At 42.0% G+C, this 72,089-nt stretch overlaps 3 protein-coding genes across 3 annotated transcripts; all 3 read left to right on the top strand.

The window, feature by feature from the left end:
* Positions 1-44,403: 44,403 nt before the first annotated feature.
* Positions 44,404-44,898, top strand: LOC137836826 (uncharacterized). Its single transcript, XM_068645586.1, has one exon. It carries the CDS (start codon positions 44,404-44,406, stop codon positions 44,896-44,898), a length of 495 nt encoding a protein of 164 aa, XP_068501687.1.
* Positions 44,899-46,590: 1,692 nt separating this feature from the next.
* Positions 46,591-47,244, top strand: LOC137836820 (uncharacterized). The gene has a single exon (XM_068645574.1). The coding sequence runs from the start codon at positions 46,591-46,593 to the stop codon at positions 47,242-47,244; it is 654 nt and encodes a 217-aa protein (XP_068501675.1).
* Positions 47,245-57,066: 9,822 nt separating this feature from the next.
* Positions 57,067-57,480, top strand: LOC137836794 (uncharacterized mitochondrial protein AtMg00810-like). Its single transcript, XM_068645540.1, has one exon. It carries the CDS (start codon positions 57,067-57,069, stop codon positions 57,478-57,480), a length of 414 nt encoding a protein of 137 aa, XP_068501641.1.
* Positions 57,481-72,089: the final 14,609 nt, after the last annotated feature.

Genomic DNA, 72,089 nt, shown 5'->3' with positions numbered 1-72,089 from the left:
CGTACACATACCAGAAGCCCACTTACGTGGCCCATCAACTCGACCAGACTACCGAGCTGACTTGCTTGACACAGGGGCCGATGTCCGTTCACCGAGCGTTGAGCCCATCTCTCTAGTCCAATATAGGAGGATACATATATTTACCGTTAGAATTTTGATTAACTTTTCAGTAAAAAAAATAATTTGATATGATTCAATGTGTGTTTGTTTGAATACAATATGATACCTCATCTTTAGTTTCATTATAAGCAATTAGGATGAGTTAAATGGTTTAATTTATACTTGTGTTTTTAACTCAAGGTGGTAAATATATCTTATTTGATCATTTCTTTAATTATTATGGGTAAAAAAAAAAATTTATAAATAAAATGAAATTTATAAAATAGAAAAAGATACGAGAACACAATAATTTAAATTAATTCTGAATTATTGAGCATATAAATATATCAAAAGTTTAAATATATTTTTAATCCCTGGGTAAATTTTGATTTTGATTCTCTAAACTTATTTGTACATTTTTTAGCCTTGGACAAATGTCAAGTAAGATCTGAAGTATATTAATATTATGATATCATAATTTTGAAAACAAACTTTTTCATAAAATAAATTATATATATACATTTTTATCATAAATGAAAGACAAAAAATAGCTATTTGAATTTTATAGGGATAAAGATGAAAAAAAAAATATTTCACACTAACTAGAATTAGAATTCTTGATTTTTTATAAAGATTAAAAGTAATTATTTTAAATTTTCAAAATATGAAAAAAGAGAGGTTATTAGGTCAAAATAAAAACTCTCTAAATTTATAAGAACTAAAAGCATACTTAAACTTACATTAAATATATTTACTACTAATAAAATTAATAAGAAATATATGTAATTCAATTCATTTCATATAGGATTACTATATCATACGCAATTATGTATCACGTCTATGTTTTGAAATATTCAATCAACTTAATGATAATATTTATTTTCAAATTTTCAGTCTAATTTCTTATAATTTTATTAAATGATATCGGTTTATGATTATTAGAAATGAGAAAGTTTAGGACTTTTTTTAAAGTTAAACTTCTATTACGTCTTTTAAATAACTTAATAAAGTTAATTTTTTTAATTAATTTTTATTTTTATTTATAATTTAGAAAAAGAATGAACTGATAAACCAGGTAAAGTAGAGTTAAGGAGTTGAAAACTCACATTGATAATATTTTTTTTTTTACTTTTTTGGATGGATAATGAATAAAGCATGCTCGCACAAGCTAAGTTACACTCAAGAAGAGCATTGAGTAATTGAAGTGGAGAGAAGGAAAAATGTGTAAGCGAGAAGTGAGAACAATTCATTATGTAAAAGTCTAGGTTAAGTCTAAAAGAAAACTAATTTAGGAAGAACTTAGGAACAAGTAGAATGATCAAAATGGGTAGTATTTTATTATTAATTCCAAATTCAATTTACAATACCATAGCCCACTTATTTATAGTATTTATGGTCAACCAAAGCTAGGTTAAAAAAGAGAAAAATTTCAAAATGAAAATAATTTGAAATTGGCACACAAAATAGAGTCACACTTTTCATGTGCACTAATGCTTTCAACATGAATGGAATAATACACAAGTGACTCGAGTGGCACACTTCTCCTTTGTATATCGATTTAGGGTCACACAAGTGACTCGTCTTAGGGTTTTTATTGATTTTTGAAATTCCAATTAAAACCCTAGTTAGGTTTATGAAACTATAATCTAACCCTAATGCTAGCATAGGTCTAAATGCAAGCCCAAAATCTTATTCTACTTGGCCCAATTATTCTACATTAATTGAACTAATACATAGCCCATGAAATCATAATCTACTTTGTACAAATATTCAAACTAAAGCTTGGCTCAAAATGGTGATGACTTGGGTGGCCTTGTTGAAGTCATCTGAGTTCTAGTCCTTTTGTAGTTTGTTGACTAAGGCTTTAATATTCTTTTATGGTATGGAGGTCTTATCTAAGATACTCTATACATTCCTTTATTCTAGAGTTGTCCTCTTTATTGGGAACCCAAAGGACAAAAAAAATCCCAATTAGGCCTATTGTGCTAGTAAGCCCTTAAACAAAGCTCTAGGTCTTCAATCTCCTTATTTTGTTGCGGCTAGATGATTTTCCATCACACACCCTCATTGTTCATGTTATGCTTAAAGGCTTTTTACTTTTCTTTTTATCCTAAATGTCATTTTCATGTCAATTGTCTCTTCCTAAACTTCAACCACTCAAACCACCAACCCAACCTAAATCATTCCGTACAACTTAAACCCCATTCATGTTCACGATTTTGAAATTGATACTTCAAGTTAAAGATCACTCAAGTTAACCATGTATATATGGTGAAGAAAATTAAAAAAGATAAAAAGATGTATTGTGTTTTCATGATCAGAAAAAGTGAAACAAAAAACTGAGAAAGATGTGAAAATGAGAAAAAAAGTGAGGAAGAAGATGAGAAAGAATATGATGAACAATGTATGTAAGATTTGTAAATTTACCCATACAATTACATGCAACACAAAAGAAATATACGAGAAACAAAAAGAATTAAGTGCTCCAAAGCATAAAAGGCCAAGAAGAAACATGCATTAAAAACATAAAACTTAATCTCTCATGCTGAAAAATGAAAAATCATCATTTCAAGTGGAAACAAGGACATTAAATGTGATTTAATTTAAGGTTTTTATGAAGATATTTGTAGGATCTTCGAAAGTTTTGATGGAAAGAAGATGAAATATTTTTTCTTGAAGTTTCTCTTAATCTCGTGATAATTTATATCAATGTGCTTCGTATCGTGAAAAATAGGATTAATGGCAATGTGCCTAGATGCCATAGTAAAAGTTGGTTTCCTGATGAGGATGTCGAAGGAATGTTAGCCATTGTAGCTTACATGGAGTAGAAACAAGAACTCGATACCTATGAAGTTCAAACACTTATCTTAAATGACGTGTCGGTGTCAGATACTCATATCGGACACCGACACTCGTATGACACTTGTAGGATACGTATCTGTGAAGTGTCCAATTGAAAAAGTATTTGTTGGGTTTCTGATAATTCTAGTACGGTTCTAACACAATTTTAAAAAGGAAAAATACATTAATTTTCTAAAAACTCAAACTTATTGTATAAATTCGTATTATGATTATAAAAATAAGAAACAAATCCTTTTGAGTCAGTCATAAAAAACATTTTTCTGCTCCAAAAAATAATCTGGAACATACTTGTGCATATAAATCTTTATTGTCAATTTATATAATTCATAATTATATAATATATAGATTTGTGTCCACGTATCCTACATTTTAGATATTATACGTATCTCCGTGTCTTATCAATGTGTGTGTTAGTGTCTGTGCTACATAGCTCGATACTCAACTTCAAAGGAATAGCAAGATATGATGCTTTTTTTTTTTAGTTTTCCATTATTTCAAGGATGGTCCATGGTATACATAATACTTAGTAGTAGAGCATTATGTGTAGGGACATTGATGGAGAACCATCCAACCACCACATCTTTATGCTAAGAAGAATGCAGAAAATGAAGCCTCATGGAGGAAGACTTAACACTTGATGTTGAACAAGGTAGCTTTGATAATTTCCAAATCCATCTTTGAAGACTTGAAGAATATGTGGTTGTGTGTGTGTAGTTAGGTAGTTAATTTGCATTTAGTTATGATTCAAGTTCATATGATTTGAAATCTCTTTTGAAAGTTTTTTTTTTCAAGTATGTGTTAAATTTAGTTAGTAGTTGTTTCGTGTTTTAAATCAGTTGAAAAAGCTTATGTTCAAAGTCTGGTGACTACAACAAGTTTTTTAATAGGTTAATTTATCGCGACAACCGATTGAATTACACTTAGAGTCTGTAAAAGGATTTAAAAGTGATTTGTTTTCTTTTGTCTTTTTTGTACTGCTAAAAAATTCAATTATTTTGATAAATGAATTGGCTCTTTATGTTAAGTTTTATAACAGAAAAAGAAATCAATCAGTTTGTTTGAAATCAATCAAGTGTTTTTAATGCTTGTAACTGATTTCAACTAATGATCAAACCGTTTTAACCACTTTTAAATTCTATATAAAGACTGCTTTATGATCATTTCAAAAAGAAGAAGAAAGTTTTGATAAAAATGTTTTCAAAGGAAGATCAAAGAGCTTTTAATCATTCTTGGAGTCTTGGATCATTACTTGTGTGTGAAGTAGGAATTTGGGTTCGTTGTTCTATTGTTCTACTACTTTGTAAAGCTCAGGTGTAATCTTATTCTTTCTTTTAATTTATAATTTGTGTAAAACAGTTTCAGGTAGGGTTTCTGAAAACTATGGTGTTATTTAAGAGTGTTGTGTTCTTGAGGGATTTAAGATCAACATTCTTGGAATGGTGTAATCTAGTTTTGATTACTTGGTGAATTCTTAGTGGTGAGCTAAGGACTGGATGTAGCTTTTGGTTAAGAGTGAACTAATATAAATCTCTATGTGTGAATTTATTTTCCTTCAAATAAACTGCTATATAAATTGTTTTGTGTATTCTGCTGCATTAAACAAAACTGGGTTCTCCCTGTAATGAATAGTAATGTAGTATCTCTTATTCCTAGGATTTCGGATGCTGAATCCATTAAAGATTACAGACCAATTTATACAACTCAATTAGCCAAACAGATGACCAAGAGACAATACACATTGTGATCAGTCATCTCAACATTCAAGAAGGCCCCACCAAATATCGGAAAGACCTTAGCAAAAGAAGAACAGGTAGACCAGAGCATCAAATGTTCTTCCTCCTGGTCTTCTTACAAGAAAAAATGTTTGTAAATAAATTGGCTCACTTTGGGGGTCCAAATAGAAGAATAAACTAGAATAGGGTGTGCTTAGTAATTTGAGAAGGATGTGTTTAGTAATTTGAGTAGGGGTGCTTAATAATTGGGGCTTGTGCCAAGCCCACCTTTCATGACAAGTGCTTCTAGGTTTAGGGTTTCTTTGACCTACCTTCTAGAAGGCTTCTCACAAATGACACCTCTACCCCTCTATCTTGTTCTCCAAGACATTTTCTCCTATAAATAGAGTGTCTTGCCTCATGTACTTCACTCTTGAATTTGATTATGGAAAAGAAACTCTAGTTGAGTAATTAGTGAGCTTTGTCTCCTAAAGTTCTTAGGCCTTATTTTGAGTGTAGTGTACCTCAAGTGGCGGCTCCTTACCACTCATCTTTGAACCATCCACCATTCCAAGTGGCGTGACACCTCCATAGTCATCTCTTCCATAAGCTTTCTTTCTCTTAATCCTTTCCTATTTTTCTCTATGCCATTCTACTATTTCCCTTTCACTATTTTCTTATCCTTGTCATTTCCTTTATTTTTATTCCCGCCGGTTGACCGGGATCGTCTTTGCGCGTGGCTTGTCCTCGCGAGCTAGGGCACCTTCGTTATGCTCCGTCCGTGATACCTGAAAAGAAGTGAACAAAGGGGCGCCCTCGCGGCCGTTTGCACTCCGACGATCAAGTCAGCTAGCGAGAAACATCAAAGGTGACACACCCTCTAAAGGTGGTCGAAAGTAACTGTGCTGGAATACTAGAACTTATGGCCCTGAGTCAGGTTACCCCTTACTGGTACTAGAACTTATGGTCCTGAGGCCACCTTTCTCTTTTCTTTGTTACTGTTATGAACTATCGAGGCCCGAAGCCTCCTTGCGATGTCTTAGCTTGGTGCTTTGTCTTGGCGACACCTTTACTTGGCGATGCTTTAACCTGGTGACGCCTTTCTTAGGCGACGCCTTAGCAAGGCGACGCTCCCTATTGGCGACGCATTAACCCGGCGATGCCTCAGGCGGTCAATCCGTTGACTTTCTTTCTTGGGTCCCACGAGGGGCCCTTCCACCCGTTGACTTTGACCTTTGGTCAACGCCTGGGGACGGGACGGTACACAAGCCCCCCAGTCTTGAGTTGACACTTGTTTCAGCGAAAAGACTAAGGCTTCGCCCTTTTGTTTTACGTGGCATTCTCCGTACTGCTGACGTGACATTCTTCGTACCGCTGATGTGACGTACCTTCGAGTGCTCTGACGATGTGACACTCTCTAAGCGAGAAAGGTGACTCCTTGGGTGGCCCTCCAATCGCTTGACACGTGGCTTAATCGCACGGCCAGCGCTCGGTGCCTCTTGCGCTTCAAGTTAGCGCTTAATCTCTTGACACGTGGCTTAATCGGACGGGGCCCATTTAGTGCCTCTTGCGTTTTAGTCGCAACGTTTAAGTCTTCGAAATCCCACGCCTCATCTTACTGTTCTATTCACCCTTTTGCATCCCCTCTTACCGTTCATCTTCTCTGCAACTTCTGCATCCTTTGCGCTCTTTCTCCCTACGAAAGCTCGCGTTTTTCCTACTTTCAGCCACAAAGGTATGGTTTTTCTTACTCGATGACTCCTTCCCTTTACTGTGTTGCCTTTGTAACTGCCTGGGACTGTTTATGTTTTCTGTATTTCTATGTTTTGTTTGTTTTCTTTGCTTTTCTTCCTAATTTTTTCGTTCCTTTCCCTTTTCTGGACCTTTCTCGTGGGTGGGATTTCCTAGGGTTTCGTCTCATTGACTTCTTCAAAACCTCCTTCACTAAGCCTTTTCTTTTTTTCCTTCTTCTTCAGCTTTTTCATCTATCTATGGCACGTACAAAGGTAACGCCCAATCCTCCTCCAAGGGTCGATTATAAGGCCCTCTATTCATGGGCTTCTGATGAACTCCTGAACGAGTGCACTACTTTAACCACCATCAGAGACGTGGAGGACCACCGGGGTGATCCGCTCCTATACAACTTCAATGCCTTCTGCCGTACCCACGATGCCCACATCTCCATCCGTCAAGGCACCCCTGGGGAACCTGTTTGTGTGGACGATAGGTCTAGGGGGGAAGCCCTTCTTTTTTATGTACCAAACAGTCTTCAAGCGCGTTGGTGTGCGCCTTCCCTTTACGCCCTTTGAGAGGGAGTTACTTACTGAGATCAATACAGCCCCTGCCCAGTTACACCCCAATAGCTGGGCATTCGTCCGTGCTTTCCAAATTCTATGTGGGCACCTGGGCATCCCACCCTCCGTAGACGTCTTTCTTTATTTCTTCGAAGTGAAGAAATAAGGGAAAAGCCTCTGGATGAGCTTTTCTGGGGTCGCCGACAGAATCCTCCTTTCCCTCTTTCAGAACTTATATAAAGGCTGGAATGGCAAGTTCTTCAGGGTGTGTTGCGCCAAACATGATCCCACAGCCTTGGATGGCTTTCCTTTGTATTGGGTGGAGAAACCCAAGCTTCTCAAACCCAAAGCTTTGGACGAGCTATCCTCCGCTGATAGGGAGGTGTGTGAGGCCTTGGCTGGCTTGAAGATTGTCTTTGATACACTGAAACTCATAGCTTGTGAGTTCAATGTGCACACCCTCTCCTCATACTTTGGTAGGGAGACTCGCTCCTTGCTCCTCTTTGCTCTTTCCCCTTTTAATTGTGCTTCCGCCGGTCCATGCGTATGATGCTTGTCTTCTCAACATGCTTCCTTTATTGCTGAGTGTCCTGTTTATCTACTTTAATTTTCATTTATCTGCATGTATTGTTGTTCTGCAAATCTGCGCCAGTGGCGGAGTTGACACTCTGTAATTGATCTTGAGCTCAAGTCCTAACTCCAAATTTCTATGTTTAGCTGTGTGTCCGATGCTTCCTGCTTGACTTGGCATTGGCTCTAATCTTTGTTCTCTGATTTATATGGTGTAGCGTCAGTGATGGATTCAGCAACAAGGACGGAGCTGGCCAGGTCCTTGAGAGCACGTCCCGCTGCAACGCCCACAAAGGCTGGTGTCTCCAATACTCCCACCTCCGAACCAAACCTTCCTTCTCCATCGACCTTTCAAACACCGACCTCTTCCGAAACCCCACTAGGTCCATCTTCACCACCACAAAGTCCCCATACGTTGCTAACACCAAACTCGCCTCCGCCCATCTCCACAGTTCCCCTAGCCGTGGCTTCATCCCCTGCTCCAGCCCCCCGAGACAAAGGAAAAAGGGTGCTGGAGATACCGTCTGATGATGAAGACTTCGGTGAAGGGCTAGTCTTCAAGAGGAGGAGGGTTGCTAGGGCCTTCACCCCACCAACCACTTCCCCCCATGGTGGTGGGTCTTTTAGGGATAGTCCACCTTGTGCCACATCTCCACCGCCACCGCCAACAGTCCAAGAAAGGGGCGTCGGAACTGAGTCGTCACCGCCTCCACCACCAACTGAGGCACCTATTGCTTCTGCATCCGCCCCCGCCGGCAGGAAATCATCGCTATTCCCCCTCCAATTATTCAACTGATGAGGGGGTTCAATGGGGGGTTATCGCCGGGAGGCTCCCCCGGCGAAAGGAGAGAAGGCATGCCTTATTATTTGGGGGCCTTCTTGGCCATTGCCCTTGATTAGCGTGCTCAGGCCAGGGCCAAAACTAAAGAGACAAGCGCTCTCCAAGCCCTTCAACAGGAAGTGGCTACCCTGAAGGCTGGGCATGCCAAGAAGAATTCTACAAGGCCCCTCTGAGAAGTGCTGGGGAACTTAACGCAGAAGCCTGGAAACGTCTACACGACGCAAGGCAAGCTGGCGCAGAGCTCCTTGCTCAGGTGGCATCCCTTAAATCCAAAATCGCTGCTCTTGAAGTGGCGATGCAGGCTTCTGAGGCCCAGCAGAAGCAAATGTTGGAGAAGGCCGAAGGGGAGCTAACTGCAAAAATGGAAGCGCTCAATCTTCTCCAATCTGAGCATGGTAAGTTCCAAGCTGAACTGGACAAGCTTCAGGTGGAGAAGGAAGTTCTCGAGAAGCAATTAGCTTCCGGAGACTCCACAATCGAAAAGCTGGAGTGGGCCAACAAGGAGCTTATTGAGGAGAAGAAGACTCGGGACTCCACCATTGAAAAACTGGAGGAAGCCAGAAAGAAACTCATTGATAATATGGATGACACCTTTGCAGAGGGATTTCAAGAGGCCCTAGCTTAAGCCACCTTTGAAAACCTAGGAATTGATACCTCCAACTGCAACCCTTTTAACCATATTGTTGATGGGAAGGTTGTGCCTCTCGACCTTGGGGAGTGAACGGCCGTTTGACAGATCTCCATCTTTCTTCTTGAAAATTTGCATCTATTTACTTGTAATTTTGACGCTTAACTATGTTTATTTACATGCCATTCGAAATTTATCTTTACATACGCTTGTATACTTTTAACTTCTCTTGCTCTTTCATCTGTTCCTGCTTTCTTTACCATACCAAAGGCGTAGTTGGTACTCACTTTCAATGCACGCTTCATCGCCTTGTCTTCTAACCCTGTAGGTAGCGCGTAATCTCTTCTCTTACCTTCGCCTCTGAGTCGCAATGTATACCCTTCTCCTGATCCTTTCACTCAGAATTCTGCTTGGTCCTTCCATCTGCGAGGAATCCTTCTTATGAAGGCGTCGCCTGCCTCATCATTGCCTAAAGGCAAGGAGGGATTCAGTCTCTACTAAGGCCTCAACATCGCTCAAAGCCGAGGGAGGACTATATATGTTCGTCTTTGGTGCCTGAGCGTTGCTTGAGGGCGAGGAGGACTCATCTCACCTGTGCCAGATTTTAGCTTGCATTTATCGTCTAATACCGGGGCCATCTATTCATACCTAAGGAGGGGGCGTCCCGAAGGAATCCCTTAACCCCTGCTCAAGGACTAAGCGCTCGGGTTTCTGACTTATACCGACATCTGGCACCGGGGCTAGTTGTTCATACTTGAGGAGGGGGCGTGATATGAATCCGCTAGCAAAGAAGAGATGATTCTTTGACATTCTATGGACTCAACTTGAGTTGGAGATAGCTTAGGCACTTATAATAGAACTGGATCAAGGTTCTATGTTTCAAGAACTCACCAAGACTTGCACCAAACACCAAACTCATATGGAAGAGCCATCCATTGTCAATTGAACCGAACAAATTGTGTAAAAAGGCAAAGGCACCGATTAAAACCTTTAAGAAAGCAAAAGAACCGAATAGAATTATGAAAAGAAGCTATTGAACTGGATTAAAACATAATCAAATGAAAACAGCCGAACAAAAGTGCAAGGACAGGAAGATGAACCGAACAAAAGAAATTAAGACATGTTTAAGCTTCATATAAAATGGAGATGAAAGAAAGAAGAACTTATGGAGATGGATGCTTTGGTTTGATGATCACGCCACTTAGAGGATGAAGACTCCAAGATGAGTGAGCTAGTGCCGCCACTTGAGAGAACCAAATGCACTCAAGATAAGACAAGGTGAAGGAGAAGCAAGCTCTCATAAATTCTCTCTCAAATTGAGTAGAGTTTCTCTATTACTAATTTCCAATCTGAATTTTACAAGAGCCCACACCTCTATTTATAGTGTGAGGGTGCTAGAAAATAGGCGGGAAAATTCAAATAAAACTCATTTGAAATTCCCACCAAAAACAAGTCACATGGGAGGTGTGACCTTTTTCTACTATGACACCTCCTAAAAACTACACCTACACCTACTCTCCTAAGTCACATGGATAATGTGACTTTATTTTACATTTTCACACTTCTTTATTTAATATCCACACCTCCTACAAGAGTAAATCAAATGATGTTCTTTTATTTAATGCTTGGCCTTGCCCCTCATGGGATGGACTTGGGCTTGTTGGACTTTGGCCTTCTTGGGCTTGGGCTTTGGGCTTGGGCCTCATCTTTATTTGATGTCTTCTTTTAATTTTGAGAAGACTAGAAGGAAAAACTTCAAATGTGAAGGCGAATGTCCTCTTCCTTCATCAATAAAAGCCTCATTTATTTGACTCTCATCATACTCCTCGAGTTGGAGAGAATTCGTCCACGAATTCTGAATCGCTGCATATAACAAAGTCAATTTATTCTTACGATTAAAAGTGGAAGAAAAAGGAAAACATGACTTAGCATTTGGAAACAATGGGATTTCAAAAATGGAGGGTCTATAAAAGACCAAGTTGGAAAAATTTGTTTAGGAATGATGATATCTTTTGGAAAAAGTCCTCTTAAATGGTGACAACCATTAGGAGGTATGAAAAAATCATCCCTAACATTTTTTAACCAAGATGGTGGTAAAGTAAGAACCTTTGGTAATGAAAAAGATAAGGAAGGAAAACACCTTGGATGTGAAAGTATAAGACCTATGTCAACTTGGCCTTCTTTGTGTTTTTCATTTTTACTTGTGGTAGGTGGGTGAGTGAGGTCTTGTTTTACCTTGTTTATCTTTAAGATTTGCTTTTGTGGACAATGAAGAGCTATATGCCCAAAACCTAAACATTTAAAACATTTGATATTTGAAGTTTTGGTAGGTGACTTAGTAGTAGAAGGATTTGTAGTAGAAACTTTTTTTTGGAAACATGGTTTGTTTGGAAAAATTGGAAGGAGAAATTTGAGTAGAAATTTTGTTTGCATCCTTCCTAGAAGAGTTGTAGAAATCATCATCATGAGTATTGTTGAAAGTTTTTTTCAAAAGATATGATTCTACCTTGATGGCTTTGCGAAACACATTCTTTAAAGAAGAATACTCATTTAATTCTACAAAGTCTCTAATTTCTCTTCTCAAACCACGTACAAACCATTTAATCTTTGACTCTTCATTAGCATGCATATTCATTTTAGTCAAAGTTGTTTCAAAATCTTTAAAGTATTCATCTACCATCCTATGTCCTTGAGGAAGCCTTTGGAACTTCAACAAGTGTTCCTTCCTAGAAGGAGGAACAAACCTCGCGCGCATACACTCTTTCAAAGTATTCCAAGAAACCACGGGAGGTTTCTTGCGATATATAATGTCCATTACAATTTTATGCCACCATTCTTTGGCATAATCACTAAATTCTAAGGTGGCTAGCTTATATTTGTGCTCATCTAGGATCTCATGGAGGTCAAAAATCTGTTCACATTTAGCCTCCCAATCTAGATACACATTAGGATCACTATCCCCATTGAAACTAGGAATTTTGACCGAAGGGAGCTTTGCCTTTGCATCACGGTAGTAGCCATCTTCACGTTTATCTTCATGAGCATGAGGTGGTCTATATCCATGAAAGTTGGGTTGAGGCCTCCTTCTTCTATGTTCTTCTTCACGACCATGATCATTGGAAGAGCCTCTTGATGAAGGTCTATGATGATGATGCTCTCCATGAATAGAATGAGAGGACCTAGCTTGCTTCATTTCAAGGCTTTGCAATCTTTCCTCCAACCGTCTAATAGCTTCAGCTTGTTGTGTAATAGCTTCATCTTTTTGTGTAATGGCTCGCTTGGCCTCCTTTAATTCACCAAGGACAAAATATTTGCTAGGAGAATGCTTGTTGTAATACTCATCACTGGAATAAGCAGCCATTTGGAAAAGAAAACAGCAAACAACAAAACAGCAAACAAAGTTTAAGAAAACAAAGTTAGCTAAAATGATTTGGAACCAATTGCCGAAGTGAAGTGGCACTGAAAAATCACTCTCAAAGAAAGAATACTCTCTGAACCAAGCTTATCTTGAGGCCTTAGTAATCCTCAAATGAAAGATGCCAAAGCAAGAGCACACAATCTTCAAAGCACTTCACCACAAAACCAAGGAATAAAGAAAGACAAGCAAGAAAAGGTATAAGCAATAAAAGGCTATAACAAAAGGAATACTAGATGTATGACAAACTCAAAGATTAATGATCAAAAGACAAGCAAGAAAAATAAGGTACTCAATGAAAAAGAAGGCACACAAAAGATACCTAAAGAAAAGTACTAGAGTAGATGAAGAAAACAAAAACAAGCTACTGGAAAATATATTTTTTTATGCAAACTGTGCTTGATGTTCACTGATTTAACTGGAATGATATAAAGCGAACTGGATTATGAAATTTTAACCACAGAAACTTCAAGATCTTAGCTCAACAATGGCACTGGAATTACTCAAAAACAGTAAGCCAATTAATTGAGATAAATTTTTAAAAATCGCTGCCAGATTACCATATTTTTTTCGGCAAAATTGCACACTTTTTGTTTTTGATTTATCATTTTTTTTGTACTTTGAATTTTTGAGTACTTCTTTTTTGTACTCTTTTATAACACTTTAAAGAACACAAATCCAGAATTTCAGAAATTTCCAGTGAGTAAATCAATTGCAATAAAACAAAAATAGTAAGCACGTTTTCAGAAGAACAGAGGAATCCTAACAGGAATGAAAATTAGAATTAAGAACTAGCAAAGACATAATGGAAAATGATGTATAGGAACTTGTATAGATCTAAAATACAAGTATGAACTCAATACTAAAACAGAAAATGCACAAAGGATCAAGTATCAAACTCAGAAAACTGTATTACACTAAAGCAAGAAACAAAAAAAATTCAATAAAAGTACTACAAGAAGTGATGACATACTTGGAAAACATGACTATGACAAAACTTGTATGGATTAAAAAAGGAAAATACACAAACATATGATAGGCACAAATAAGAAAACCACAATAAAACTCAAAATTAGCCTAAAAACATAAAAGTAAACAACAAGAATTATAGAGCTCTTGAAATAAAGTGCAACACAACTCAAAATTAAACAAGAACACACCTAAACTCTAGATACCACATGATATGAATCCACTAGCAAAGAAGAGATGATTCTTTGACATTCTATGGACTCAACTTGAGTTGGAGATAGCTTAGGCACTTATAATAGAATTGGATCAAGGTTCTATGTTTCAAGAACTCACCAAGACTTGCACCAAACACCAAACTCATATGGAGGAGCCATCTATTGTCAATTGAACCGAACAAATTGTGTAAAAAAGGAAAAAACACCGAATAAAATGAACAAGAACAGAAATGCACCGAACAAAAGAAGCTAAGACATGTTTATGCTTTGTATGATAATGGAGATGAAAGGAAGATGGATGCTTTGGTTTGATGATCACGCCACTTAGAGGATGAAGACTCCAAGATGAGTGAGCTAGTGCCGCCATTTGAGAGAACCAAATGCACTCAAGATAAGACAAGGTGTAGGAGAAGACAAACTCTCACAGATTCTCTCTCAAATTGAGTAGAGTTTCTCTATTGCTAATTTCCAATCTGAATTTTACAAGAACCCACACCTCTATTTATAGTGTGAGGGTGCTGGAAAATAGGTGGGAAAATTCAAATAAAACTCATTTGAAATTCCCACAAAAAACAAGTCACATGGGAGGTGTGACCTTTTTCTACTATGACACCTCCTAAAAACTACACCTACACCTACTCTCCTAAGTCACATGGATAATGTGACTTTATTTTACATTTTCACACTTCTTTATTTAATATCCACACCTCCTACAAGAGTAAATCAAATGATGCTCTTTTATTTAATGCTTGGCCTTGCCCCTCATGGGATGGACTTGGGCTTGTTGGGCTTTGGCCTTCTTGGGCTTGGGCCTCATCTTAATTTGATGTCTTCTTTTAATTTTGAGAAGACTAGAAGGGAAAACTTCCAATGTGAAGGCGAATGTCCTCTTCCTTCTTCAATAAAAGCCTCATTTATTTGATTCTCATCATGACGTCCCGAAGGAATCCCTTAACCCCTGATCAAGGACTAGGCTCCCGGATTTTAAGTCATACTGATATCCGGCTCCGGGGCTAGTTGTTCATACTTGAGGAGGGGGCACCCTGAAGGAATCCCTTAACCCCTGATCAAGGACTAGGCTCCGGGATTTCAACTTATACTAATATATGGCACCGGGGCTAGTTGTTCATACTTGAGGAGGGGGCGTCCCGAAGGAATCCCTTAACCCCTGATCAAGGACTAGGCTCCCGGATTTTAACTTATACTGATATCCGGCTCCGGGGCTAGTTGTTCATACTTGAGGAGGGGGCGTCCCGAAGGAATCCCTTAACCCCTGATCAAGGACTACGCTCCCGGATTTTAGCTTATACTGATATCCGGCACCGGGGCTAGTTGTTCATACTTGAGGAGGGGGCGTCCCGAAGGAATCCCTCAACCCCTGATCAAGGACTAGGCTCCCGGATTTTAGCTTATATTGATATCCGGCACCGGGGCTAGTTGTTCATACTTGAGGAGGGGGCGTCCCGAAGGAATCCCTTTACCCCTGATCAAGGACTAGGCTCCCAGATTTTAACTTGTACTAGACATACCTATTATCTTGCTCTGAACTTGACTTTTGCTTGAGTACCTGGCGGTGACGCCTTGTGCTGGTGACGCCCTGTTCTAGTAACACCTTATCCCGACATCGCCATCTTACCGACGCCTCCTCTTTGCGACACCTTATCTTGACGACGCCTTATATTGGCGACGCGTTTTCTTGGCAGCGCCTCATCTTGGCGACACCTCCTCTAGGCGACGACTTATCTTGGCGACGCCTCATCTTGGTGGCGCTTCAAGTTTTCGTCTTTGTTTCTTTAACCTTTGATCTTTCAGTTGAATAAGGGAAAAAGTAAAGCAAAAACATTTTAAAATTCTCTTTTCTTTATTCGGGTGACCTCGTTAAAAAACCCCCAGGAGGGAAAAAGAGTGTCCCCTTTACAAACTTCAATTGGAATAACATCAACTGAAATAAAACTTTAAATTCGCCTCATTCAAGCTACGTGAGATGAGGCCTCCTTCTAGAGTCTCTAACTTATATGAACCGTTCCCTTTGGAGACAACTTGTTTTCCAACTCGTAAGGGTGAGCATTTCTTATGACCGACTCACCAACCTGGAATTGTCGCGACTTCACTTTAGAGCTTGTGCTGGCGCTCCACTCTTCTTTTCGCAGCTTCAATCTTGATTTTCGCTTCTTCTCTAGCTCCATCTGTCAAGTCCAGGTTCACCCTCCTTTCTTCGTTGGACTCCACGAACGCCAAGAAACGGGGCGAGCTCTCGCAGATCTCCACTGGGGCCGTCGCGTCCGATCCATATACTAAGTCGAAGGGCGTCTCCATGGTGGAGGATTGAGGCGTGGTGTGGTAAGCCCATGATATCCTTGGTACTTCATCTGCGGGTGGGGCCTTTCCGTGTACTCCTTCCATTGGTGAGGCCTCGCCGTTCTTTCCTTCCGTATGTGCGTCTTTTATAGGCGTCGCCCCTAAAGCGGCTTCGACTGGCGTAGACTCCGCAGGCATCGCCTCTCCCAACGACTCTGATTCTGTAGGTGAATCTGAGACAGGAGGTCGCTCAATCACCATGACTATGCCTCTCTTTGTTTTTAAACTATTCTCATAGCATTTTCAGGCTTCTTCCTGGTCTGATTTGATGACTATCACCTTGCCGCTAAGGTCTGGTAACTTCATCTTCATGTGGCGTGTGGAGGACACCGCCCTTAGTCTGTTCAAGGCGGGTCTGCCTAACATAATGTTGTAAGCTGAGTTGGCGTTAACCACCAAGTATCGAATGCCCTCAGTGCGTGATGCCACTCCATCAGTGAACGTCGTTCTCAGCTCCAACTAGCCACGCACCTCTACTAGGTTATCTGCAAATCCATACAAGTACCCCGTATAGGGTCTCAACAGATCAGGGGACAATTGTAGCTTGTTAAAGGTCGACCAAAACATTGTTAGAATATATGGCCTTAAACGAGAGGGGGGGTGAATTGTTTAAGGGGGATTTTTGCAAACTTTGAAGGTATAATGAAAATCAATGCTGAATGACAGAGAAAGAAATCAAAGAAACAAAGAACCAAAACTGTTTCAAGATGATATCAGAAAAACAATCGGTTGTTTCTTCGAAACAATCGGTTGTTTTTATCAGCAGTTTATAAAAACAACTTAAAAACAGAATTTAAAGAGTAAAGGGTAAGAGATAAGCACGCAAGTAATTTATACTGGTTCACTCTTACACCAAGAGCTACATCCAGTCCCCAGAAACCACTGGGTATTCCACTATGCAATCAAAACCAGATTACAAACACCACACACCAAAGTAGTGACCTTGAACCCCTCAAGAAACACACTACCTTTGGCAAACCACACCAAGAGTGTTGATCTTGAACCCCTCAGGAACACACAACACTCCTTGGCGACACAACTACAGAAATACAGTAATCAAGGAAGAAGGGAATAGAATACACCTGGGTATTACAAAGCTTAAAGATCAGATTTACAACCCAATCCTATTCCACACACTTAAGAATGATCCAAAGCTCTTTCAAATCTTGGAAAAACTATTTTGATAAAATCTTTCTGTTACTCCAAGATTAGGAGCGTAAAACCACCTTTATATAGACCCACCAAGTGGTCAAAAGCATTTAATAAAGGAGCCAAGTTAGTTAGGATCATTTAAAACAAAATAAAACCGCTTAACAGAATTTAGTTAAGGTTTTAAGGAAAACAATCGGTTGTTTTTTCGAAACTGTACCGCCCTGGTAGTCGGAAGTGATGACGTGGCATCTAGCTACAGTATAGGCGTGTTGACAAGGCGCCAGGTTGGCAGAGGGGAAGGAAGTCGGGGGGCTCGTGAAGTCGCCAGTTATTAAGTCGGCGTGTTCCGACCTCCAGCATACCAGAATCGGCGATCACCGGGTTAAAGATGAAGTCGCCAGATGTAAACACAGGCGACCTGGTGATTGGAGATCGCTAGAGCAAGCACATCGCCAGAAATGAAGGTGGTGCAGATTATGAAGGCGGCCGGCGAGACCACAGGGAAGGTGTACGAAGGCACCCTAACTCGCCAATTCCAGTAGAGATCGCGCTCCCAAGTTAGCCATGCACTGGGCAGTACCATGCATAAGTAACTTAGCAAAATGAGAGTAGAAGCAGCGCCCAAGTCAAGGAGGCTCCAGATGATGGCACGTGTACAGTTGGATGCGAGCCACGTGTCCAAGTCTGTAACTGCCAGGAGAGAGAAAGTAACTAGGTATATAAGAGTTCTCAACGAACTTTCTGAGGTACGCACGTTCAGATTACACTCTTTACACTTGCGAGTTATAGACCTTACTGTGAGAGAGGATTTGCACGGTTCCTGTTCTCTTAGTATTTGGTGATTCGGTCACTGACTTGGGCGTTGGAGTGCGATCGGCCGCAGCGGCACCGCTCTGTTCCTTTGCAGGTTCTTGAGGTGGATCTCGAAGAAGAACGGAGGTTTGGCACGTCGATCCTTTGACGAGGCAGTTTCCAGCGTTCCGGTCAACAGGCAGGATCATCAGGCGCCCACCGTGGGGCCGTGTAAAACTTGCTCCCATCCACAGCGTGAGTTCTTGAAGGTTTTCGAAGTTTCTGCGTGGTTGTGTGCTGGTGCAACCATCGTTCGCTGTTGGCTTGAAATTTGTTCGGTGAATTCGCGTTTTATACCGTTCGTTTGGGTTTTCGATCGGTGAAGTGAGGTTTTCCTGCTGTTTACGAGTAATTTGTTCGGCGGAGTTGAGTTCTTTCGCTCGTTTGGTTGTCCGTGGGAAGAGCAGTGGTTTCTGGTGAAGTTGCAAGTTTCTTTGAAGGTTTGCGGTGTTCTTGAGTTTTCTTGCGGAGTTTCGCACAATTTCTTCCGATTGATCGCTGAATCGATCGTAGCTGAAGTAAGTGTCGTTCACTGCATTCTGTGATTCGCTAAGTTCATGAGAAAAATGAGAAGCAATCGTTCAAGCCCCGTGGCGCCTGCCGCTGCTGAAGGCGACGCCGCCATGACCATGGCGCAGATGGTAGATATTATGCACTCGTTGCAGGCGACTGTGGAAGCCTCGCGCATAGAGCAGGCGCGAATGCATGAGGACCTGGCCGCCTCTCGGGCCAGGAATGATGAGCTTACCAAGGTGACTGAGGAGCTGCGTCAAGCTCTTCAGGAGCAGCAAGGGCGTCCTATTGCTGAAGAGGTCGCGCCGTCGTCGCCACCTCGTGTTTTTCCTATGCCTTTCGCTCAGGCGATTACTGACACGCCTATTCCTACGAGCGTGGTCCCTGTCAAGGCTGTCTTTACCGGCGTGGAGGATCCAGAGGCTCATCTAACCACGTTCCACACACAGATGATGCTGTCGGGAGGGTCAGACGCCGTGTATTGCAAGATGTTCGTGAGCACGCTCCAGGGAACGGCGTTGGAGTGGTTTGTGAGCCTACCTAACGGTCACATAACCAATTTTCAGCAGTTCTCGAAGGTCTTCGTCGAGCAATACATCGTGAACAAGGCACCGCCCAGGGTGTCTTATGATTTGTTTGATATAAGGCAGTACCAGGGAGAGTCCCTCAGAGACTACCTGAATCGCTTTGGAGCGCAGATGGTCAGATCGCCGGCCAAAGATGAAGAAATGCTGGTCTATGCATTCAAGAAGGGCGTGCTGCCAGGACCATTCTGCGACGCCTTGATCAGGGCTCACCCTGCAACGTTTGCTGAGGTCAGGCGACTTGCGGTGGCTCACATCGCCGACGAGAGTGAGGTCGCCGAGAAGAGAGGGAGCGTGGCTCCCGCTAGGCCACGCGCCCAGACTAGGATCTAGCCGCAAAGGGTGCTGGAGACAGCGACGGCGGCCAGGAAGGACCAGAGGACTCGCCATCCTTATGATAGGAGGAACAAGGGGAGGGGCCAGGGACGCCAGCAACCAGCACGCCGGGAATACAATCGCCCGCCTAAGCACAAGTTTGTTATGGGATTGGCGGACCTGATCGCCATTCCCAATATATCTGCTAGGTTGAAAGCGCCTGAGAAGGTGGGCGACAAGATGCTGGGACCAAAGCCAGACGCCTGGTGTGAGTTTCATCAGGGCTTTGGCCACACTTTGGACTCGTGTTTGTCCTTAGGGTATCAGCTCGATGATCTGGTTAAGAGCGGGTTCCTAAATGACTATCTGCTGGACAGGAGGACGGGGGGAGCGTCGAGTTCCCAGCCAGCGGGTGGAGAAGCCCAGCAACACGAAATGCCTATCCACGGGGAAATCCACACCATTGCAGGAGGCTTCTCAGGTGGTGGATGCACCGCATCGCAGAGGAAGAAGTACGCGCGGTCGGTGATGACAGTGGATATGTTTGAAGATCACTCGCCGGAGGTGGACATTACGTTCACCAAGCAGGATCTTCGGGACGTTGTGCCCCATGACAACGATCCCATAGTCATTTCGTTGATTACGGTGGGAAGGAAGGTCCACAGAGTTCTGGTGGACCAGGGAAGCTCGGTAGACGTGATGTTCTGGCCGACTTTCACGCAGCTGGAGTTGCCCCTTGACCAGCTAAGGCCTTATGGAGGGTGCCTGTATGGGTTCGCTGGTGACCAGGTGGAGGTCAGGGGGTACGTTGAGTTGAGAACCACGTTTACAGATGAGGCTGGTTCGAGGACGGAGAAAATCAAGTACCTCATTGTAAACGCTCCTTCAGCATACAACATCCTGTTGGGAAGGCCCACGCTTAACAGGATAGGCGCTATACCGTCGACTCGGCACATGAAGGTGAAGTTGCCGTCTATGGAGGGGGTGGTGATCACGATCAAGTCTGATCAGAAAGAAGCAAAAAAGTGCTATGAGAATAGCCTGAAAAACAAGAGATCAGTGAGTTATGTAACAACCACCCCACCTCCCGGTGTGAAGCCTAGATCGACGGTAACAGAAGAGACCGTCGGAAGGGACGTGGAGATGGTGGACGCTGAGCTGGGGGAGGGGAATGCTGGTCTGGAGGAGGAAGAGGCGCGGAATCGCCCTGAGGAAGCGAGAGAGCAGGGAATCGCCAGGGCGGTGATCGCCAGAGAATCCAGGCCAAAACCTGTCGAGCAGTGGCTCGAGAAATAGATCGGGGGAAAGATCTTCAAGCTGGGAAGACCTCTGGAGGCCGAGCTCCAGGACCAGATCGCCAAGGTGATTGAGCGGCATCTGGACGCATTTGCATGGTCCGCTTCGGACATGCCCGGGATTGATCCCGACTTCTTGTGCCATCATCTGGTGATGGACAACTTGGTGAGACCATGGCGACAAAGAAGAAGAAAGTTCAACGAGGAGAGGAGGCAGGCGATTAGAGATGAAACACAGAAGCTCCTCGCTGCAGGCCACATCAGGGAGGTTCAGTACCCTGATTGGCTGGCAAATGTCGTGCTGGGGAAGAAGAGCAATGGGAAATGGCGCATGTGCGTCGATTTCACTGACCTGAACAAAGCTTGCCCAAAGGATTCGTATCCTTTACCAAGTATAGACGCCCTGGTGGACAGTGCTGCAGGGTGTAAGTTGCTGAGTTTCCTGGATGCCTTCTCGGGGTACAATCAGATCAAGATGCATCCCATGGATGAAGAGAAGACAGCCTTCATGACGGAGAGGTCGTGCTATTGCTATAAGGTGATGCCGTTTGGGCTGAAGAACGCGGGGGCCACGTACCAGAGGCTGATGGATCGAGTACTTGCACCGATGCTGGGAAGGAACGTGCAAGCGTACGTCGATGACATGGTCATGACCTCGCCGGAAAAGAGCAAGCACGTTGCCGACTTGGAGGAATTGTTCACAACGATCGCCAAGTTCAGATTGAAGCTGAATCCAGAGAAATGCATTTTCGGCGTGGAAGCTGGGAAGTTTTTGGGTTTCCTCTTGACTGAAAGAGGCATAGAGGCAAACCCTGATAAGTGTGCCGCCATCTTGGCGATGAGAAGCCCAGCTACGGTGAAGGAGGTTCAACAGCTAACAGGTCGGATGGCAGCCCTGTCTCGCTTCGTGTCAGCTAGCGGAGAGAAGGGACATCCCTATTTTCAGTGCTTGAGGCGCAATAACAAGTTTGCCTGGACGAAGGAGTGCGAGGAAGCCTTCGTCAAGCTGAAGGAGTATCTGGCGAGCCCGCCGGTTCTGTGCAAACCGCTGGTGGGAACCCCTCTTAGGTTGTATTTTGCTGTAACTGAGAGGGCGGTGAGTGCGGTGCTCGCCCAGGATCAAGATCAGGCTCAGAAGCCTATTTATTTTGTTAGTAAGGTGTTGCAGGGCCCCGAAACGAGATATCAGGCCCTGGAGAAGGCTGCGCTTGCTGTGGTGTTTTCGGCGAGGAGGTTGCGCCACTATTTCCATAGCTTCACCATACTGGTGATGACTGACCTGCCCATCCAAAAAGTTTTGAAGAAGCCCGACGTTGCGGGAAGGATGGTGAAATGGGCAGTGGAGCTGTCAGAGTTTGACATCAAGTATGAGCCCCGAGGCCCGATCAAGGGGCAAATCTTTGCAGATTTCGTGGTCGAGCTCTCGTCTGAGGCGACACGAGTTGAGGGGGACGGTTTCCGTTGGGTACTCTCGGGGATGGATCGTCGAACCAGCAGGGTAGCGGTGCTAGAGTCATCTTAGAAGGGCCCAATGGCGTGCTGATCGAGCAATCTTTGAGATTTGCCTTCAAAGCAGTAACAATCAAGCAGAGTATGAGGCGCTGATCGCCGGAATTTTGCTGGCCAAGGAGATGGGAGCTAGGGTGCTGATGGCTAAGAGTGACTCGCTGCTAGTCACAGGGCAAGTAACAGGTGAGTTCCAGGCTAAAGATCCACAAATGGCGGCCTATCTGGAGTATGTGCAGGAGTTGAAGAGTTCCTTTGCCTCCTTTGAAGTAGTGCATGTGCCCAGAGAGCAGAATGCCCGAGCTGACTTGCTGGCTAAGCTCGCCAGTTGAGGCAAGGGGGGTAGGCAGAGGACGGTGATTCAAGAAACTCTGAAGACGCCGAGAGCATTTGTGGCAGATCACCTGGTCCTTCAGATAAGCAAGTCGACGGAGAAAGCAGCGAGAAGCCATAAGTCCCTGACGCAAGAAACTCTGAGATCGCCGAGAATTAGAGCATGTCTGGGAGAGAAGGTGAACGTGATGCAGGTCTGCGCTACCCATGAGCCAGACACTTGGATAACACAGTACAAGCGGTGCCTGGCAGATGGCCTTCTCCCACTGGATCCGACTGAGGCTAGGAAGGTAAAGAAGAATTCTAGCAAGTACACCCTGATTGATGGCGATCTGTACATGTTTGGGTTCACTCACCCGCTCCTGGAATGTATACATGGCGAGAAGTGCACGAGAATCATGGCGGAGCTCCACGAAGGTATATGCGGAAGCCACGTCGGGGGTCGAGCTCTGGCTGCGAGGACTCTCCGTGCAGGTTACTACTGGCCATCGATGAGAGAAGACTGCAAGAAGTATGCCCAATGTTGCAAGCAATGCCAACAGCACGCCGATTGGCACAAGGCGCCTCTTGAGGAGTTGAAGTCGATCTACAGCCCTTGGCCGTTTCATACCTGGGGAATCGACATCCTGGGACCTTTTCCGCTGGCGATCAGGCAGATGAAGTACTTGGTGGTGGCGATTGAATATTTCACCAAGTGGATCGAAGCAGAACCAATGGCCCAGATCACCGCACACAAGATCGAAGGTTTCGTGTGGAAGAACATCGTGTGCCGGTTTGGAGTGCCTAAGCGCCTGGTGTCGGACAATGGGACTCAGTTTGCAAGCCACCTGTTGAAGAAGCTTTGCGAAGGGGTGGGAATTCAACAAGTGTTTGCATCCGTCGAGCACCCTCAGACAAATGGCCAGGTGGAGTCAGCTAATCGGGTGTTGTTGAGAGGTTTGAAGAGAAGGCTAGAGAAAGCCAAGGGAAGCTGGGCTGAGGAGGTGCCCCGTATAGTCTGGGCATACCACACCACCGAGCAATCAGGAACCCATGAGACCCCGTTCAATTTGGTCTATGGGTGTGATGCGATGATTCCAGTAGAGATCCAGGAGAGCTCGCCGAGATTCCAGAACTTTGTAGAGGAAGACTCGAATGAAGAGAGAAGGTTGAACCTGGACCTACTGGATGAGGTCAGGGAAGAGGCGAGACTGAAAGCTGAGGCGGTGAAGAGAAGGATTGAACGAAGTTACAACTCGAAGGTGATGCCAAGGCAATTTAGAGAAGGCGACCTGGTGATGAGAAAAGCCCACCAGTACGAGATGGAGAATAAGCTGTCACCCAAGTGGACTGGACCGTTCAGAATAACCGAGGCGCTCGGGAACGGCGCCTACCGCTTAGAGACGCTGGAAGGAGGGGCGATTCCTCGCACCTGGAACGCCACGCACCTGAAGTTGTACTATAGTTAAGAGCTTTGTAAGTAAAGACAAACACAAGAGTTATATTACAATGTCTCTGATAAAACAGTTTGAAGGGGGCACTCTTTTTTCCCTAAGGAGGGTTTTTAATGAGGCCACCCAATAAAAGAAGAGTTTTCGAAGTATAAGGCGTTTTCAGATTTCATGCTTGCTGTTTTCCAAAAAGTTTTGAAGAAAGACCTTGTCACTTGTACGTGACTCAAGGCGAGTTAAAGATATATTGCATGCTTTCTAAAAAAGTTTTTAAGTCCTCATCGTTTTTCGGCGATTGGAGGCATCAGTTAAAGTTTTTAAGTCCTCATCGTCTTTCGGCGATCGGAGGCACCAGTTAAAAGACCTCAACGCCCTCGCGCGTCCTGAGGCAAGTTAAAGACCTCCTCGTCGCTGAGCGAGTGCAGGCAAGGAAGAGCGAAAAGTCCTTAGTGTTTCTGGGGGCGAGAAGATGTAACCCCTGGGGCAATGTAGAGGCAAGTAAAAGACCTCCTCGCCGTCGAGCGAGTGCAGGCGAGAAAGAGTAAAAGTCCTCAGTGTTTCTGGGGGCGAGAAGATGTAACCCCTGGGGCAATGTAGAGGCACCAGTGAAAGTCCTCAGTGTTTCTGGGGGCGAGAAGATGTAACCCCTGGGGCAATGTAGAGGCACCAGTAAAAGTCCTCAGTGTTTCTGGGGTGGGAGGAGATGTAACCCCTAGGGCAATGTAGAGGCACGATTTAAAGACCTTCTCGCCTATGGGCGAGTTCAGGCGAGCTAAAGACCTTCTCGCCTATGAGCGAGTTCAGGCAAGATAAAATCCTTCTCGTCTTGAACGAGTTCAGGTATGGTGTAGAGGGTGGAAGAAGTTCTGAGGGTGGCTAAGGTAGGTTCGAAGAGAACGCCTAGCCACCCGGTTTCTTGCTCTGAAGCACAAGGAGGTAGAGAAGGATCCGAAAGGCGCCTCTACCCCCAGATGAAAGAGCAACGGCCAAGTTGTGAAGGCAGGAAGAAGCTGGTGTCGCCAAGAGTCTCTGGCGACTAGGAAACGTTCAAGCAATGGCGAGAAGTCAAAGACCCGTTTGATGAAGCAGATCGGGTGTAACGACGTTATAAAGCCAGGGGTTGAGTCAAAGTCCATTGTTTGAAGTATCATTTTACGCTAAGGTTCATTGCCTTAAGTTTACGAGTTGATAAATGTGATTATTATTCGAAGTTGAGATGGTCCGAAACAGCTAAGTACAAGATCGTGCCTACGAGATTACTAAGTTATTTCTTTGAAGTAAATCACGCAAGGAAAGTTAAAGGTAGATGAAGAGGGTACAAGAAGAAATGCAAAGGTAATTTCATTGAGTAAAGTATCAGCTCAAAATTACATGTACAAGAAAATACGAGTTTATTACAGAACTATATACAAGGGAAAGGCACGAAGGTAGCAGATGGAGAGAATCGATTAATCTTCAGCAGGAACCACTTTTCCATCCACTACCTCGTTATCAAGAGACACCATGCTGAGGTCCAGGTCGGGGAACAAGCAGGCAAATTGTTCCCGCGCAGCTTCGAATCCAGCAGCCAGAATTTGAGCAGAGTTCAGCTTGAGTTCTTCAATCTGCTTCTGAAGTTCCTCAATCCGTTTCTTGAGATCTTCAGTTTGCTCTTTCAGCTCCTTATTCTGCTGCTCCAGCTCTTCAACTTGCTTCTTGAGTTGTTCATTGGTTTCTTAAGCCTGGAGAAGGTCTTCAGCAACCTTCTTGGATTCTGCTTGCGCTTGTCCCAATTCGGCAGCAAGTTCCCCTTTTTCCTTGTTGGCTTCAGCGAGCTCAGCCATGGCGTCATCCCTCGCCTTTTCCACCTTTCCAAGGAGGGTCTCTCGGTCGGCTGACCTTTGCTCCAATTTCTTCACCCTGGCGGCGTCAGTTTTTATGAGAGCCTCTAGGTCAGCCACCTTGACGCGATAAGGCACAATCTTGCTCTCCAGTTCAATCTTTTCTTGAGCCAGTTGCTGCACCTTATGGCGGAGATCAGTGGCCTCCTTGCGCACCAATCTGAGCTCGGTGCTCATTGCGTCTTCTACTCGGGAGTGCTCAATCTCCGCGAGTGTCAGATTGGCAGACAACTTCTCCACCTCGACCCTGATGGTGCTATTCTCGGTTTTGAGGATGAAGAGGTCGTCTTGGAGCCTCCTGGTGGAGCTCTCCACAGCTCTGGTTATGATGGCAGGGATGTCCTCTGCTATCGTCTTCAACTTAGCAGATAGAGGCTCCCACATCCTCGTGACCTCAAGAGGGAGGTTTGCTGCTTGTAGAGGCACTGTGGGGGCCTGTTGTGGGTTTTCGTCGCCACCTTCCTTAGCTGGTTCTTCAGTAGGCACTTCTCGGCGTGGTGACGACATCGGGGATTCAGTGATCAGAATCGGGGAGGTATGAGCAACCTCATCCCCGATTGGAGCAACCTCTGCGGCTGAGGCATTTGAAGGAGGACCCCCTCCAGCTGATACATGTGGCGTGGAGGCGCTCAGGGGGTCCTCCATGAAGTTTGGCTCTTGGGCCTCAACCGCAGGTGGCACAGTGGCCAGCGGGATCGCTTGTACTAGTGAAACAGGAGCTTGTGGGGGTGGCGATGATGGAGGAGGGGCAGGCGTGGATGGTGGCGTTGACGTAGGAAGAGGGGGTGGTGCAGGTGGTGAAGAAGGTGCCACCCTCTTCCTCTTCGTGACCAGGCCATCTTCAGTGGCCTCGTCGTCCTCCTCTTCCTCCTCGTGGATGACTTGAGGAGCTTTCCTCTTAGGCCTTTTTAGGACAAGCTTCCTACGTTGGGCGGCGGGCTAGACAGCGGAGGGAGCTGGGCCCTTAGGTGGCGATCGACCCTGGGCGACGGCGATCTCCACCACCGAATTCGGTACTGTTTGAGAGCCCGTCGCCAGCCCGTGGGTTCGGGCGAGCGCCCTCAATTCAGCGAGCATGCCCTTGCCCAACATGTTATCTGCATAGAACGAAAATGCATGGGTTAATTCAGAGAGAAAACAAGTGCATAAGGCAGGATGCAACAAAGCAAATGATCGGTGCAGAAAAATAAAACCAAAGTCTTGCGCATAACGCACAAGACGCCCAGAAACAGTTAAACAGAAGCAGAATTAAAACAACAGTTTAAATGTTCTAACCTATTCGAATTTCGAGTTGGTCCTCGTAGAATTCGAAGCAGATCAGGGTGGTGGTAAGGAAAGTGATGTTGGCATCCGCGACCCTTTTCCAGAAAAGGCAGAGATCTCTGTCCAACGCTCCCATGCTATCTGGACTTCTGGGTCTCCTGAAGCAGCTCTTGGACTCTTTCTTCCCCTTGTCCACCCAGTACAAGGGGAAGCCGTCGAGTAGGGAGGCGTCCTTGTCGTTAGGGCGCACTTGGACGAACTTCCCTTTCTAGTCTTTATAGGATTGCTGGAAGATGGCGAAGATTGACCTCCCAGCAATCCCATTCAAGCTAACCCACAGGCGGTCTCCGGGGTGCTTGGCTTCGAAGAGAAATAGAAATACGTCTACGGATGCGGGCAACCCCAGATGGTCGCACATCACTTGAAACGCTCGCACAAACGCTCAGCTGTTGGGATGGAGCTGGACGGCAGCGATGTTGAGCTCGGTAAGGAGCTCCCTTTCGAAACGGGTGAAAGGGAACTTGAGCTTTACCTTCTTGAATAAGGTTATGTAGACGAAGCAGAAGGGCCCGTCAGCGCTCACCTTATCGTCGGCACAAACGGGCAGATCGGGGGGGCAAGGTAGCACTATCATCTTTTCATCGTGCTCCTTATGAAATGTTTGGTGAGGCTCATCCCCCTTTGTCAGCCGCAAAACTGCCCCAGCAGTGTTCACAGAAGATGTTTCCCTCAGGAGGGTCGAGTTGGCCCAGGGGTACAGGGTTTTGAAGTCGGGTGGGGGAACGAAGGCTCCTCCGGCGATAGGTGGAGTCGCCTGGGCCAGGTTGGGGCGGGAAGATGCAGGCCTCTCAGCCTGGGAAGATGAAGCACCGCGTGCTCGCGGTGGGATGGGTGCTTGAGAAGAGGGGTGTCGCGATGAAGGAGGAGGATTCGGGGTGATCTTTGAGCGGGTCATTCTCGAAGCTGCAAAGGAAGAAGAAAAGGAAAAATGATCAGGGTTCGCAGAGGCTGACTCGATCGCGGGAGAAGGGTGAAAAGCGAACGAACGAAGGTTCGTTGCGACGATTGACGAAGCCCTAAGTTACGTAGAAGGAGAAATGGAAAAAGCAACCCACAGCGTATGCACCAGACAGTTACAGGATGATGCGAATCGGTTAAAATGTAAGAAAAATCAGCAGAAGAAGGAAAGTAGGTACCTTTTGATGATCAGGAAGACGATGAAGGATGATGGTGATTCAGAATGTTGGAGAGCGCTGAGAGTTTTTGCAGGAGGAAGTTAGAGCGTTTGTGAAAACGAAGAAAAGTGATGGAACTGTGTGGAGTGAAAATGGGTTTAAGAGTTTTTTCGAAATGGGTTTGGGAAGCGCAAACGGTAACTGAAGGTAACCGTTGATGAAGCCACGTGTCGAGTGATGAGCGAGGGGTTTGGTAGAGCGTTAGAGAAGCAGAAGGTACAACCGCTTGGAATTCCGCGTCAGTGCCACGTAGACCGGTGTTGACGTGACTCTTCTAGTCTTTTCGCTGGAGAAGCCTTCGCTTAAGACTGGGGGGCTTGTGTACCGCCCTGGTAGTCGAAAGTGATGACGTGGCATCCAGCTACAGTATAGGCGTGTTGACAAGGCGCCAGGTTGGCAGAGGGGAAGGAAGTCGGGGGGCTCGTGAAGTCGCCAGTTATTAAGTCGGCGTGTTCCGACCTCCAGCATACCAGAATCGGCGATCACCGGGTTAAAGATGAAGTCGCCAGATGTAAACACAGGCGACCTGGTGATTGGAGATCGCCAGAGCAAGCACATCGCCAGAAATGAAGGTGGTGTAGATTATGAAGGCGGCCGGCGAGACCACAAGGAAGGTGTACGAAGGCACCCTAACTCGCCAATTCCAGTAGAGATCGCGCTCCCAAGTTAGCTATGCACTGGGCAGTACCATGCATAAGTAACTTAGCAAAATGAGAGTAGAAGCAGCGCCCAAGTCAAGGAGGCTCCAGATGATGGCACGTGTACAGTTGGATGCGAGCCACGTGTCCAAGTCTGTAACTGCCAGGAGAGAGAAAGTAACTAGGTATATAAGAGTTCTCAACGAACTTTCTGAGGTACGCACGTTCAGATTACACTCTTTACGCTTGCGAGTTATAGAGCTTACTGTGAGAGAGGATTTGCACGGTTCCTGTTCTCTTAGTATTTGGTGATTCGGTCACTGACTTGGGCGTTGGAGTGCGATCGGCCGTAGCGGCGCCGCTCTGTTCCTTTGCAGGTTCTTGAGGTGGATCTCGAAGAAGAACGGAGGTTTGAAGCGGTGCGCACGTCGATCCTTTGACGAGGCAGTTTCCAGCGTTCCGGTCAACAGGCAGGATCAGAAACAATCGATTGTTTTGGTTTGACAGCAAAGTCAACCAAGTTTTTCAAAAATAGCTAAGGCAAAACAACCTGTTGTTAGGTAAAACAACCTGTTGAATTTTTTACAGCTTTTTAGAAAACACATCTTTTCAAAAGGCTAAAGATTCAAATGAACTTGGATCAACTTAAGGAGTGAATTAACAAGTTTCAAACAACTAGACAACACACACATACCCAACAACAAGGTCTTCAAGCTTTCCTCTTGGATTTGGAGACATCAAAGCATCTTGTTCAACAATCTCCCCCTATTTGATGAAGACAAATCCCTGGTTTGTTTGTGTTGTTGTTTTTGAACTTGAAAGGTCCTGCAAAACAGAATTTGTGCTTATACAAAGCAAGTATACCAGCAGGATACAAGGGCACACAAAACCAGTTTTCTGCATAAGCCTTTAAGCAGAAAAACCAGTCAAATAACCATAAAAACCAGTGCTTTCAAGTGCAGAGAAGCAACAACATAATGCATCAGTTTTAAAGCTATCTTATACAACCAAATCAAGCATAAACAACTCCCCCTATTTGATCTACAAATAGACAATGACAAGGGTTGTACAAAGCAGAAATCATAATGATAATATAGTAGTCCAGCAATACAAACAATTTTGACATTTCAAGAATATAACATGTCATAGAGCTTTCAATAAAACAAGAGGATATAATCTTTTATTATCATACTCTGAGGCACAGTCAATGCGTATTTGTCCGAAAGCAAGATTTGAAAAAGAGAAATAGGTTTAATCATGCATAAGCAAACTTGACAACATTATACAAAGGTGTCAGAGGAAAAACAATCGGTTGTTTCGAAAAAACAATCGGTTGTTTTACTGTGACAACAAAAAGAACATTTTTCATAACCAAAAATTACCTTTTAAATTGATGAAAATGCAGTATGCAATTTGTTCATACCTTTGCACAGAGAACCCCAATAGATTCACTAAAAAAGAAGACTTTGAGATGTTCATATGGTCACAAGACATACTTACATAAATTGAGAAATGAAAACACACATACTCTCTTTATTCTTGAAGTTTCTCTTTTAAGCACCCACTATGCATGTGCCAAGATGTCTCTTGACTTTCAAAGAACCTTGCAAGACATATACAATTGAAAGTGTAGGTACAAAGATTGACTTTACTCTTGTCACTTTTCCCTTTGACAGTCATTCTTCAAGCCCAAAGATGATTCTTGCCTGCCAAGGATACCTACAAGAGAGGATTAAGAAGCAAGATTTGGTCCCCTTATGAATTTGGGTCCAATGATGTTAGTAGGAACCTTAGAAACCTTAGGAACCCATTTCAAAATACCTTTAGGAACAGAAAACCTTCTTACTCTGCAGAATCTAATAGTGTGGCCCCTTTTCATGCAATAATGACAAATTTCAACCGGTTGTTTCGATAAAACAACAGGTTGTTTTTCAAAGAAACTTGAAAAGGGTTTTGAAAAAAAATTGTTCTTGCTGTTTGGATTAAACCCCAACCCAGCCTTGCCAAAAACACATTTTTGAGAAGCAAGAACAGTTTCAAGATTGGATTGGCCTTTGGAAAACTTGTCCATGGTTTTCAAAAGATATTGAACCTTCTTTTGAAGAGATTCACAATTTTCAAAAAAACTTGAATCAACACACTTACAAGAAGAGTTTTGGTAAATCATTTCCAAATTTTCAAAATCTGTTTTTGAATTGTTCAACTCTTCTTCCAAGATCTTGACTCTATTTTCCAATGAGTTTTTCAAATCTTTCAACCGTTTATTCAAAAGGGCCAACCTATTAGCTTCTTCATGAGTCTCATTGAAGTCCTCAAGAAGTTGGCTATAGTTTTCAACATTAATGGAAGAGCTTGAACTTACACTGCTTGTGTCACTTTCTTGTCTTGTCATTTCACATAAGATTGCTTCTTCTTCATCACTTGAAGAGGAGCTTGATGAGTCATTATTATAAGCTCTTCTTGATTTTCCTTTCTCCTCATGCTTCTTGAAGTTTTTCCTCTTTTTGTTGGGACATTCAGTTTTAATATGACCCTGTTCACCACATCCAAAGCATGTATATTTGTTAGTGTTAAACTCAGTAGGTTTCTTGTTATCATACCTGTTCAATGAGTCACTTTTGTTGTTTCTCTTCTTTAGGGACTTGCTGAATTTCTTAAACAGCAACCTAAATGTTTCCTTTTCACTCTCATCACTTGAGTATTGACTGTTTTTGTTCCCAGCATCTTCACTTGATCCAAATTCTTCTTTTGTCATAAGACAAACCTCCTTTCTGGATTCTGAAGAGAAAGATTCAGCAGAAGATTCTTCTTTGTCCATCAAGGCACTCCTTGGATTCTTGTGATATTGTTCAAGGGTATTCCACATTTCTTTGGCAGAACTACATTCTGAAACCTTGAGCAATTCATTAGAATCAAGTGCAGATACAATGATGTTCATAGCTACACAATCAAGATGTTCTCTTTCAAAAAAACATTTTCAGATATAGGCATGAGATAGTTATTTGTAATAACATTCCAGATTTTTCTATCTATAGATTCAACAAAGAATTTCATTCTTATGCACCACAATTCATATTTCATACCACAGAACAAAGGTGGTTTGCATAAACATGCACCTTCCCCAAAAGAAAACTTTTCAGCCATTTAAAAAAGATTTAGGATCAAAACTTGAATAACTTTTAAGAACCAAGCTCTTGATGCCAATTGTTAGAATATATGGCCTTAAACGAGAGGGGGGTGAATTGTTTAAGGGGGATTTTCGCAAACTTTGAAGGTATAATGAAAATCAATGTTGAATGACAGAGAAAGAAATCAAAGAAACAAAGAACCAAAATTGTTTCAAGATGATATCAGAAAAACAATCGGTTGTTTCTTCGAAACAATCGGTTGTTTTTATTAGCAGTTTATAAAAACAACTTAAAAACAGAATTTAAAGAGTAAAGGGTAAGAGATAAGCACGCAAACAATTTATACTGGTTCACTCTTACACCAAGAGCTACATCCAGTCCCCAGAAACCACTGGGTATTCCACTATGCAATCAAAACCAGATTACAAACACCACACACCAAAGTAATGACCTTGAACCCCTCACGAAACACACTACCTTTGGCAAACCACACCAAGAGTGTTGATCTTGAACCCCTCAAGAACACACAACACTCCTTGGCGACACAACTACAGAAATACAGTAATCAAGGAAGAAGGGAATAGAATACACCTGGGTATTACAAAGCTTAAAGATCAGATTTACAACCCAATCCTATTCCACACACTTAAGAATGATCCAAAGCTCTTTCAAATCTTGGAAAAACTGTTTTGATAAAATCTTTCTGTTACTCCAAGATTAGGAGCGTAAAACCACCTTTATATAGACCCACCAAGTGGTCAAAAGCATTTAATAAAGGAGCCAAGTTAGTTAGGATCATTTAAAACATATTAAAACCGCTTAACATAATTTTGTTAAGGTTTTCAGGAAAACAATCGGTTGTTTTATCGAAACAATCGGTTGTTTTGTCGAAACAATCGATTGTTCGAAACAATCGATTGTTTTGGTTTGACAGCAAAGTCAACCAAGTTTTTCAAAAACAGCTAAGGCAAAACAACCCGTTGTTAGGTAAAACAACCTGTTGAATTTTTGACATCTTTTTAGAAAACACATCTTTTCAAAAGGTTAAAGATTCAAATGAACTTGGATCAACTTAAGGAGTGAATTAACAAGTTTCAAACAACTAGACAACATACACACACCCAGCAACAAGGTCTTCAAGCTTTCCTCTTGGATTTGGAGACATCAAAGCATCTTGTTCAACAAACATGACGTTTGCAGAACTGCCTTGGTCGACGAGGACCCTATGTACCTTTCTTCCCGCGGTGACTACCGAAATGACCACCGGGTCATTGTCATATGGGACGACATCCCACAGGTTAGCTCTTGTGAAAACGAGGTCTGACTCCCACGGGTCGTCCGGAAATTCTTCTGCAACCAAATTTACTGACCTTACGTATTTCTTTCGTTGAGAGGCAGTGGGTCCTCCCCCGGAAAAACCGCCAGAGATGGTGTGCACCTCTTGATGAGTTGGGACTTCGTGCGCTTGACCTTCCTCTGGCGTTGCCGTGTCTGGGGTCATAGTGGATCCAGCGAGATAATCCTTCAAGAAACCTTTTTTCACAAGCTCATCCAACTGATATCCCAGCGCCAAGCAGTTGTTAATATGGTGCCCAAATGCCTCGTGAAATTCGCACCATGATTCCTTCTGAGGTCCTAGTATCTTGTCGAACTTCACTGGTGGCCTCAACCTGTCAGCTATGTTGGGCACAATGATGAGGTCTTTAGGTTCTACCACAAAGTTGTGCCTTAATGGTCTATTCCCCTCTCTCCTTCCTTCTGCCCGACCCCTAGGCTGGGTCCTCCTTGTCTCGTCGGTGCGCTTTCTGTCTGGGTTCCTTCTCTCTGTGGCAGCTTCGTGGACCCTAGCGGGTTGTGTGCGAATTTGCGCTCTTGGTCGTGCAGGTGCAGCAGTCGTGCACTTCTCGTACGCCTCGCCTTCTGAGGCAATGTGTTCTACCGCTCGACGCCTTACTTCAGCAAAGGTCTTGGGGCAACTGCGGTTAAGCGATTTACTAAAAGATCTAGGATACACCCCTTCCTAAATGCGTACACGATCATGGGCTGGTCTATGGTACCCACCTTCACCACCTGTGCCCCAAAGTGGCTTATGTACTCTTTCAGGGTTTCCCCTTGGTATTGCTTTACGTCGAAAAGGTCATACGAAATTGGGGCTAGGGCCCTGTTGGCTAAATACTGCTTCCTAAATAGTCGTGAGAGCTGTGCGAAAGACGTGATGTGACCCTCTGGGAGGCTGATGAACCAATCCATAGCCATCCCAGTCAAAGTGCTCATAAAGAGCTTGCACCTTACGGCATCAGAACCGCCAACCAACATCATCTGCGTGTGGATCGCAGTGAGGTGCGCCTCAGGATCCTCCATCCCTGTGAAGGTTACCTTGGGCCCCGTGAATGTGTTGGGGATCGCTGTCTCCAGCATCGCTTGTGAGAATGGTGTTGTGAATTCTCTAGGTGGGGAGGCAGTCTCAAGTTCATCTACATCGCGCCATCCACGCGTAACTCCTCGTTGGCAAGGTGGAGCTCATCGTTTCTCGCTTGAGAAGTTGCGAGATCAGCCTGCATGCGCTCTTCCTCCGCTTTCGATGCTGCCATTGCTTCCTGCAGCCCTTGCATGATGCCCGCAAGTTGTTGCATGGTCATCTCTTCATTCCTAGAGCGCGCAGGTCTCATCTTCGTGACTTTCTGGAAGCCTTCTTAACTTATCTGGCTTTGAGAACTGGAACTGAAAAACTTGTGTAGTGGGATTGACGTTTTATATCGGCCCCACGGTGGGTGCCAAATGTTCCCGCCGGTTGACCGGGATCGTCTTTGCGCGTGGCTTGTCCTCGTGAGCTAGGGCACCTTCGTTATGCTCCGTCCGTGATACCTGAAAAGAAGTGAACAAAGGGGCGCCCTCGTGGCTGTTTGCACTCCGATGATCAAGTCAGCTAGCGAGAAACATCAAAGGTGACACACCCTCTGAATGTGGTCGAAAGTAACTGTGCTGGAATACTAAAACTGGGTTGCCCTAATTGCCTTGTGTTCACAGTGGGTGCAAATAGGGTTTGTGTTCTGTGTAGGCTCCGAGAATTAGGTCAAAACTCAGTCCCCCTTCCAAACGTCCCAAGGTCCCCTTTTATACATCTTTCGCATTTAAAACGCGTTAAAGCGCATTGAAAGCGTATAAAAATATACCTTGGAACGTTCGAATCTTAACTGAATTAGCGTGTACCTTGGCAAACTTTCACTGAAACATTTAATGAGCACGTGCTAATTGCCACGTGTCCTTCTGACTTGATCGTTACTCTGTGCGGAGGGCCTCACAGCGCCGTAACCCAGCTTAGGATTAATCCATTGTGTGAGTCCTCCTTCCTTGAAGTGCATCTGGCACGTGAGGTGACTTTCTGGGCGCCAACTCATGCGCTCTAAGCTCGAGTCACTTGCCCTGGGGGTGTATCTACCTTTCTCTCGTACCACACACGTGGTTCTCCCCTGGTCGTGGCCCTCTCTTGGGTCGTTTCTGTCCCAGGGTCTCCCAGCAGTGGCGTGGATACTTCACGAGTCAGGTTACCCCTTACTGGTACTAGAACTTATGGCCCTAAGGCCACCTTTCTCTTTTCTTTGTTACTGTTCTGAACTATCAAGGCCCGAAGCCTCCTTGCGATGTCTTAGCTTGGTGTTTTGTCTTGGCGACGCCTTTACTTGGCGATGCTTTAACCTGGTGACGCCTTTCTTAGGCGACGCCTTAGCAAGGCGACGCTCCCTATTGGCGACGCATTAACCCGGCGATGCCTCAGGCGGTCTATCCATTGACTTTCTTCCTTGGGTCCCACGAGGGGCCCTTCCACCCGTTGACTTTGACCTTTGGTCAACGCCCGGGGACGGGACGGTACAATTTTGGTTTTCATCTTGCTTTATTCCATTTGGTGTTCTTCATTTTTGCAAGTCTTCATCATCATCTTCACCATATATTGTGCTTTTCTCCTTACCCTCTAAAACTGAACCTTCACACTTACTTAACCACTTGGTTAAGTTCGTGTCCAGTGGGCATCTTCTTTGTGTTCTCACCATAATTGTAAATCTCAAAACTCATAAACAAAAGTGAAACCCATAAAATGTGCATTCTTAAAATCAAGTCACTAATTATTGTTGCTAATTTCAAATTTAAGATTATTTTCAAGATACTGACAGATAGGCTTGCACTTGTGGCTGCTAAAATCATTTCTCCTAATCAATATGGGTTTGTGTAGGATAGACAGATTCAGGATTGTATTGGTATTGCTTCTTAAGCTATTAACATGCTTTCTAAAAAGGTTAGAGGAGGTAATATGACTTAGAAAGTTGATATTCATAAAGCCTTTAACACTTTGAGTTGGAAGTTCTTATTATTAGTTTTGACACGATTTGGTTTTCACCCCTCGTTTGTCAGTTGGATTAGTATATTTCTCCATTCACCTATACTTTCTTTCAAAATAAATGGTAGTTTGGTGGGTTTGTTTCCTTGCAGTAGAGGTGTCAGACAAGAAGATCATTGTCTCCTTTACTTTTCTGTCTTGTAGAGGAAGTTCTTAGTAAAGGTATCTCTAAGCTTGTGAATGATAAGCAAATTCTACATATGGCTTGTCCGCAAGGTTATCTCACATTTTATATGTTGATGACATATTTGAATTTTGTAGGTCCGATAATAAGTCTCTTAGAAATTTGAATTTTTTTCTTAAATCATATGATGATTTTTCTGGTCAATATGTTAATAATTCTAAGAGTAATTTTTTCACCATGGATAATTCTTCAAGATTTGTCACAAAAATTCAATGTATTCTTTCTTGTATTCATGCTTGTTGCCTTTCACTTATCTAGGAGTGTCTATCTTTGTTGGTGCTCCAAAGTGTCGATTTCTTCAACCTTTGGCTGATAAAGTCAAATTGAAGCTAGAATCTTGGAAAGGTAAATCACTTAGCATGATGGATTAGAATCAGTTGGTCAATACAGTGATTATTGAATTTTTATCGTATAGCTTTAATATGTATAAATGGCATGTTTCACTTCTTAAGCAAGTTGAGCAGTGGTGTCAAAATTTTATTTGGACTAGTGATATTCTAAAAAACGGCATAACTACCGTTAATTGGGCTACGATTTCTTCTCCTCTTGAGAATGAAGGTTTGAAGATTATTAACAATCATCATGAAAATAATGCATATCTTCTTAAGCTTACTTGGAAAATTGCTTATAGCAACAGACCTTCGCCTTTTCTCCAAAAAGCCAGGGTTCTTAAATCAAAATACGAGTTTAGAATGGTTTATAGATTCTCATATCTTTAGCCTGGAATTAAGCAGTTTATTTTACTATACTTGATTATACTTCTTGGACTGTTGGTACAAGTACTTTTATTATTTTTTGGAATGATAAATGGTTTTCTACTACTTCTTTAGCAAATATTGCAGGGTTATCTGATGGTGCTAGCATTCTGAATACAGTCTCTCAATTTTAGACTAGTTGTGATTGGAATATTCCCTTGTCTTTACAAGAGATGCCTGCTATTTTTAATCATATCATGTTTAGGGAGGAACAAAATATTCCTAATTGGATTCTATATGATGGATATCCACTAGGAGAGGATTTTATTAATGAAGGAAGAGGATTTTCACCTACACATTTGAAGTTCTTCCTTTTAGTCTTCTCACAAATTAAAAGAAGTCAAAGAGAAGATCAAGCCTAAAGATAACGAAGTCTACAAACTCTCAAATAATAGGCTTCATATTAAATATCTCTCTTTATAGTTTCTTTTAAATTGAAAATAATATAGAATAATGTTTAGAAAGGTGCTTAGAGGGAAACATGAGACACCTCTTTTGTAAAAGCATCTTTAGGCTTTAGTTTAGCAAATTCTAGAAGCTTGGGGAGTGAGCTTAGTAAGGGGGGTGTGATCTTAGGAGTTTTTTGGGTAGCTTAGGGAATAAGCTATGTAAATGACCAGCCCTTACTCCTATAAAAGGAGGGCTTAGGTCCTTCACAATTCAGATTGGAATTTTATAGTAGAGAGACTATACTCAATTTTGGAGAGAATTTGTGAGTTTTGAGTCTTCCTCTTCTTTGCCTTATCTTGTGAGCTATGGTGAGCTTCAAGTGGTGGTACTCCATCACTTATCTTGGTTCAAGGTTCCAAGTGGCGTGAATGGCTTCTTCCAATTCTCAAAATCCAGCAAGCATCTTATTCTATAAGTGTTCTTCTTCCCTTTTCTTCAATTTTCCATTCGGTAGTTTTGATTCCTAGAGTTTACTTCTTTTTCTACCGTTTATTTTGTGTTTCCAGCATCGTGTTCTTAATTATGTTTTGGTTCAGTAGCTATCATTTAAATTCTGTCCAGTTTTAATTCTTGTTCTTCTTTCCTTTTGTTTTGATTCAATTTGACAATACATGGACTTCAATATGAGTCTTGGTTGGTGCTTAGTTTTGGTGAGTTCTTGAATTTAGAACATTGATCCAATTCTAAAGTAGAGTGCCTTTTAAATCCAGCTCAAGTTGTTCCTAAGAATGTCAAGAATCATGTGTTCTTGTAGTTACATTCACATCAAGATGCGTCTAGTCGTTTCACTTAAATCGGCTAGCAATTTTTTCTTGGAACCAGGAATTCCCTGTTATTGGGGTAAATTCATTTGGTCTTCATATATTCTGTCTTCCAAAACTCTAATACTCTAAAAAGTTTTTCATGGGCGGCTTCCTATAGATCAGAATATTCAGAATAAAGGTTTGGATATATGTTCTATGTGTACGCTTTGAGAAAGGCACGAGGAATCTATTCAACATTTATTTTTTGAATGTTCTAATGCTTTGCATATTTGGAGTTGGGTTCGACAGATTTTTCTTACTTTTCATTTCTCTAATGAGGATGATCTTCTTTCTTTTATTAAGAGTGATGGTAGTTCTTTGGTTTAATTGATTAAGCTTGTTGTGATAACTTTTTCTATTTGGATGATATGACGTATGAGGAATTATGCTAGCTTTCAGGATAAGATTGATGTTTCTAGGGCAATTTCGGTAATTAAAAATTTAACTTGTCTAGTGGGAATTTCGTCTAAAAGAATGATATGTTGGATTTCAACGTGATTAAGGTTTTTGGTATAAATACTAGTACTGGTAAAGTTCTTCGTCCTCTTCCTATTAGATGTGAGTTTCCTCTTCACCAGGCTGGGTTAAAATTAACATTGATGGGGTTGTTAGGGGATATCCTGGTCTTTCTACTTGTGGAGGTATTTTACGTGGAAGTATGGAGGATTTTATTGGTGTTTTCTCTGTGTTTCTTGAAGTTCAGACTACTATGGTTGTTGAGTTTTATGGAGTTATACATGCTATGGAGGAAGCTCAAAAGATGAGGCTTACTAATGTATGGCTTGAATGTGATTCTTCCTTGGTTTGTGTTGCGTTTACTAATAGGACTAATGTTCTATGGATGATTCGTAATTGATGGAATACTTGTCTTAATTACTGTGGGAAAATCAGGTTTAGGGTTACTCATATTTTTCGTGAAGGGAATGTGTGTGCTGATAAGTTCGATAATTTAGGATTTATTCATAGAGAATCATTTTATTGGTATAATAGGCTTCCATCTAGTTTGTTATTATAATTCTTTGGGAATAGGTATAGTCTACCTATGTATCATTTTTATTAACATATGGGTTTTCTCTAGTCCCCCCCGTATTGTTTTTTGTATTTTTTTTAAATATTACTTTTTTCATGTGATGGCAGATGATTGTTGTTACTTAAGGTGTCAGCCTAGCTGAGATGTCAAGTTGCATAGCGATGCCTTACATGAAAGCTTTTATAAAAAAAAATGGTTTATATTTTTCCATAACTTTTAATCTGTTAAATAAACTAGTTGAATAGATAAATCAATCTGATCTTTTTAATCTTCTTCCTATCTTTGCAAAAACAATTTACCCCCTTTTGTTTCAGTCATACATTCTAACACTTGAGAGAAGAACATTAGAAATATCTTCATTCTTCTTAGTCTTGTACATCTTGTAAAAATATGTCAATATGAGTAGAACATTTTGTATAAGATTAGTAAACATTCTTGTGTAAAAAGTAGGAGCATAAAATGGCTACATTTGGACTTAATTAGGATTTAACTTGGAGGTCAAAACCCTAATTTACAAGTTGACATTCAACCCTCTTTATTGGAGAAGTCAAAAACCTAATTTAGGAGGTCAAAAGGGTCAAGGCATGACCATAAAAATCTCACATGGGCATGCAACAATCACTCACCAAAGAACACCTGTAAGGACTTGAAAATAGCAAGATTTTCTTGATGTAGGACTTGTGGAATGAGATATCGAGTTTTATGCCTTGTGCAACTGCATTTGTCATTGTTTTCCCATATCCCTTAAAACATGAAGTGCAAGAGGGATTTCCAATCTATATATGGAGCCCCTTGCCCCTCTTGTAAACTATGTTGAAATCGAATTTGAATATGACTATGCATTTTTTGCTTGTCTTCTTGTTCTTTTAAAGTCTTTAAAATGGGAGTATTTTTCTCAAGGATATTCTCCAAGGAACCTTCCTTGGAAGAGGAACCCTATTTCCAAGTTTTCTTTAAGAAACATGGAAATTAATTTTTGTTTTGAGTCTTTTCCTACTCTAGAGATGCTTCAATCACAAATGAAGCTCAATCAGAGTTGTTGAAAGCCTTTTACTATATAACAGTTGTAGAGGAAGAAAACACCTTTTGTAGGAGTGCCCTTTATGCATCTTAGGATACGATTCACAACTTTATAATCATGAATAGAAGGACATTGCATGGGTTGGCTTAAAAATTGTACAACGAAGTTAATGTCAAGTTTATTGTTAGTTAAATAGAGTAACCTTCCAATCATTTTGCGATATGATTCAACTTCATAATTGAAATTGTCTTGCTTTACTATTTCAAAACAAAATATACAAGAAAGATATCAAATATAGTGAGATTGAGATTGATTTTGAGAAAAGTTTTTCAAAGGTTTGCAAGATTGCTAAATAGTCTTGGAATGCTTTGAAAGAGTGTATGCGCGCGAGGTTTGTTCCTCCTTCTAGGAAGGAACACTTGTTGAAGTTCCAAAGGCTTCCTCAAGGACATAGGATGGTAGAAGAATACATTAAAGATTTTGAAACAACTTTGACTAAAATGAATATGCATGCTAATGAAGAGTCAAAGCTAAAATGGTTTGTACGTGGTTTGAGAAGAGATATTAGAGAAATTGTAGAATTAAATGAGTACTCTTCTTTAAAGAAAGTGTTTCGCCAAGCCATCAAGGTAGAATCCTATCTTTTGAAAACAACTTTCAAAAATACTCATGATTATAATTTCTACAACTCTTCTAGGAAGGATGCCAACAAAATGTCTACTCAAAATTGTCCTTCCAATTTTTCCAAACAAACCATGTTTCCAAAGAAAGTTTCTACTACAAATCCTTCTAATCCTAAGTCACCTACCCAACCGTCAAATATCAAATGTTTTAAATGTTTAGGTTTTGGGCACATAGCTCTTCATTGTCCACAAAAGCAAATCTTAATGATAAAAAAGGTAAAACAAGACCTACCTAACCCACCTACCACAAGTAAAAAAGAAAAAGACAAAGAAGGCCAAGTTGACATGGATCTAATCCTTTCACCTCCAAGGTTTTTTCCTTCCTTATCTTTTTCCTTACCCAAGGTTCCTATTTCACCACCATCTTGGTTAAAAACTGTTAGGGATAATTTGTTCATACCTCCTAATGGTTGTCACCATTTAAGAGGTCTTTTTCCAAAACATCACATCATTCCCAAACAAATTTTTCCAACTTGGTCGATTTATAGAACCTCCTTTTCTGAAATCCCATTATTTACAAATGCTAAGTAATGTTTACATTTTTCTTCCACTTTTAATTGTAAAACTAAACTGACTTTGTTATATGCAGGGATTCAGAATTCGTGGACGAATTCTCTCCAACTCGAGGAGTATGATGAGAATCAAATAAAGGAGGCTTTTATTAATGGAGGAAGAGGACATCCACCCTCACATTTGAAGTTCTTCCTTCTAGTCTTCTCAAAATTAAAAGAAGACATAAAATAAAGATGAGGCCCAAGCCCAAGCCCAAAGCCCAATCCCAAGCCCAAGAAGGCCAAAGCCCAAAGAGCCCAAGTCCATCCCATGAGGGGCAAGGCCAAGCTTTGAAATACTCTTCTATAGTTTTAGGAGGTGTGGTTATTAAATAAAGGAGTGTGAAAATGTAAAATAAAGTCACATTACCCATGTGACTAAGGAGAGTGGTGTAGGTGTAGTTTTTGGGAGGTGTCATAGTAGAAAAAGGTCACACCTCCCATGTGACTTGATTTTGGTGGGAATTTCAAATGAGTTTATTTGAAATTTCCCACCTATTTTTTCAGCACCTTAGGCTATAAATAGAGGTGCTTCCTTTGTAAAATTCAGATTGGAATTAATCTAAGAAAACTCTACTCAAATTTTGAGTGAACTTTGGAGAGCTTTTGGAGCCTTCTTCTCTAGTCTTATCTTGATGGATCAATGGAGTCCTCAAGTGGCGGCATCACTCTCATCTAGGAGCATTCCACACTTCTAGTGGCGAGATCATCCATCATTCTTCCATCTTCATGAGCACTCTCTTCTCCTTCCTTCCTTCTCTTTCAATTGTTCATGTTGTCTTGTGTTCTTGAGTTGTTTGGTTCGGCTTTTCTGTTTTTCCAGCACCTATGTTCTGTTCTTGCCTTTTAATTTCACTTTTGTTCGGTTCAAATGTTTGCTTATTCAATTTTGTTCGGTTCCTTTTAATTTTACCTCTCTTTGTTGATTCAATTTGACAATATGTGGAGCATCCAAATGAGTTTGGGATTTGGTACTAGTTTTTGGTGAGTTCTTGTCTTAGAACAATGATCCAACTCTAAGAAAAGTGCCTCTATAATGTCCAGCTCAAGGTGATTCCTAAGAATGTCAAGAATCATTCTCTATATGGCTAGTGGAATCACATCATATGGTGTATAAGAATGAAATTTTTGTTGACTCATTAGATAGAAAAATCTGGGATGTCATTTCTAACAATGTTTTCATACATTTTCTTGAAAACAATGTTGCCTTATCTAAAAATGAAAGAAATCATCTTTATTGTGTAGCTAAGAACATCATTGATTCTGATGAACTTCTCAAAGTTTCACAGTGTATCTCAGCTAAAGAAATGTGGGATACTCTTGAGAAAATACACAAAGATTCAAGAAGTGCTTTGCTAGACAGTGATGAGTCCTCTGCTGGATCATCCCCTGCATATTCCATGATGTGTGTAATCTGGTTTTGATTGCATAGTGGATTACCAATGGTTTCTGAGGACTGGATGTATTTCTTAGTGTAAGAGTGAATCAGTATAAATTTGTTTGTGTGATTCTCTCTTTCCGTGATCTCATATCTATTTGTTTTAAGTTGCTTTTATGAACTGCTGATAAAAACAATCGATTGTTTCGACAAAACAACCGATTGTTTTTCTGATATCATCTTAAAACAGTTTTGGGTATTTGTTTCCTTGATTCTTTTCTCTGTAATTCAAAATTGATTTTCATTATACCTTCAAAGTTTTCGAAAATCCCTCTTAAACAATTCACCCCCCCCCCCCCCTCTCGTTTAAGGCCATATATTCTATATGGCATCAAGAGCTTGGTTCTTGAAAGTTATTCAAGTTTTGATCCTAAATATTTTTTAAATGGCTGAAAAGTTTTCTTTTGGGGAAGGTTCCTGTTTGAACAAACCACCTTTGTTTTGTGGTATGAACTATGAATTGTGGTGCATAAGAATGAAATTCTTTGTTGAATCTATAGATAGAAAAATATGGAATGTTATTACAAATAGCTATCTCATGCCTATATCTGCAAATGTTTTTTCTGAAAGAGAACATCTTGATTGTGTAGCTATGAACATCATTGCATCTGCACTTGATTCTAATGAATTGCTCAAGGTTTCAGAATGTAGTTCTGCCAAAGAAATGTGGAATACCCTTGAAGAGTATCACAAGAATCCAAGGAGTGCCTTGATGGACAAAGAAGAATCTTCTGCTAAATCTTTCTCTTCAGAATCCAAAAAGAAGGTTTGTCTTATGACAAAAGAAGAATTTGGATCAAGTCAAGCTGCTGGGAACAAAAGTTATCCATACTCAAGTGATGAGAGTGAAGAGGAAACATTTAGGTTGTTGTTTAAGAAATTCAGCAAGTTCCTAAAGAAGAGAAACAACAAAAGTGACTCTTTCAACAAGTATGATAACAAGAAACCTGAGATGAACCCATAGGTCAACGTGAATGTAACTAAGGGTCCCCTTTGTCCATCGAAAAAATGGAGCATCAGGTAAGAGGGCAACACAGAGGCCGATCGGGTCGTCAAGAAGATAAAGGGGTTACATCTTTTTTCTTCTCGAACTTCCCAAGCGGAGTTAGAGAGGTAGACATGTTCAGGGTGTTTCGAAAGTGGGCTCGCGTGAAAGACATTTTCATATCTCGAAGATTAAATAAATGGGGAAGGAGATTCGGTTTCGTGCGGTTCGTCGAAGTAAGAGATGCGGGACCTCTGGAAAGAGAGCTGGATCAGTTATATGTTGGGAATAAGAAGCTCTTTGTGAACATCCCAAAGTACCAGAGGAAGATGAAGGAACAGAGTAGGACAGAGGGGAGGCTTCGAAGGGCCCCGTCAAGGGCACGTCGGAACGAAGATAGTTCTACCCTGAAGAAAGTCACGGTGGTAGGGGGAGAACAGAGAAGGGAGGATATTTGGGTGGAGAAGAAAGGAAATAGGTCTTATGCAGAAGTTGCTACTGGTACAACTACGGATTAGTGGAAGGGGGTAAGTTTCAAAACACATGAATGTGTGTTACCGTGGATGATTGGGAGTGCGGTGGGGAAACTTAGGTGGGGTAAGAACGCTGAACAGCTGGTGGAAGAGTTGGTGTCAGGGGGCATGAACATGTTGCGTGTAAGAGCTTTGGGGGACAACCTTGTTCTGCTAACACCAAGAGAAGGGGAGAAAATGGAGAATTTCATAAAGGTCAATAATGAGTGGGTTGACTGTATCTTTGAAAGCATTAAGCCTTGGTCGGTCTCCAGTGGCCCAAGTCATAAATCAGTTTGGGTGAGGTGTTACGGATTGTCGCTCCCTCATTGGAATGAAGAGTGCTTTACCAAGTTGATAGGAGATCTAGCACCGTCGGCTATGTTGGTAGGCATTGACAGCTTTACAGAGTCATGGGAGAATCTGGAATTTGCGAGAATACAAGTCCGTATCTTGAAGTGTGAGAGTGCTAAGATGGCAGAATGTGTGAGGATCAACAATCAGCTGTGCAATATCCTCATTGAAGAGGAGTTTCCAAGTTGGTGTGGAGACAGTGGTAAGAACGTCATTTTGTCCTCTGTTTCATCGGAGAGTGTATCATCCTCAGAAACCTACATAGAAGAAACAATTTTTAAGGGGATGAGCGGTGAGGATGAAAATAGATTAGGGAGGGGGGAGGAACATCTGTCAAAATGCGAACGGGAAGGAAAAAAGGTGATGGAAGAAGATGATGAACAGTATCCGAATGAGACAAAACTGTTATATGTGGGCTCCCCTTCAAAAACAAGAGGTTGTCAGTGGAAAGGTGAAAAAACTTTAATGGAAGGAGAAAGATATGGGCAGAAAGGATGTGCTGATGTTGACTTGATATCTTTCTCTGATGAGGATTGTGGGGTAGTTGGGTACGGTAAACCAATACAAGCTGAGTTGGAAAAATTGGTGATAGAGTTGGAATATGGAATTAACTCACTAGCTACATATGGGCCAACGGACCTTGAAAAAGAAAGAAGCCCATCTCGTAGGGGGTTGGTCCGCACACTTAGCCCAGACAGAAGCGGAAGATGATGGTGTTGGAAAGAAGGTAGATAAAGAGGAGTGTGGTTTAAAGGAAGATACAGTAACTAGCTTGTTGGACCGCGTAAACCCGTTAGGGGACCCAGGGGCGACTCATAGTGGAGCAAAACGATGGGCCCTCCTACACAAACCAAAAGCAACAAGTCTTGTGCTGGAAAGTGGGTCATCTTCTAAGAAGGAGGCAAGCATGGGGGAACAAGATGGGTCTGGAAGAGCACCGTCAGAGCCCCTTTTTGGAGTGGAGGGAGAAGTAGAGCAATGCAAGTCAAACTCACCGCAACGGTTGAGAAAGAAGAAAGGCCCTGGCGTTGTGGGGGAATCAGGATCACACCTGAGGCGGTCGACAAGGATCAGCGAAAGACGCTCCCAGGCGAGTACCTATCCATGTAATAGAGCTGGATTATTTGTAGCCTCAATTTCGGATAGAGATATTAGGAATTGCAATTCTCGCATGGTAGCTCGTAGTAACATAGTGGAATCACCGAAGCTGTGGGCAATTGGAAAGAAAATTGGGTTGGGGTGCCGAGAAGACGAACAGGAGGTTATCAAAGATTACGATGGTATGGAATTACGAGATTCAGAGATGGCATCCGGGCATAAAAAAGGGAATGAGAATAGTGTCTTATGATTATTGTGACCTTCAATATAAGAGGTTTGGGGGGAGGTAATAAGTCTAGGTACCTGAGACATATTATATCGAATGAGGGTGCTGAGTTCGTGTGTTTGCAAGAAACAAAAGTGAAGTCTATATCTGAATCTAAATGTTACTCTTTGTGGGGGGACAATAAAGTGGGTTGGCTACACTATGAAGGGGAGAATGGAGGGGGAGGAATGCTTTCAATGTGGCATCAAGAAGCCTTCATATATGAAACTCACCTTATGGGAAAGGGGTACATTGCGGTCTATGGCAGTCTTGTTAAAGATAACTTGAGATGTGTTGTGGTTAATGTCTATGTTGCCTGTAACTTGAGAGATAAGAAGACCTTGTGGATGGAGTTATCTAATATCAAGTCTAGCTCACAAGAGGTGTTTTGGTGTTTGTGTGGTGATTTTAATGCTATCAGAAGTCGAGATGAAAGGAAAGGAAGCACGAATAGAGTGGATTACACAAGTGAGATTAGAGGTTTTAATAGCTTTATTGATGATAATCTGTTACTGGACACTCCTATTGTGGGCAAAAAATATACTTGGTTCAACTCTAATGGGTCGGCAAAGAGTATAATAGATAGAGTGTTGGTTACGGAGGAATGGATGGGAAAGTGGCTTATGTGCAAATAGTACGTACAACGAAGGGAAGTCTCCGATCACTGTGCCACAGTGGTGAAGTCAATGGAAAGAGATTGGGGACCTAAACCCTTCCGAACCATCGATGCGTGGTTGTCAGAAAAAGGTTTTGGTGAGATGGTGAAGACGAAGTGGAACTCCTATTCAAGTGGGGGGAGCGGGTTTATAAACATAAAAGAAAAGTTGAAGTGCTTGAAAAGGGATCTAAAACTATGGAACAGGGATGTGTTCGGGAACATTAACACAAGTAAGAAGATGATTTTGCAAGATATTGAGGACATCGATTGTCAAGATTGTAATGGGACTATGACGGAAAATGCTAGGCTTAAAAGGTGTGAGTTGTTAAGCCGTCTCAAGGAAATTGATAATAAGCTTGACTCGCTTACGTGCCAGAAAGCGATAGCAAGCTGGCTCAAGAATGGGGACTCCTGCACGAAGTTCTACCATTCGACCCTTAGATGGAGGAGACTAAGAAATGCAGTTAAGGGTGTGGAGATTGGAGATCAGTGGTGTGAGGAACCTAGTACGGTGCGAAGAGAAGCGAAGATACTTTTTGAGAAGAGATTTACAGCGACGAAGGATTTGGGTGTAAGACTGGATGCAGTTGATTTTAAAACCCTCAATGGTGAGGAGAACCTGGGTCTTATAGTTGGGTTTACTAAGAAGGAAATTAGAGATGTTGTGTGGCAATGTGAAGGCGCAAAGAGTCCAGGCCTAGAAGGTTTCGATTTTAATTTCCTGAAGAAGTGCTGGGAAGTCATAAAAGTGGAGATTGTGGAAGCGGTGGAGCAGTTTCACGAAAATGGGACTATCCCAAAAGGATGTAATGCCTCCTTTGTTGCTTTGGTACCCAAGGTCAGAGACCCTTCCAGGCTCGAACAATACAGACCTATATCGTTAGTAGGTGTTGTATACAAAATTATTGCTAAGCTGTTGGCGAAAAGGTTAAAGAAAGTCCTACCCTCTGTTGTGGATGAAAGCCAATCAGCGTTCCTGAAGGATAGAGGAATCCTTGATAGTGTGCTAATGGCTAATGAGGTGGTTAAAGACATAAGGAGAAGAGGGAGAAATGGGTTATGTCTAAAGGTAGATTTCGAAAAAGCATACAACTCTGTCATATGGGAGTTCCTATATGACATGCTTCAAAGGATGGGGTTCCATCACAGATGGATCTTGTGGATCCAAGTGTGCTTGGGAAGTGCTTCTATATCAGTTCTAGTTAATGGGAGTCCTACGGAGGAATTTAAACCCTCTAGAGGGTTGAGGCAGGGTGACCCCTTAGCACCGTTCCTCTATCTTGTTGTAGCTGAAGGCTTGGCTGGGTTAGTAAGGCAAGTTGTGAAGACAAACATACTTTATGGCCTCAAGATCGGAAAAAAAAAAAGGTTGAAATGAGCCTCCTACAGTATGCAGACGATACCTTGTTCCTCTGTGAAAACTCGTTTACCAATGTGGTGACTTTGAAGGCTATTCTAAGGGGTTTTGAGGTTGCCTCAGGTCTTAAGATTAATTTCCATAAATCAAAGCTGATAGACTTTAATGTCCTTAGCAGTGATATGGACTGCTACACAAGGACTTTGAATTGCTCTCAGATGGGAAACAAGTTCAACTACTTGGGAATAGAGGTAAGGGGAAACCCAAGGAAGGAAAAGTTCTGGGAGCCTGTGTTATGTAGGCTTAAATCACGGCTTAATGTGTGGAAAGGGAGATTTCTGTCAATGGCTGGTAGAATATGTCTTATCAAGTCCGTCATCACGGTCATACCACTGTATTATCTTTCTCTTTTCAAAGTTCCTGAATCGGTATATAGACGTATAATCAACATTCAGAGAAGGTTACTCTGGGGATGGGGAAAGGAGAAAAGACCAGTGGCTTGGGTTAGTTGGAAAAACATATGTAAACCGAAGGAAGAAGGGGGACTAGGTATCAGAGACATTCGTAAGTTTAATGCTGCGTTCTTGGCTAAATGGAGATGGCGTTGTATATCGGAAGAGAAAGGGAGGTGGAAGGAATGTCTGGACTCAAAGTATGACCTGGAATATAATGTCACTCGAACTCCTTTGAAATTACAATCATGGTGGTGGAGAGACGTACGAAAGGTTTGTGGGGAGGAAGGAACAAATGGATGGTTTCAAAAGGAGGTCGGATGGAGCATAGGGAGTGAAGATAAAGCAAGATTCTGGGAGGATGTGTGGGTTGGTAATGCAAATCTCAAGTCCCTATTCCCGAGACTGTACTCAATATCGATGAACCAGGGTCAAAAGGTGGAAGAGGTAGGGGATTGGGAAGATATGGATTAGTGTTGGAATCTAAGGTGGAGGCGAGCAAGATTTGAATGGGAGATTACCTTAGAAAATGAACTTGGTATGCTTATATCTACTGCTTACGTAAAAAGGGGTAGAAATGATGCCCAGGTGTGGAAAAGTGATGAATCTGGAAGTTTCACGGTGAGGTCGGCATATGAAAGCTTAGTTAAAGCTGATAGGAGCCCTCAAATTGATGCTTTCAAGTATCTATGGAAGACAAAAACGTTCCCTAATGTGGTGATCACATCATGGAGGGTGATGTTGGGTAGAGTACCCACTAGAATGTGTTTGAGGAAAAGACGGATGACGTTGGACTCTGTGGTATGCGCTATGTGTCAGTCCGAGGAAGATTTGTGTCAACACCTCTTCCTGGAATGTAATCACGCCCGGAGTGTGTGGGCCTTATCTCATAGATGGATTGGAATTTTGTCTGTCCAACATAATGACTGCTTAATCCACTTTGAGAGTTTCCACTTGATTCAAAGAAGTAACAAACAAAACCTGGTGTGGAAAGGGGTGTGGGCAACTATAGTGCGGTGCATATGGGAACATAGGAACCTCGTTGTGTTCAACCAAGGTGTGGTAGATGCGGAAGAGGTGTTCCAGAATGCACAGCTTAAGTCGTGGCTATGGATGAAGCATAAAGCGCATAATTTTAATTACTGTTTTGCATATTGGGTTTTGAATCCAATGGTATGTATTAGTAGTTTTAAATAAAAAGGGTTAGTGTACTGGTGCTGGATGGTTTTTGTTGTTATGTGGAATGGCTGCACGGGTGTTGGGTGATTCTTTGGGGGGGAGGTACAGGTGATGCAGTAGATGGTGGGGTGGTTAGTGTGATGGAGTGCAAAAGGTCCGTGTACCTAGGGGGAGCAGGACAAGGAGGACTTTTAGGGTTCAGAATAGATGACCCCACGTTGTTGTCTTGGTTCAAGTATTTCGTGGAAAAAAAGGATGGAAACTCAAGCTCAATTCTATCTCTAGATAGTAAATGATTTCTCTACTTTTGTGAGTGCATTGGTGGCAGACCTGGAGGAGCTGGCATGATCTCAGCACAGACATGTAGGTATGGAAGCAGCAGGTGTAGACTGAGAGAGTAGAGATTTTCTTGAGGAGAGGTCCCTGCTATCAACACAATTTTAAAGGTAGCTTTGTAATGTACTTAAATGAGGATGTTTGAATGGTGCTGCTATGGCTGGAAGGAAAGAGAGAGGGTGGATAATGTGGTATGTGGTTTGTCTCAAGGCGAAGTTGTTAAGGAGAAGGGCTTAGCTGCATGGAGAATTACAGTAGCAAAATTTTTATGGTAATAGGTGTTGGTTAAGGTGAAGTGAAGTAGAAGGGGTATACAGTTGGAGGGTCCCAACATTTCAACTGGGATGGCTATATGGAGCGAAGTGGAGTTTGTGTTGGGGTTTACGAATCATAGAGTTCTAGTTGATGGGCCTTACAAGGAGGTGCATAGGACTTGCTAATGTTAGAACGGAAAGTGCAACTTGGACCAGTTTTTGGTGCAGGGTTTTTTTTAGTCTATTGCAGGCGCAGGTTATGCTGCTGGTTTTTTTGGATTTTGAGGGTGGCCAACTGCTTTATTACACCAAGGTGTGGAGCAATCAAAGTGTGACATGCTGCTGGTTGTGGACATGGTGTACTTATTTGATTTTGTAATGGAAAGTGCTCTTTTGCTTTTAATTTTGCTTCTAATAGCTCTTATGGTCTGTTTATTTAGTTGGTTCAGGGTGCTTTGAAAATGTTAGTTGAACTCATGATTCATATTTCATCCTGTTTAGGAGCATTTATCGGATGTATACGGGTTAGGACACCCCTGAAGTGTCCCATTTTATATTTATTCAATCTTTGCTGATAAAAAAATGATAACAAGAAACCTACTAAGCTTAACATTAACAAATATACATGCTTTGGATGTGGTGAATAGGGTAATATTAAAACTGAATTTCCCAACAAAAAGAGGAAAAACTTCAAGAAGCATGAGAAGAAAGGAAAATCAAGAAGGGCTTATAATGATGACTCATCAAGCTCTTCTTCAAGTGATGAAGAAGAAGCAAATTTATGTCAAATGACAAGAGAAGAAAGTGACACAAGTAGTGTAAGTTCAAGCTCTTCCATTAATGTTGAAAATTATAGCCAACTTCTTGAGGCCTTTAATAAGACTCATGAAGAAGCTAATAGGTTGGCCCTTTTGAACAATCGGTTGAAAGTTTTAAACAACTGGTTGGAAAATCGAGTAAAGACTTTGGAAGAAGAGTTGAACCATTCAAAAACAGATTTTGAAAGTTTGGAAATGAATTACAAAAACTTTTCTAGCAAGTGTGATTCTAGCTTTTGTGAAAATTGTGAATCACTTGAAAAGAAAGTCCACTACCTTTTAAAAACCATGGACAAGTTTTCCAAAGGCCAATCCAATCTTGAAACTGTTCTTGCTTCTCAAAAATGTGTTTTTGGCAAGGATGGGTTGGGGTTTAATCCAAACAACAAGAACAAATCTGTTTCAAAACCCTTTTCAAGTTTCTTTGAAAAACAACCTGTTGTTTTATCAAAACAATCGGTTGAAATTTGTCATTATTGCATGAAAAGGGGCCACACTATTAGATTCTGCAGAGTAAGAAGGTTTTCTGTTCCTAAAGGTATTTTGAAATGGGTTCCTAAGGTTCCTAAGACTCTTACTAACATCATAGGACCCAAATTCATAAGGGGACCAAATCTTGCTTCTTAATCTTTTCTTGTAGGTATCCTTGGCAGCCAAGAATCGTTTTTGGACTTGAAGAATGACTGCTAAAGGGAAGTATATCAAGAGCAAAGAAAATCTTTGTACCTACACTTTTCAACTGTATGTGTCTTGAAGAGTTCTTTGAATGTTAAGAGACATCCTTGGCACATGCATAGTGTTGATCAAAAGAAACTTCAAAGAGAGTATGTGTGTTTTCATTTCTCAATTTATGTAAGTGTGTCTTGTGACCATATGAACATCTCAAAGTCTTCTTTTTGAGTAAATCTATTGGGGTTCTCTGTGCAAAGGTATGAACAAATTGCATACTGCATTTTCATCAATTTTAAAGGTATTTTTTGGTTATGAAAAATGTTCTTTTTGTTGTCACATTAAAACCACCGATTGTTTCTGCGAAACAACCGATTATTTTTCCTCTAACACCTTTGTATAATGCTGTCAAGTTTGCTTGTGCATGATTAAACCTATTTCTCTTTTCCAAATCTTGATTTTGGATAAATATACTTTGAGTATGCCTCAGAATCTGATAATAAAATATTATATCCACTTGTTTTCTTGAAAGCTCTATATCATTTTCTATTTCTTGAAATGTCAAACTTGTTTGTACTGTTAGTCTACTATATTATCATTCTGATTTCTGCTTTGTACAACCCTTCTCATTTGCTTTTTGTGAGAGCAAATAGGGGGAGTTATTTATGCTTGATTTGGTTGTATAAGATAGCTTTAAAATTGATGTATTATGTTGTTGCTTCTCTGCACTTGAAAGCACTTGATTACTTCACTTTTTCTGGTTTTTCTTGATTACTCATATTCTTGACAAGTCAAAATTCATGACCTATGTAAAGAAACTTCAAGAATAAAGAGTCTGATATGGTGTTGTTGATGGCTTATAACTGTGGAAGAGTTTGTCCATGTGGTGTTTGATGAAATCATTCATAGTGATCCAGGTTCTACAAAGGTTCATGCAAAACAGGATGAGCAAAACATCACCTTGGAGAAGCTGGAATCCTGTCCAGAAAAACAACCAATTGATTCTGCGAAACAACCGGTTGAAATTCTGCAACAGGAAGAGCTGCCAAAGGAAGGGAGAATTCCAAGGGATCTTTCAGTGGAGAACATCATTGGATGCAAATGGGTTCTCAGAAACAAGTTGGATGAATTTGGAGTAATTACAAGGAACAAGGCAAGGCTTGTGGCTAAAGGTTATAATCAAGAAGAAGGGATAGATTATGGTGAAGCCTCTGCTCCAGTTGCAAGATTAGAATTTGTAAGGTTGTTGTTGCCCTTTGCTTGTTTGAGTGGATTCAAATTGTTTCAAATGGATGATAAGAGTGCTTTCCTCAATGGAATTATCAATGAGGAAGTCTATGTTGAACAACCACCGGGCGTTGAAGATCATCAACATCCTAACCATGTATGCAAGCTGAAAAAGGCCTTGTATGGGCTTAAGCAAGCTCCAAGACAGTGTGGTATGAGAGGCTTAGTAACTTGCATATGTCATCCTTTGTAAAGTAAGTTGTATATGTTCATCCTATGCTTTTGGCTTCATAAGACCAAATGAGATTTTAAACATGTTTGAGGTAATGCAAAGGTATGAATGTATTTCATTATGCATTTCCCATCACTTTGAAAAATGATTTGCTTTGAAAAATAACATTTTCTTGTCGTCTCAGAAAAACAACCGATTGTTTTACCTCTGGCACATTTGAATAAAGTTGTTATGATTTCTTATGCATGATTAAAATTGTTTATTTTCTTTAATAACCCATTATGAGTCAAATATGCATTCTCTGTGCCTCTGAATTAGATCATAAAGAGATGTATTGTTTGTTCTCCTTGAAATTCAAAGCTTGTTATGAATGGCAATCACATTGGTGGTCATAGGGTTGATGAATATTTGTGAATGTATCTTTGGAATGTCTGGAAGGTTAGCTCTTAACAGAAGAGAGAATATTTCTACCTAATCCGCCTCTTGAGCAATAATTGGACCAACTTGAATTGCTGGATGAAGAAAATATAGGGGGAGAAATTGTGGTCTCCTTGCTGAAATTTCTTGGAATCTGTGGTACTTTGATTCTGCTGCTGTCATAGCTCTGATACACCATAGATTTCTGTTGCAATTTCTGATATGGTATCAAAGATTTGTTGTTGCAATGGTGCTCATTGGTTTTCTGGTTTATTATGTTGCTGCTATATGTTGGTTTTCAATGTTGGAAATTCTGTTGTTTGTATCCCTTCTTTCATTCTATTTGAGAAGACAAATAGGGGGAGAATGGTGTGGTTTTATGTGTTGTAGTGTTGCTGCTACACTCTGGTGTTATCTGGTTTTATCATGGTTTAAATTCTGTTGTTGCCATGCTCTTATTCACCATAGTTCTGCTGCACACAAGTCTCATTTTGGCACTGGTTTTTATGGCTATTTGAATGGTTTTCTGCTTAAAGGCTTATGCAGAAAACTGGTTTTGTGTGCCCTTGTATCTTGCTGGTATACTTGTTTTGTATATGCACAAATTTTGTTTTGCATGACCTTTCAATATCAAAAACATCAACACAAACAAACCAGGGATTTGTCTTCATCAAATAGGGGGAGATTGTTGAACAAGATGCTTTGATGTCTCCAAATCCAAGAGGAAAGCTTGAAGACCATGCTGTTGGGTGTGTGTGTGGTGTCTAGTTTTTTGAAACTTGTTAATTCACTCCTTAAGATGATCCAAGTTCATTTGAATCTTTAACCTTTTGAAAGATATGTTTTCTAAAAAGCTGTCAAAATTTCAACAGATTGTTTTTCGAAACAACAGGTTGTTTTACCTTACTAGTTTTTGAAAAAGGTCGAAAGTTGTTTGACTTGGTTGACTTTGCTGTCAAACCAAATCAATCAATTGTTGAAACAATCGATTGTTTTCCTGAAAACCTTAACAGAATTCTGTTAAGCGATTTTAATATGTTTTAAATGATCCTAACTAACTTGGCTCCTTTATTAAATGCTTTTGACCGTTTGGTTGGTCTATATAAAGGTGGTTTTACGCTCCTAATCTTGGTGTAAGAGAAAGAGTTTATCAAAACAGTTTTTCCAATATTTAAAAGAGCTTTGGATCATTCTTAAGTGTGTGGAATAAGATTGGGTTGTGATTCTGAACTTTAAGCTTTGTAATACCCAGGTGTATTGTATTCCCTTCTTCCTTAATTACTGTATTTCTGTAGTTGTGTTGCCAAGGAATGTTGTGTGTTCTTGAGGTATTCAAGATCAACATTCTTGGTGTGGTTTGCCAAAGGTAGTGTGTTTCTTGAGGGGTTCAAGGTCACTACTTTGGTGTGTGATGTGTGTAATCTGGTTTTGATTGCATAGTGGATTACCAATGGTTTCTGGGGACTGGATGTATCTCTTGGTGTAAAAGTGAACCAGTATAAATTTGTTTGTGTGATTCTCTCTTTCGTTGATCTCACGTATATTTGTTTTAAGTTGTTTTTTATTAATTGCTGATAAAAACAACTGATTGTTTCGACAAAACAACCGATTGTTTTTCTGATATCATCTTAAAACAGTTTTGGGTATTTGTTTCCTTGATTCTTTTCTCTGTAATTCAGCATTGATTTTCATTATATCTTCAAAGTTTGTGAAAATCTCTCTTAGACAATTCACCCCCTCCCTCTCGTTTAAGGCCATATATTCTATCACATATGACTATAGAAGAATCTAAGCATATTATTTTTGATGAAACTAACAATTATGAGCAACGCCAAGCAAAGTTCAGTACAAAAGAAGATGAACAGAATATCTTCCTGAAGAATCTGAAAAACTGTACAGAAAATCAACCAGTAGATTCTGCGAAACAACCGATTGAAAATCTGTTGTAGTGTGATCTTCCAAAAGAGTGGAAGATCCCCAGGGATCTCTCTGTTGAAAACATCATGAGGCAGATCAACGAAGGTGTTTCTACAAGAAGGAGTGTGGCAAACTTCTGCAATCATACAGCTTTTATCTCCAAGATTGAACCAAAGACAATCAATGATGCACTCAAAAATGAGCATTGGACTACTACTATGCATGAGGAGCTTAACCAGTTTGTGAGATGATGTATGGGTCCTGGTTCCTAGAATAGATCAAATTAACATCAATGAAACAAAATGGAATTTCATAAACAAAAAAGATAATTCAAGGGTCATCATAAGGAACAAAGCAAGGCTTGTTGCTAAGGGATACAACCAAGAAGAAGTGATTGATTATAATGAGACTTTCGCACTAGTAGCAAGGTTAGAAGCTGTGAGACTCCTACTGGCCTTTGCAAGCATGAAAGGATTCATGTTATTCCAGATGGATGTGAAGAGTGCCTTCCTAAACGGAATTGTGAATGAAGAAATCTTTGTATCACAACCACCTGGATTTGAAGATCACCTACATCCTAATCATGTATTCAAGTTGAAGAAACCATTGTATGGCCTTAAGCAAGCTTCAAGAAAGTGGTATGAGAGGTTAAGTAGTTTTCTTCTATCTCATCAATATGAAAGAGGGAAGATTGACAAACCCTTTTCATTAAAAAATCTGATTCTACTATAATCTTAGTTCAAATATATGTAGATGACATTATATTTGGCTCTTCTAATGATCAATTGTGTAAAGATTTTGTAAAAGCTATGCAGGGAGAATTTGAGAAGTCAATGATGGGGGAGTTGTTCTTCTTTCTTGGACTATAGATCAAGCAAACCAAAGAAGGAATCTTCTTGTGTCAAACCAAATACTGCAATGATATTCTCAAAAAATTTGAGATGGGGAGTTGCAAAGCTGCAACAACACCTATGTCAACAAATTGTTACTTAAGTATTGTTGAAGCTGGAATAACACTGCATCAGACTAAATACAATGGGTTAATAGGTTCCTTACTATATCTCACTGCAAGTAGACCTGATATTATGTTTGTTGTTTGCCTTTGTGCAAGGTTCCAATCCTGTCCAAAGGAATCTCATCTCAAAGCTACCAAGAGAATCCTTAAATATCTTAAAGGAACAACATCTGTGGGTTTATGGTATCCTTCACACTCTCCTATTCATTTAGTAGGATACTTTGATTCTGATTTTGCAGGATGTAAATTAGATAGAAAGAGCACAAGTGGAACATGCCATCTACTTGGGTCAAGTCTTATATCATGGCACAGCAAAAAGCAAGCTTGTGTAGCCTTGTAAACTGCTGAAGCGAAGTATATAGCTGCAGGTAGCTACTGTGCACAAATCTTATGGATCAAACAACAGTTGGAGAACTTTAGGTTGGAAGTCAACAAGGTCCCTTTGTTTTGTGACAACACAAGTGCAATAAATCTCACAAAAGTTACCGACCAGGTAGTCGGGAGTGATGACGTGGCAGCAAGCGATAATATAGGTGTGTTGAACAGAACACCTAGCTAACGGAAGGGAAGGACATTGGGAAGCTCGTGTAGTCGCCAATCGTTATGTTGGCGTGCTCCGATCTCTAACATTTCTAAACCGGCGAGGACCAGGCTTGTGTCGTAGTCACGTATGCGAGCTTAGGCGACCAGTGATCAGAGATCGCCGAGAGGGGGACATCGCCGAAAGATCAGTGTTCAAGGCTTTCAAAGGGCACGGGTACGAAGGATGAAGTTATCAGATGATCATTCCCTAGCCAGAGGTTGAGGCAAGGGAACAGTTTACCAAAACATGCACGATGAGCAAGTAATGCAGATCGTGATAGCGGCAGGCGAGACCACAGAGAAGGTGTGCATGGCGACACCCCGTGCTCGCCACTAGAAGAAGATCGCGCTCCAAGGCAGTTATGCACCGAGTTGCTCCTCACCTGAGTAACTTAGGTCGAACAGCCTAAAGAGTAGAAGTGGCGCTCAGGCAGAAGACGTTCCAGATGGTGACACGTGTACAGCTGGATGCGAGCCACGTGTCTAGAGGTGTAACCGTCAGAGAGAGAAAATGCACAGGTATATAAGGAACTCTTAACAGATTCTGAGGTACGCGCGTTTAGAACACTTCTTTACGCTTTGAGAACACTTGAGTACGCTGAGAGAGATTTTGCACGGTTCCTTGAGTTTTTAGCTTTCTCTCTTAGAGTTTTGGTGATTCCGTCACTGACTTAAGCGTCGGAGCACGAAAGCGGCGCCACTCTGTCTTTTGCAGGTTCTTGAGGAGAATCGAGGTGTGAAGACGGAAGCTAGCGTGGTGCAAAGTCGATCCAGAGGAAGATACCTTTGACGTGGCAAGACTCTTGCGCTCTGGTCAACCGGCAGGATCAAGATCAGGTTCAACACTTAAGAACCAAACACATTGAGATTCGTCATCACTTTATTCGTGATCATGTAAGTAATGAAGACTATGAGATTTATTTTGTTGCCACTGAAAGCCAGCTTGCAAACATCTTCACAAAACTGTTATCCAAAGGCAGGTTGTATTCTCTAATAAATGAATTGGGAAGAATTGATTTGCAAGCTTTATCTTAAGTCTATATTTTTTCTGTTTTTAATCCTTCTTTTTGTCTATTTGTGAGACAAATAGGGGGAGAGTGTTTGGGATATGTAATGTTCTAATATATGCACCTATTTCTGTTTTTAAACATTGTTATAACTGATATAACTGGTTTTTGATTTAAAATTGAAACTCTGATACAAATTTCAACTGGTTATTCCTGCCAAATAATCGATTGTTTCTCTGTGCTGCACCTATTCATGTTTGACTAGTTTCTCACATTCATTTGGTTGATGTTCCTCTTTGGAAATCACCTAGTGGAACTAGTTTGTGGTGCCTAATTAATTGGAATAGATTATCCTGTATTTTTTATGTTTGCTTGTGAATGCAAGTTATACAAGATTCTAAACAAGAACATTCCAAAAAGAATCCTAAGGATTTGTCTCCATCAAATAGAAGGAGATGGTAAAACATTGGGAGCTTTGATGTTTTAAATCTATGATGAAGGTTGAAGTTGTGCTACTTTGGTTTGAGCTTAGTCTACGTTGTTTAGAATTCTAGTAAAGATCATTCATAGTCCCTTGCACAAGCTAGATCAATCTATTTTAAAAGAGAAAAGTGTTTTTCTAACCAAAGAAAAAAAACAATCGGTTGAAACCACGAAATAATTGTTTGTTTGTCACTTAGCTTGTTTGAAGGTTTTAAAACTATTTTTGACTTGGTTAAATAACTGTCTTGTTGAAGATGGGAAGCTTTGATGTGCCAAATCTAAGTGAGCCTGAAGCTTTGTGTTGTTTAGGTTTAGGTTTTGGGTTGGGGTTTAGATTCTTTGTAAGATCAGTTTGAATCACAGACAAAGCTCATTTCAATTAGTTTTAAATGATGAAAGTGTTTTTCCATGCAAAGGGAAAACAACCGATTAAATGTCGAGATAATCGGTTGCTTGTTACTTAGCCGGAAAAGAAGGTTTTAAAACTATTTTATAACTGAAAAAGCATTCAATTGGTTAATCATGGTTTTAACCGATTAAATGTGTGTGCTTGTAACAGTTTTTTGAAAAATTGTTTTTAACTGATTTGCTCCAACGTTAGCATTTCAAGTCTTATAAATATGTGTTTGGTTCAAACGTTTTAAGATGATGATGAGAGTGATTGAGATTGATGAAGCAAGAAACCTTTTGATACTCTAAGCTGAGATTGACTTGAGAGATTACAAAACTGTTTGTGAAAAGGTTTCAACCAAGTTTTTAACAAGATTGTCTTGTGCTTTGCTGTCTTTGAAAGAACTGGTCAATAGGGTGCTGATGTTTTGTGTCTTACCAGGTGTTCTCTAATCTTGTTCAAGTTCTTGTAATTGTTCTTGTAACATTTTTGTGTAACTGTGTAAAATCCTGTAAAGTCAGTGGGATTTTGGCTTAAGGTGGTTGTTGAGTGCAAGAAGGGTGAGTAGGCTTTGTGGGATTCAAAGTCACCTTCTTGTGTGTGGTGTTTGTGTAATCTATGATTGATTGCATACTGAAAACTCAGTGGTTTGACTGAGGACTAGATGTAGCTCTGTGATTGAGTGAACCAGTATAATCTTTGTGTGTAATTCTTTCTATCTCTTCTCTCATTAATTTGTTTGTCTTTTCCGCTGTCATAAACAACCGGTTAAATCGCAACTTTAACCGATTGAAGGTTGGTTTGCAGGGGATACCAATCTCATCAACAAATACCTACTAGCTAGTAGAAAAAATATGAATACTCCAAAGGTTGTTTCCTTCTCTTGGATGAAACAACAGAAGCTAGACTCTAAAGAACAAAAGTTGAAAAGATTTCTGGAAATCACAGGGAACATTTATCCTCATCTTGTAAAGGTATTCTACACTAACCTTACTTTTGATGGTGACTCACTTGTTTCTCATCTCAAAGGTACAGATATGGTGATTACAAATGAGGTATGGTCTGCTGTGACCGGGATGAAGTCTTCTGGTCTAAGAATCAATAGGGGAAACCTTGGAATTGTGGAAGATTTCAACAAAATCCAGTTCTACAAGAGTTGTCTCAAGAATCCCCACTCCAAAGTGAGAAATTTTTCTGTTGGAGGATTGAAGCTTGATGAAAGGCTTGTGGCCTTCATAGTTTCATGGATTCTCACACCTAGGGGGAGCAACCACTCAACTCTTTCTGAAGAAGATCTCATGATCTACTGCATCATGAATAAAGTGAAGATCAATTGGATCCACACAATCAAAGAGCATATGCAAAAAGCCATGAGGTTATGTGATTTTCATTATCCTTATGCTATTTTGATTTATAAGTTCCTTCACTATTTTGAAGTGGATATAGAAGGAGAGCTATCAAAAGTTATCAAGCCCTCTAGTGAAATCAATAAGGATCCCTAAGCAAGATGGGGTTTACTAAGATTGGTGGAAGATGGGTAAGCAAAGATGGTAATTATGCTGGCCCAAGTGGAACCAATGAATGAAATGAAGCTGAAGAGGCAGCAATGCAAGATGATCCTGCTGCTAGACCTCAACAAGGAATGCATCATGATATCAACATGGAGGAAAGGATGCCAAGCATGTCATCCTTTGAAATGCAAATGCTGAATAGAATGGACACCTTTGTCGATAATCAAAGGAACCTCCATGAGATGTGCGAATCAAGGTTTACAAACATGGACACAAGGTTCTCTACACTGGATGAACAGATTGAAGAAGTTCAGAGGCAGATTTTGGAACTGCAATTTCAGAGGGAGGATAGTCCTTCTTTTTAGTTCAAAAGTTTTTCTTTTATGCTGTTTTTTTTAATCCTACCTTTTGCCTTTTTTATCAGACAAATAGGGGGAGAAGTATTGGGATTTGTAATGTTCTTAATATTGCTTTATTGCTTTTGAACATTGCTTTATTACTTGCCTTTATAAACTGTTGTATCTGGTTTATTGTTTAAATGTGTTTTTTGTTTTTAGCAGAATTTCAACCGGTTATCTCTGTATTTTAACTGATTGTTCTTGTATGGTTTTGCTTGTTTTGAAAATTGAAATAAAGTGTATATCTATTTGGAAAAGACTATTTGTGTTTGTTTAGTGTTTGCATGATTCAATAGATTCTAAACAAAGAACATTTCCAAAAACTTTCAGGGATTTGTCTCCATCAAATAGGGGGAGATGGTTGAAGATGGGAAGCTTTGATGTGCCAAATCCAAGTGAAGCCTGAAGCTGTGTGTTGTTTTAGGTTTAGGTTTTGGGTTGGTGTTTAGAATCTTTGTAAGATCAGTTTTGAATCACGGACAAAGCTCATTTCAATTAGTTTTAAAAGATGAAAGTGTTTTTCCATGCAAAGGGAAAAACAACCGATTAAAATGTCGAGATAATCGGTTGTTTGTAACTTAGTTGGCAAAGAAGGTTTTAAAACTGTTTTATAACTGACAAAAGCATTCAACCGGTTAAATCGTGGTTTTAACCGATTAAATGTGTGTGCTTGTAACAGTTTTTTGAAAATTTGTTTTTAACTGATTTGCTCCAACGTTAGCATTTCAAGTTTTATAAATATGTGTTTAGTTCAAACGTTTTAAGATGATGATGAGAGTGATTGAGATTGATGAAACAGGAAACCTTTTGATACTCTAAGTTGAGATTGACTTGAGAGATTACAAAATTGTTTGTGAAAAGGTGATGGAAGAGGCCCCAGCACCCAAAAGAGCGTCTAGGACCAACCTTGCATAGAGGCAACCAAGAAGCGTCTAGGCCACATAAGAGCGTCTAGGCCACACAAGAAGCGTCTAAGAGACACAAGGAGCGTCTAGGCCACACAAGAAGCGTCTAAGAGAGATGACATCCAAGAAGGTTGACGTCCAAGAAGGCCCAACAAAGTGTAGCTTAGTCTTAATTTGGTGTAAATAGCATAGCCTTGTGAACCTTTGTTAATTTTTGCAAATTAGGATTAAGGAGGAGTTAACCTAGATTAGCTACGGTTTCTAGAAGCTCTCCACTAATCTAGGACGTCCATGTGCAAGTTAGGAGGCCATGTGCACCCATGTGCCATGTCTCCATGTGCCTCCATGTGCTACTCTTTTGCATTTCATTTGGTTTGCATTTCTCATCATTTAGGTCATCATTTCAGGTCCTCCTTAGCCTATAAAAGGAGGAGCCAACCTCATGTATTTCAAGATTGAATAGAGTATTGTTATGCTGCCAAATTTGTGCCATACACTACTCTTTGCCTAGCATCTAGGTTTTAATCTTCACTTCATCACCTTCAAAGGGGCTGGCCGAACCTCCCCAATTCCCACTCTCATGCACCTTCAAGGCACCCATACTTCCTAGGAAGGCCTTGCTTCATCTCCTCCACAAGCTTCCGCAAGTTCATCACCAAAACGCAAAGAAGAGCTCAAAGCAATGCATCATTTGGTATCTATAGCTATGGTTCTTCAAAGATGAGTATCTCTTTGCATTTTTCTTTGAGTTCTTCTTTCTCCAAGTTGTTCATCTTTTTTCCAAGTTGTCTTGCTGTTTTGTTTTTAATATGATTTGAATGCTTTTATTCATTTCAATCGGTGGGTTTTGTTCAAAATTGTGCTTGAACATCTATTTTCAATTTTGTGTAGGATTCTGAATTGTGTTGCTGTTTTTTATTTTAGGTATTTGAGTCTTGCTTGAAATTTCATTTGGTCATATGATGTTCTTGAGTCTTTTCATTTTATGAATCCATAAGTTTTGTCTAAGTCATGTGTTTCCATATTTGTCAACAAATCCTAGTTAGTACTTTTCTTGATTTATTTGTTTCTTGTTTTTTTTGTTTGAATGCTTGATCTGAAATCTATTTGTTTTGATCCTTTGGTGCTTTTTTTTTTGTTTGAGTTCATATTTGTGTGTAGATCCACACAAATTCCATTACACTAATTCCATTGTGTTTTTGTTGGTATATCATTCTGTTTTTTTTTTCCAGATTTCAGAATCCCCTGTTTTCACAAATCTGTTTTGGCTGTTTTGCTTTATGAAAATTAAATATCATAAGAAAATTCTGAGCCTCTGGATTTCACTAGATTGAGGTGTTAGCAAAAAACAAAAAAAGAATCAGTTGAAAAAAAGAAATAGAAAAAAAGATAAATCTTACAAAAAAAGTGTGCAATCCTGACGCTACATCTGGCGGTTTGAGCACTGATTTTAAAAAATTATTAAAATTAATTGGTGCATGCGTTTGGAGTGAAACCAACACCAAAATTTGTTAAGATCTTGATTTTTTTGAGTATCAATTTTCAGAAGCAAATACAAAGATCCAGCTCAGCATAAATCTTTAAAAGTCACGCATTCTGGACCACAACATTTTTTTCAGTGGTGTTGTTTTGGTTTTTAAATCAAATCTAGTGCTATTCCTTAGGTTCCTTTTGTGTGCCATCCATTATTTGAGTGCCTTTTTATTTGCTTGTCTAATTTCATTTGAACTCTTTCTAGTTGTGTCACATTTAATTCCATTTGTGTGGTACTGTTTTTTCAAATTAATTTGTTTCTTGCTTTTTTCTTTGACCTCTAAGCTTTGTGGTGGATTAAATATCAATTGGTACTTGTTGAGTGGGAATTGACTTGAGGGGAGTCTAGCTTTGCTTAATAGGTGCTGGATTGAAGAATTTAATTACCTAATTCCAAGAGGATCAAAGGCAAGGGGCAGCAACAAACACATACTAAATACACCACACACCTTGGAAGGCCCAACAAAAAGAAACAACAAAGGGAGTGCAATTAGAAAAACAACAAAGGGAGTGCCATTTAATTTCTTTGCAATTTAACTCTTGTTAATTACTTGTTAATCACGCAATTAGATGGTGAGTGTGTCTTCAAGGGCTCCAAGTGTCCAAGAAGCCTCACCTAGGGCCGACTAGCTTAAACTTTCAAGCTTAGCATTTGTTAATTGCTTTAATTACGCCATTTGCTTTTTATTAACTTCGCTTAATTGTTTTTGTTTGGTCTTGTTTAAAGCTTTGATAATTTGCTAGATAGCTTGCATTGTTTTTGTTGCATAAAAATTTTGATTTCTACATCCTCATTGTGTTTTAAGTGATTTACCTAAAGAAAGATTGTGTGAAGATCTTGAGGGATAGTTTTTGGCTAAGGCAAAGACTTGGTATTTAAGTAGTCCACTGTGACTCACCTCTCTTACCTGGAAAACTACCTTCATTAACTTTCCTCATCTTTCTTAAAGTAAAACATTTCTATACACAAAGCTTTAGTCATGTCTTCTCACTCCTCAAATCTCTTAAAAGTGATGTGAAATCCTTGAAATCTCTTTTAAAACAACTTTCCAAGGATATTCAATCAATTTCATCTAAACAATTGGAGAATGAGACCAAAACTAATGAATTGACTAAAGCAAAGGATGAGAAGTCTCACATTTCAAAAAAATTACCTTCTCATGCATCTATCTCTAAAGATCATGATTTTTTGGGGAGGGAAGCCTTAGAATAAATGATTATTATCAAGCACCCCTAGAAGAATAGAAGAGAACAAGAAAGCCCAAGAGAGGTTAGGGTAGACCTACCCCATTTCCATGGAAAAGAAAATGTAGAAGCTTGCTTAGATTGGGAAATGAGGGTAGAAAAATTTTTGCTTCCCATAAAGTAAAGAAGGAAAGAAAGATACAAAAGAAAAGAGAGGAATGTCATTCTTTTCGTTTCCTTTGAGCTCTTCTTTGCGTTTTGGTGATGAACTTGTGGAAGCTTGTGGAGGAGATGAAGCAAAGCCTTCCTAGGAAGTATGGGTGCCTTGAAGGTGCATGAGATTAGGGAATTGGGGAGGTTCGGCCAGCCCCTTTGAAAGTGATGAAGTGAAGATTAAAACCTATATGCTAGGCAAAGAGTAGTGTATGGCACAAATTTGGCAGCATAACAATACTCTATTCAATCTTGTAATACATGAGGTTGGATCCTCCTTTTATAGGCTAAGGAGGACCTGAAATGATGACCTAAATGATGAGAAAATGCAAACCAAATGAAATGCAAAAGAGTAGCACATGGAGGCACATGGAGCACATGGCACATGGGTGCACATGGCCTCCTAACTTGCACATGGACGTCCTAGATTAGTGGAGAGCTTCTAGAAATCGTAGTTAATCTAGGTTAACTCCTCCTTAATCCTAATTTGCAAAACTTAACAAAGGTTCCCAAGGCTATGCTATTTACACCACAATTAAGACTAAGCTACACTTTGTTGGGCCTTCTTGGATGTCATCTCTCTTAGACGCTTCTTGTGTGGCCTAGACGTTCCTTGTGTCTTTTAGACGTTTCTTGTGTGGCCTAGACGCTTCTTGTGGGTGCCCTCTATGCAAGGTTGGTCCTAGACGCTCTCTTGGTTGCCTTTCATGCAAGGTTGGTCTTAGACGCTCTTTTGGGTGTTGGGGCCTCTTCCATCAAAAGGTTTCAACCAAGTTTTTAGCAAGATTTCCTTGTGCTTTGTTGTTTTTGAAAGAACTGATCAATAGGGTGTTGGTGTTTTGTGTCTTACCAGGTGTTCTATAATCTTGTTCAGGTTCTTGTAATTGTTCTTGTAACATTTTTGTGTAACTGTGTAAAATCCTGTAAAGTTAGTGGGATTTTGGCTTGAGGTGGTTGTTGTGTGCAAGAAGGGTGAGTAAGCTTTGTGGGATTCAAAGTCACCTTCTTGTGTGTGGTGTTTATGTAATCTGTCATTGATTGTGTTCCGTCCGGTTGACCGGGACGTCTTCGTGCACGACCTCAACGGTCAGCTGGGGACTCCTTCCCGCTGGTTGCCCGTGGATTCCTGCAAAAAAGAGGACAAAGAGGCGCCCTAGCGGCCGTGTGCACTCCGACGCTCAAGTCAGCCAGCAAGAAACACCAAAAAAATTGTCCACCCACGTATTTGAGCACCGCGTGTGGCACTCTGAAGGTGGTAAAAGAATGTGTATATGGGTGTGTGTTGTCTCCTTCAGGCAAAAATATTCTCCAGTCACTTGTACGTAACCTTAAAGCACGGGCAAGCAACCAAAGAGTTTCTCGTAAATTTGCCAAAGGTTCCAACCCTTTTTCCGACATTCTCAGCGCTATTTAAACTGTCCCCAGCATTTAAAGCGCCTTAAAGCGCCTTTAATCTCAAACGTAACGCACTCATTAAAGCGCTTAATTACGAAACGTAGCGCATTTAAGACGTTGAAACGCTTGGGAGTCATAATAGTACCTGAATGCTCGAAAGGGAAACTGTATTGAATATCTTTAATTACCTGGCACCTGACTAGAGGGTGTTTCTATTCCGGCATGGCTGTCGTACACGTAGAGGGCCTCACGACGCCATGACCCCATCTGGGGGCGTTTCTGCCCATCTGGGGACGTTTCTACGTGTGGGTCCTCCTGCTTGGGAGTGCTACTGCGCTAGGGGTGGCTTTTTGGGTGCCAACTCATGCCCCCAAGTATCTAGCCACTTACTCTGAGAGCGTATTTGCCTTCCTCTCACACCCTGCACCCGGTTATCCTGGGCGTGACCTTCCTCTTGGGTCGTATCTGTCCCGAAGGCGTCTCTGGGGCGGCAGGGGTACTTCGCGAGTCAGGCTGCCCTTCACTGGTACTATCACTATGGCCTTGAAGCCACCTTTTCCTTCTCTTTATCACTTTCCCGAGACATCGGGACCTGAGGCTTTCCCACGACGTCGCTCCCTCCATGGTCTTTCCTACCCATGGGTATCGGGGAACCACATCGTGATTGCCTTGTTTTTACACTGTTTGATCTGGCGACGCCCTCACCTGGGCGACGCCTTCACCTAGGCGACGCCTTCACCTAGGCGACGCCTTCACCTAGGCGACGCCTTCACCTAGGCGACGCCTTGCCTTGGCGACGTTTCCTCTTGGCGATGCTGGCATTTGGCGTCTCTCCACCTAGGCGACGCCTTGCGTTGACTTTGACTCTATAGCCGTTGACTTTGACCTTGACTTAGTCAACGCCCCGATACGGGACGGTACACAAGCCCCCCAGTCTTAAGCCGAAGACTTGTCTTCAGCGCAAAGACTAAAGCCTTGCCCCCGCCATCCACGTGCCTTCCTGATGACGTGTCATTCTCTGTTGCTGACTCAGCAATTTTTCGAATTACTGACGCGACATTTTCTGAACCACAGGGGTATTCTTAATGACCGATTGGACATTCCCTGAAATGGGGATGATAACACCTTTTGGGCTACCCTTGATCGCGCGCCACGTGGCCCATCGCGTGGTCCTCCTTTAGAGACCTTTGCGTTTCCCCTGGGCAATCGACCCTCTGACGCGTGGCCCGATCCTGCGGCCCTTAGTTAGCGCCTCTTGAGTTGCGAAATGTAACGTTGAAGTTACTCCAAACCCCGCGCTCACCCTACTGTTACATTCATTCACTCTGCTACTTCGCACTGTTCATCGCCTCCAAAACCCTTTTTCTCTGCAATTGCGATTCTCCCCTTCCTGCGTTCTCCTACTGCCTCCATTCCAACAGCAAAGGTATGGTTTCGAGCACTCACAACTCTTCCCTTTCGTCGCATTGTAGGAAACTACCTGGGACTGTTGTTATTCTCGTATTTCTCTGGATATTGTTTGTATGCTTCGTTGTTCCTTTCGCTTCCCTTCGTTCTCTTGTGGTAGGGCGCTCCTAGGGTTCTTCCATTTCCCCTTTTCTTCTCCCCAACCCCTTTTCTCTGAACCCTTTCTTTCTCTTTTGATCTTCAGCATTGGCATTGATGGCGAAAACCAAGACCACCGCGCCTCCCCCGCTCCCTAAGTCTTATTATAAGGGCGAATATGACTGGGCCCCGACGAACTTCTGGACGAATGTTCCCTCCTGAACTCCGTTGAGGACGTGGAGGCCCACAGGGGGACCCTGCTCTCTATAACTTCAATGCTTTCCACAAAAGTCATGACTCCCCAAGTCCTGGTAAGCCGGGTGCGACCTGGGATGCCCGTTTGCGCGGACTCACGGGATACTGGGGGATGCCCTTTCTTCTTCCTCTATCAAATGGTGCTCAAGAGGGTGGGCCTGCGTCTGCCCCTCACTCCCTTCGAAAAAGAGCTACTGACAGAGATAAACACTGCTCCCGCCCAACTCCATCCCAACAGTTTGGGCTTTCGTGAGGGGGTTCAAATTCTCTGCGGCTATCTAGGTGTTCCCTCCTCTGTGGACGTTTTTCTTCACTTCTTCGAGGTAAAGAAGCAAGGGAAAGCCTGGATGAGCTTTTTTGGCATCGCCGGGCGCATCATCCTTACGCTCTTCCAGAATTCGTTCAAAGGATGGAAGGGGAAATTCTTCAAGGTACGCGCGACCAAGCGCGATCCTACCATCTTAGAGGGCTTTCCCTGTACTGGACAGACAAACCCATAACCATGAAGCCCTGGCTCTGGACGAGCTCGCCCCGCCTGACCGGGATGTATGCAAAGCCTTGGCGGGACTGGGAATAGTCTTCGATACCGCCAAACTCATCGCGAACGAATTCAATGCCCATGGGCTTTCTACCTACTTCGGTATCTGCTCTTGGTGATTTATGATGCATTAGTTGTTGTGGTTATCTGCATGTATTTGGCCATGAATCTTCCTTCTGATTCATCTGAATTAAACTTATGCTACCATTTTTCGCTGTACAATGTTACTTGCATTTCACGCCTCTTCATGTATTGTGAATTCGCATAACTGTTCTAGTACTAATCCTTGTTGTTTGGCCTGTCTTGATGTAGGATCGGTGATGGGCGTTTCCAAAAGAATAATGTTGGCGAAAGCACTGAAGGAGGCTCGTGCCGCCAAGGCAGGCGCCTCCTCCAGCCCTGCTGCCAATCCGGTTCTCCCCCGGCTCCGTCACCGCCACCTCCAGTCACGCTGAAGCTCCTTCTAGCCCATCTCCGACGTCTCCACCTGGCTCCAAAGTGCTTCCAACTCCCAATTCTCCTCCGCCTATCGCCGCCGTTCCCCTAGCTGCGGCCTCGTCACCGGCTCCAACCTCGACAAAGGGAAAAGGGTTTTGGAGATTCTGTCAGATGATGAGGAATCAGAAGGCGTGGCACCCTTCAGAGGAGAAAATCCGCGCGGGTTCCTCTTCTGGTAGAGACGTCGCCGCAGGGAGGGAACCCCTTTATGGACAACCCTCCAAGCGCAACCTCACTCCCTCCTATGATTCTCCAAGAGGAAAGGGGCGAAGGCGCCGAATCTGCCCGCCTCTGCCGCCGCCAGAAACCACTGCTTCCCCGGCTCCCAACGCTGCCGCCCCCGACTTCATCGCCATCCCCCTCCAATCATGCATCTGATGAGGGGTTTCAGTGGCGGGACTATGCCAGAAGGTACCGACAGGAGGGAAGGTATGCCTTTCTATTTGGGGGCCTTCTTGGCGGTGGCTCTTGAATGGCGCTCCCAGGCCAGAAACGCTGTCTTGCAAGCTCAAACTCTCCAGGCCTTGGAAACGAAGGCAACTACCCTGGAGGAGGAGATGAGGACCTGGGACGCCAGAACGAGGCTTATTCTTCTGAAACAAGCACAAGAGTCCAGCGGAAACTGAGAGGAAACTGGCAGAGGCCTTGGAGCTCCAGGCTGACTTCTACGCTCGTGAAGTTGCTCTCCAAGTACAGGTGCGGGTCTTCAGGAATTGGTCAAAGCGGATGCAGAAACTCAAAAGGACCTGAAGGACCGTTGCTGTGAACAGGCTGCCAAGGTGGAGCGGATGGAGGAGGAAATGGCCACCAGGCCAAAGCTATGGACCTTCTCCGAGTTGACTACGACAAACTGCAGGTCGAGGTTAGCCGGCTTCGCGTGGAGAAAGAGGCTCTGGAGAAGCAGGTGGCCTCTGGAGACGCCGCCATTGAGGAACTGGAGAAGGAGAAAAAGTCCCTTATCCAGGAGATGGCGGGCACCTTCGAGGAGGGGTTCCAAGAGGCCCTGTCCCAGGCGTCCTGCGAGAATCCTGGCGTCAACCTTTCGAACTGCGACCCCACACACCACGTAGTCGACGGGAAGGTCGTGCCCATGGATTTGAACGACTGAACTGCTGCCCCTCATCCGCCACCTTCCTCTTCAAGCTTAACTCTTCATTCTTTACCTTCGCTTTTTGATTTTATCTGCCAAAACTTGTAATTCTTTGAACTATCCGCACTCTTGTTACTGATTTGGGATTCGCATGGTTGTCTTTATTTCTTTGCACATACGATTCTGCCTATGCGATCTCATTCTCATCTTTTCCCTTCACGCTTCAATTTTATTTATCTGTGTTCTGCCCATTTCTCACTTCGTTGGGCGGTTTGGTATGATTGGGTAAGGTCGCCCGCCAACCCTTACGCCCATGGAGAGGCTCACTAAGTGGCGCCGTATCGTCCACGGGACGTCTCTGATACCGAAAGGTCTTTTTCTTTGATCTAACGCTCGGCGCCCACGCCTAAGGAGAGGCCTGCTAAAGCAGCACCGTATCGTCCCCGGGTGTCTAAAACGCTGAGTGCTGTGGGGTTGTTCCCTCCATGGTCTTTCCTGCCCATAGGTATCGGGGAACACCCTGCCAGTGACTCGCTGGCGTTTGACGGTCTCGTCTCCCTCCACAGTCTTTCCTACCTGTGGGTATCGGGGAGGCGACGCCTGTGACTAACTTTGCCTTTCTGATTTCTTCTCCCTCCACAGTCTTTCCTACCTGTGGGTATCGGGGAGGTACGCCAGTCGGTATTTGGGTTGGCGACGCCCGCGACTCTCGTCTGTCGTCGCCCTTTACGTCCTTCCTGGCAACGCCTCGGGCGTTACCTTTACTTCGACATTGACCTTAATTCTTGCCTTGGTCAACGCCTGATAACAGCGAAGAGCCCAAGGCTTTGCCTGTGCCATCCACGTGGCGCTCCTTGTATAGCTGATGGGACCTTCTGTCATTCGACTTGATCCACGTGGCGCTGCTTGTATGGTTGTGGGGTATCTAGTCATTTCATTTTCTGACTCCTGCTGTACCCCTGGCTCATTTTCGACGGCGGATCGTACCATGGATATTCTGTGACGACATTTTCTGATTTAAACCAGTGGTGCCAGCGTCATCCTTTCATCTTCTGCCACGTGTATCAATCGTGCGGTGCATCCATTCACGTCGTTTGGCGCTCTAACCGCTTTATTTAACTCTTCAAGCTCTGGAACTATCTTCATCATTTTCTCACTCTTCATAACCTACTTGCGTTCTTTCTTCTTGCACCCTTCTTCTTGCACCCTTTCTTCTCTGTCGAAGGGTGTTCTAACCTTCGCTCCCCTCGCTCAACCTTGCATTTCTAGCCATCCTGATCTTGTTAAAGAATGTCTTCTCACGATGCTTCCTCCAGGGTCCGTCCCAAAGACTTGTACCCTTGGGCCTCGAGAACTTCTTGATGAGTGTTCATGCTTGCTCTCCACCAGGGCCGTACGGGAACACAAAGGGGAGTTGTGT

This window comes from Phaseolus vulgaris, chromosome 11 (assembly GCF_000499845.2).
Source record: "Phaseolus vulgaris cultivar G19833 chromosome 11, P. vulgaris v2.0, whole genome shotgun sequence".
Lineage (NCBI taxonomy): Eukaryota > Viridiplantae > Streptophyta > Magnoliopsida > Fabales > Fabaceae > Phaseolus > Phaseolus vulgaris.
This window is presented reverse-complemented; position numbering and strand designations above follow the sequence as displayed.

Excerpts from the sequence above, each read along its gene's own strand:
- LOC137836826 (XM_068645586.1), top strand. The coding sequence starts at position 44,404 with ATGGAGCATCAGGTAAGAGGGCAACACAGAGGCCGATCGGGTCGTCAA.
- LOC137836820 (XM_068645574.1), top strand. The coding sequence starts at position 46,591 with ATGATTATTGTGACCTTCAATATAAGAGGTTTGGGGGGAGGTAATAAG.
- LOC137836794 (XM_068645540.1), top strand. The coding sequence starts at position 57,067 with ATGGGGAGTTGCAAAGCTGCAACAACACCTATGTCAACAAATTGTTAC.